This window comes from Lepidochelys kempii, chromosome 7 (assembly GCF_965140285.1).
Source record: "Lepidochelys kempii isolate rLepKem1 chromosome 7, rLepKem1.hap1, whole genome shotgun sequence".
NCBI classification, from domain to species: domain Eukaryota; kingdom Metazoa; phylum Chordata; order Testudines; family Cheloniidae; genus Lepidochelys; species Lepidochelys kempii.
Genome location: NC_136386.1, coordinates 57,125,379 through 57,191,584, shown reverse-complemented (window position 1 = coordinate 57,191,584; position 66,206 = coordinate 57,125,379). Strand labels below are relative to the sequence as shown.

At 45.9% G+C, this 66,206-nt stretch overlaps 1 protein-coding gene and 1 pseudogene across 2 annotated transcripts; both read left to right on the top strand.

The window, feature by feature from the left end:
* The first annotated feature begins 5,855 nt into the window (after positions 1-5,855).
* Positions 5,856-13,738, top strand: LOC140914642 (cytochrome P450 2H2-like; annotated as a pseudogene). The gene is made up of 5 exons (XR_013636116.1): positions 5,856-5,878; positions 6,783-6,991; positions 8,328-8,477; positions 9,808-9,968; positions 10,871-13,738. The product of XR_013636116.1 is annotated as a cytochrome P450 2H2-like (transcript).
* Positions 13,739-35,157: 21,419 nt separating this feature from the next.
* Positions 35,158-48,998, top strand: LOC140914640 (cytochrome P450 2H2). The gene is made up of 9 exons (XM_073352993.2): positions 35,158-35,508; positions 36,813-36,975; positions 38,280-38,429; positions 40,802-40,962; positions 43,078-43,254; positions 43,635-43,776; positions 44,461-44,648; positions 45,865-46,006; positions 48,432-48,998. Exons 1-9 carry the CDS (start codon positions 35,329-35,331, stop codon positions 48,611-48,613), a joined length of 1,485 nt encoding a protein of 494 aa, XP_073209094.1. The 5' UTR covers positions 35,158-35,328; the 3' UTR covers positions 48,614-48,998.
* The last annotated feature ends 17,208 nt before the right edge of the window (positions 48,999-66,206 follow it).

Sequence of the window (66,206 nt, the reverse complement as noted above, 5' to 3'; positions counted from 1 at the left end):
AACTGAGTGTCTGGGTGCTGAAGACAGGAGTACTTGCTGAGCTGTTTTCAGTTAAGTTTGCAGCTTTGGGGGTATGGTTCAGACTCTGGGTCTGTGTTGCAGCAGGCTAGCGTGTCTGCCTCAACAAGGCAGGGTTCTGGAGTCCCAAGCTGACAAAGAAAACGGGCTCGGAGGTAGTTTCACCACATCAGGTGACAGTCCCAAGGGGGTCTCTGTGACCTAACCCATCACACTGCTGTTATGGGAAGGGGTAAATAAATCTTCTTTATTCGCTTTCTCCACACCATTCATGATTTCATAGATCTCTGTCATATCTGTCCTCAGTCATCTCTTTTCTAAGCTGAACAGTCCTAGTCTTTCCTCATACCTAATCATTTTTTGTTGCCCTTTCTCTGTACTTTTTCCAAATCTAATGTATTTTTTCAGACACAGTGACCAGAACTGCAGGCAGTATTCAAGGTGTGGGCATGCCATGGATGTATATAGTGCTATTATGATATTTTCTGTCTTATTATCTAGCCCTTTTCCTAATGGTTCCTAATATTGTTACCTTTTTTGAGTACCACATAACACTGAGCGTATGTTTTCAGAGACCTATCCACAGTGACTCCAAGATTTCTTTCTTGAGTGGTAACAGCTAATGGTATGTATAATTGGGATTAAGTTTTCCGGTTTGCAGTTATCAACATTGAATTTCATCTGGCATTTTGTTGCCCAGTTACCCCGTTTTGTGAGATCCCTTTGGAACTCTTCAAAGTCTGCTGTGACTTAACTATCTTCAGTATCTTTGTATTGTCTGGAAATTTTGCCACCTCGCTGTTTACCCCCTTTTCCAGATCATTTATGAATATGTTGAATAGCACTGGTTGCAGTACAGATTCTTGAGGGAGCCTGCCATTTACTTCTCTGCACCATGAAAACTGACCATTTATTCCTACCCTATCGTATAACCAGTTACTGATCTAGGAGAGGACCTTCCCTCTTATCCCAGGACTGCCTACTTTGCTTAAGAGCCTTTGGTGAGGGACCCTGTTAAAGTGTTTCTGAAAGTCCAATTGTACTATATCCACTGGATCACCCTTGTCCACATTCTAATAGATTGGTAAGGCATTGATTTCCCTTTACAAAAGCCCTAATATATCATGTTCATCTATGTGCTTGACAGTTCTGTTTTTTGCTATAGTTTCAGCCAATGTGCCTGGTGTTGAAGTTAGGCTTACTGGCCTGTAATTTCCAGATTCACATCTAGAGCCTTTTAAAAAAATTGGTGTGACATTAGCTGTCTGCCAATCATTTGCTACAGCAGGGGTGGGCAAACTTTTTAGCCTGAGGGCCACACTGGGGTTCCAAAACTGTATGGAGGGCCGGGTAGGGAAGGCTGTGCCACCCCAAACAGCCTGGCCCCTGCCCCCTATCTGCCCCCTCCCACTTTCCACCCCCTGACTGCCTCCCTCAGAACCCCCGACCCATCCAACCCCTCCTGCTCCTTGTCCCCTGACCGCGCCCTCCTGGGACCCCACCCACATCCAACACCCCCTGCTTCCTGTTCCCTGACTGCCCCAACCCCTATCCACACCCCCGCCCCCTGACAGGCCCCTCAGGCCTCCCATGCCTATCCAACCTCCACTGTTCCCCATCCCCTGACTGCCCCTCTGCCCCATACAACCGCCCCCTGTTCCCTGTCTCCTGACTGCCCCACAGGACCTCCTGCCTCTTATCCAACCTCCCCACCCCCTTACCATGCTGCTCAGAGCAGCATGTCTGGCAGCCACGCCACCTGGGCGGAGCCAGCCATGCCACCCGCACTGCCCGGCAGGAGCTCGCAGCCATGTTGCCCAGAGCGCTGGCGGCACAGCAAGCTGAGGCTGCGGGAGAAGGGGAACAGGGGGAGGTGCTGGGGGCTAGCCTCCCTGGCTGGGAGCTCAAGGGCCAGGCAAGACGATCCCGCAGGGTGGATGTGGCCTGTGGGCCATAGTTTGCCCACCTCTGTGCTACAGAGACTGATTTAAGCGATCAGTTACATACCACAGTTAGCAGTTCTGCAATTTCATATTTGGGTTCCTTCAAAACTCTTGGGTGAATACCATCTGATATGGGTGACTTCTTACTGTGTAATCTATCCATTTGTTCCTAAACTTCCTTTATTGACACCTCAATTGGGGATAGTTCCTCAGATTTGTCACCTACAAAGAATGGCTGGGGTGCAGGAATCTCTCTCAGGTCCTCTGCAGTGACGACTGATACAAAGAATTCCTTTAGCTTCTCCACGACAGCCTTGTCTTCCTTGAGTGCTCCTTTAGTATCTCATTCATCCAGGAAGGATGTAATCTATGCTGTAGCTGAGGTGTCCTTGTAGTTCCCAGCACAGCAGTTTCGGAGATGTAGAGATACAGGGTCTGTTCCTGTCATCCTGTTTTCAAAGGGAGAATGAGCACTGATGAAGCTCAAGAAGGAAACACCCATCCCTGCAGACCAGAGCAGCTCAGGGAGAGTCAGGTTGTAGCCCCCACTCTTTGTGAGCCTGGTGTGAACAGGCAGCTCTCCACCTGCAGAAATTAACGATGGTGCTTTGGGCTCTAGTCATCAATAACAGGTTTGGTAACTGGCTATATGGCAATCTTTATTTCAGGATTTTGCACTGCCATGTATCGCTGTAGTGTCAGAGCACCTTCCATGTGAAACAAATCCGTTGTGGAGGTGATAAAGCCAATGTAATTTTGGGCTGTGTGCACAGAGATCTTATGAGTTAGCAAAGCAGTAGGAGGAATTCTAGAAGGCTCTGTGAGACCACAATTAGGTCATTGCCCACCAGCAGAGGCATTTAGGCGCCAGAAAGATATCACCAAACCAACAGAAATTCGGAGGGGAGAAGACTAAACAGTGAAGAGGCCTGGAAGGTTTGACAGAAGAGGATAGATTAAAATAAGTACAGCTCAGCTGTGAAAGCCATGACAAGTAACTGAAGGGTTTGCACAGCAAGGAGGGAGAGTGGCTCCTGAGTGGTCAGGGTGTAACTAGGAGCCTTGAGAAGAGATACAGCACAGTAAAACGTAGACATTTTGGCTGAATCTCCTACAACAATTCTGAAAAGCGAGTTCTACAGATGGCGGAATCATCTCCCGAGGGAAGTGATGGAAGCCCCTTTATTTGGGACAGTAAAAATTGCACAGAGAAAGCCCTTGTCAGCACTGCCATCCTGTTCATAGCAAGGGCACTTCAGGCTGAGCGCCTCCATTGATCTAAGCCTCAGGTGAATGGTCAAGGAGGGAGGCAGGACTCTTGGTCACCAGGGCTCAGACCATCTAGGCCTTTAAAGGCCAAAGCCAGCCCCTTGAATTCCACCTGGAAGCTCATGCACAGGTAGCTTCTGTGCTGTAGAGTAATTCCTCCAGGAAGTGTACAGGTGCCACACCTTCTTTACCCTCTAGCTACAGTCTCTGTTTTCCTGTGACATCTCCTGCTGGGCCAGAAACAGAGCAGCCCAGGGCAGGGCAGGATGCAGCTACTCACAACAGTGGGAAATCCCACTACTTCATTTCTGTACCTAGTTCTGCCCATAATAAAGGGTTTATCCTGACACCAGTCTGCCCATCAGTAAGATTCTACAACTGATCTGGTCCTGGAGCACTGGTGCAATATGGTCTCAGCATCAAGGTTCTCTCACTTATCAGGCTAGTGCATTTGACACCAGCTTCAGACTGGATAATTTCAAGGTGTAACCCTACTACACTACAGGGTCGCCTTGTATAGGCTGAGTGTATGGTACTCATCAAGGGCTCCTTGAATTCTTCGATACTCCCAACTCCCTGTGTGCCATTTTTCCTTCCCCCTCTATTTCAGGGACTCCCTAAATACTCCCACCTCTCCCTTGTGCAAGTGGCTCTTTGTATCCCCCATTGCCCAATCCCCCCACCATGGTCTTTCAGTTTCTCCCCAAGCCAGGGACTTTATGTGCCCCCTTCAGTCTCCTCCCTCCCCAATTTTCTCTGTAGCACTCTCCCCCACCCCCCATCCAGGGTCCCCAGTTCTTCTCCCCAACCATGGCTGGGGCTCTCTGTGCCCCCATTTACCCAAACCATTGTCCCCCATCCTGGCTCCCATGCCAGGGTCTCTGTGTGGACCCCTATTGCCCCCTTCCACCAAGGCCTTCCCATTCCCCTTCCCTCCACCATTTTTGTTTTTTCTTTCTCCTTCTCTTTGTTCATTTCTTTGTCTTTCAGGGTGCCAGCATCTGAAATCTGCATTGGAAAGATCGGCAGAACTGAGATGAGGGATGTTATGCTGGAAGGTTTTAATAGCTGCCGTCCACTGGTACTTTACTCTGTGGACAGTCATAGAGGTGGCTGAAGCTGTTGGCTTTGCCAACCAAATGCCCAACGGTTTGTGTGTCCACAGTTTAGCCCTTTTGTTTTTTCCAGTTTTCACCAAAATCAATAGACTTCTGGTCACTGAGGCCTAGAACATTCCCTGAACCATTGGAATCTATGGGATGCAGTGTTCAAGAACTAGCATGTTACAGACAGACAGACACACATACAGAAATGCCATTAAGATGAGCGGCAAAGAGTCTTGTGGCACCTTATAGACTAACAGACGTATTGGAGCATGAGCTTTCATGGGTGAATACCCACTTCGTCGGATGCATGTATCCAACGAAGTGGGTATTCACCCACGAAAGCTCATGCTCCAATACGTCTGTTAGTCTATAAGGTACCACAGAACTCTTTGCCGCTTTTACAAATCCAGATTAACACAGCTACCCCTCTGATAATTAAGATGAGCGTTAGCCCTTGCTTCTCTTGGCACATTATGACAGGTTTCAGAGTAACAGCCATGTTAGTCTATATTCGCAAAAAGAAAAGGAGTACTTGTGGCACCTTAGAGACTAACCAATTTATTTGAGCATGAGCTTTCGTGAGCTACAGCTCACTTCATCAGATGCATACCGTGGAAACTGCAGCAGACTTTATATATACACAGAGAATATGAAACAATACCTCCTCCCACCCCACTGTCCTGCTGGTAATAGCTTATCTAAAGTGATCATCAGGTTGGGCCATTTCCAGCACAAATCCAGGTTTTCTCACCCTCCACCCCCCCACACACAAATTCACTCTCCTGCTGGTGATAGCCCATGATAGCCCATGTTTCATATGATAGCCCATGTTGTAGGAGATCCCTTGGCTGGAGAAGGATAACCTATGGGCTATCACCAGCAGGAGAGTGAATTTGTGTGGGGGGGGTGGAGGGTGAGAAAACCTGGATTTGTGCTGGAAATGGCCCAACCTGATGATCACTTTAGATAAGCTATTACCAGCAGGACAGTGGGGTGGGAGGAGGTATTGTTTCATATTCTCTGTGTATATATAAAGTCTGCTGCAGTTTCCACGGTATGCATCCGATGAAGTGAGCTGTAGCTCACGAAAGCTCATGCTCAAATAAATTGGTTAGTCTCTAAGGTGCCACAAGTACTCCTTTTCTTTTGGCACATTATGTTAGTCTGGTCTTGAGATAATAAAAGGTCAGCCCTGAAAGAAATGGAGGGACAGAGTTAAGATTGTTTGGGTGATGTTAGCTTCAGAGTGGGAGACAGTATCCTGGAAAGCAGTTCTTGTGAAAAGCATTTAGGAGTCGCAGTGAACAAACCACAAACACTGAACACAAGCTCCCAATATGACACTGTGACGTAAAGGTCTTGTGTGGTCCTCCAGTGTAGAAACAGGGAAGCAGTGAATAGGAGTAGAGGTATGATTTTGCCTCTGTGTAAGGCATTGGTGAGATTGGCACTGGAATACTGTTTACAGGTCTGGTCACCACCTTTTGAACAATTGGAGAAGAGTCACAAAAATGACTCAATGGCTGAAGAAAATGCCTTACAGTGAGAGCTTTAAACAGCTTATTCTGTTTAACATCTCAAAATGAAGGCTGAGAGTAGACTAGATTACAAGCAATAAGTACAGTAGAACCCTGTTTATCCAACCCTCCATTATCCGGCTCTCCATATTAACCGAACAACCAGCACACACAGGTGGGTGCTTTATCCTGTGGCTACTAGATGGAACTGCAGCCGTGCACTGTCCCATTCTCCGGATTATCCGAATTTTTGATTATCTGATCGGGGCCCGGTCCCTGTTAGATCAGATAAACAGGGTTCTGCTGTACCTTCAAAGGGAGAAAATAGCGGCTATTAAAAGGCTGTTTAATGTAGAGGAGAAGGGCAGAACAAGAACCAATGGCTGGGAGTTGAAGCCAGACAAACCCAAATCAGAATGAGGTATGTTTTTAACAGTGAGGGTGATTAACCACTGGACCAGACTACCAAGTGGTGAATTGTCCATCTCTTGAGGTCTTCACATCGAGATTTGGTGCCTTTCTGGGAGATTTGGTTGTCAAACAAGTTATTGGGCTCAATACATGGTTAACTGGGTGAATGGCCTGTTCTAGACAGGACGTCAGATGAGAAGATCTAGAATCTTCTGCCTTACAACCTATGACTCGATGTTAGCTCTGCATTTCCAAACTTTGAAATCATTGGTTTTCTTTTAAGCTGCACTGTCCCTTCACATCCTGTTTCAATAATTTCTCACAGAACCTGATCCAAATCCCACTGAAATAAATGGGAATATTTCCACTGATTTCCTGGTCACATCATGTCATGCATCTCAGAGTCTTAATGTTTCAGTATGCAATCAAGAGTTGTACAGATTCAGTATAAGGGGGAGGGGAGGGTCACAACATTTTTTTAAAGGTTAACCAAACTCACATTCTTATCCTTCTATAAGTGGATCTAAGTTAAAACTTATTGGTCTTTGTGCTAAATGTTTACAGCTCAGTGAAAAGTACGGCTCGATTTTCACAATATACTTAGGTTCAGAACAGGTTGTGGTGCTGTATGGACATGATATTCTGAAGGAAGCTCTGATCAGTCCCGGGGAGGAGTTCAGTGGAAGAGGAAGTATGCCATTATTTGAAAAACATGCCAAAGAAACAGGTACATTTCAAGTAACGTCAGCATATAGAGCTGATGTTTTCTGTATGGGGAGAATGCAACTGAGAAGAGAAAAGGGAAACAGGTGGAGTTTCATTAAAATGGTAGTAAAAATTGGATAGATACTGTTGGTTCCAGGAAAGACCTCAATCCCCATTTCATCACTGGTTCACTGACTTGAATGTTTCCTAACATCTCACTAAAGGTTTATGAGAGAAAACGGTCAGGCCAACCTACCCTACAAGGCACAGAATACAGCCAGAAGAGCAGGGCTGGAGAGGCAAAGAGAGTCAGAACAAACCACAAATTCCTATCCCCTTCCTCACCTGTCCTCACTAACTAGTCAGATCCCTTGGCTGGAGAAGGATTATTTTTATTATTGTTTTATTTGGGACCCTTGTTTTTTAAGGTTCTTTAGTTATGAGGGAGTAATAAATATGGAACCAAGATGTCCTTTTCAGGAAGTCTTTTATCTGATTTATGCATTAAGTGAACTATAGTTATATTAGAATCACAGTGACTGTGAAAACAACCTTCAGTGTAGTTACTTGAAAGCATTATTAAGGTTGTAAAGTCAAGCACTCAGAATTTAGGGAATGCTAGAATTAAGATATGTCTGTGTAGGTGCATAGGCACTGAGTTAATGGAGTAACTGATAGCAGTAGTGGGTTTTCATCTTACATATGGACAGGCACCAGGATCTGTGAGGTGCTGGTTCACGCCTTGGGAGGACAGAACCTTTGGCGATTTTAGCTGCTAAGCTCTAAGAAGTCTCTATTGAGCATGTGTGAAATGTGATTTTTTTCAAAGGCTTGTAACTTGGGCACATTCTGGGAAACGACTGAAAATGAAGTGTCCTATAAACATGAAATGGACAATTAACACCTCTGCAGTGGTGGGATGATGGAGGGTTAGTCAGCAGGGTGTCTTATAAATAGTTGCAATGGGCCAAAAAACCAGTGTCTCTGTTAAATGTGAAACTCTTTTGCAGTCTGTCCCACCTTGTTTTTAGCTTGGACACTCTAATTACCTGCTGCAGACCTGAGGAAGAGTTCTGTGCAGCTCAAAAGCTTATCCTTCCACCAACACAGGTTGCTCCAATAGAAGATATGACCTCACCTACCTTGTCTCTCTGATATCTGGGGTCCCACATGGCAATAGCAATACTGCAATCAGTATTTGCAATGTAGCTGTAATGTCGTCTCCCTACTAGAACACAGACACAATATCAGTTAAGTTGAAATGGAACCTTTGACTCACCAATGTTTGGGTATTTTTCAAAGAGGCAAACTGAGTCTGGCCCTCCCTCCTTTCATTCCTGTTCTCTTCCTGTTTCCAGATATTGTTTTCAGCAGTGGGGAACGATGGAAGCAGCTCCACTGATTTGCCCTGGCTAATCTGAGAAATTTTGGGATGGGGAAGAAAAGTATTGAGGAGCGTATCCAGGAAGAAACCCGTTTTCTGGTGGAAAGACTCAGAAACACACACGGTGGGGATTGTTTCATGTCTGTTGGAAATTGAGGAGTCAAAGACTCTTATCTTTCTTTCTGTTTTTCATTATATTAATTATTTGGTTCAAATGTCTAATAACTCAAGCCATTAACTGCATATATAACAACCTGTGTTAATGTAATGGGAAAGGATGTGTGAAAAGTTCCAGAGATGACCATTTCTGGCTGTTTCTTTCTCACATTTTCTCCCCTCTGATCTGTGACCAATGAGCAAATTGAAAATGTTTGTCTAGAGTTTGTAGACCCTAACACAGTGAACCATATTAGAGCGGGTTAGTTCCAGTGTGCTGGGTTAAGAAGACACCCACGCCTACAGTTTGCTGCTTCTCATTTGCTCTTGGCTAGATGTCTGATACATATTTGGCACCTACCTTTGATAGCGATGGGCTCCATCGGAATGTTTGTAATCACTGTGTACATTTACAGTGCTTCATAACTGACACTCATTCTCTCTTACCGTACTCCTCTCCATTCCTTGTGGAACATAGGGCCTTCCCCAGCGCCTTCCATCTTTGCCAATCTCCTACTGCAGTCTTAGCGTCTTCCAATGTCAATTTGATAACTAACAATTATGCATTTTCAACTTACTCATGGTCTACCTATTGCCTCTTGCCAAGAGGGTTCCAGTCCAATGCCTGTCTTATGATGATATTCAGGTCTTTTGTCCATATATGTTGTAGTCATCTCCAGTTTCATTCCTGTCCCATCAGTTTTTGTTTCATCTTCCTCCAGAGTTCTTCATTTGTGATTTTTTTTAACCCATCTGATATTGAGAATTTGTCTAAAGGCAGTTGTTTATGAGAACTTGGAGTATAGATAATGAGGTTTCAGTATGTCTCTAAGTTTCAGCACGATATAGTAAGACTGCCTTTACAATGGTGCTAAATAGTAATGATGCTAAAAAACACAAGTGATGACTCAGGCAGAGCCCTCTGAGCAGGATCTTCTTGTGAAAGGGTTGGGATTCTTTCTGTTAAATGGGCCTCAAGTCAGACAGGCAGGTGTCACTCAGAGAGGCACTGATGGCCCCTGGTCAGACCAGAGTGTGCCAGGCAGAGAGCAGCAGAGCAGACAGTGAAAAACTGATTGCCAAGAAAAAAAAGTGGCACGTGTTTAATTTAGCATGTGAGAGGTAAGAGGGGGGGATTGGGGCAGCCCTAACCCACCCTCCTCAGGGAATATTACAATGAGCCCCACCTTGCCCTGGGGTAGAAAATCCACAACATCCCTGTGCTGTCAGTGACTCTGATGCTGAGGGTGAAAACACAGAATTAAAACTGACTCTTTTTGAGTTTTGTTTTGCTCCAGGGCGGCCCTTTGACCCCACCCTCTTCCTCACCCACGCTGTCTCCAACGTCATCTGCTCCATCATCTCTGGGGACCGGTTTGACTATGAAGATAAGAAGTTTGTGACATTAATAAATCTTATAGAGGAAAATGGCAAGCTCCAGTGCTCACCCTGGACAGCGGTATGTTCAAGTGTTTATTCTATTCTTCTCCTTTGTACTGGGAGAGGGGACAGAGATTTATTTCTTTAACTATTAATTTTCACTAAACAAGTGTTATTTCAGATTCCCATAATGGTCTCCTTCTCCTTGTTAAGCTGCTGCTGCTACCAAACCCAGCCTCAAACTTGTTTCTATGTATTGTTTAAATTCCCACACAAAACACTTTGTTAGGTCAGAATTAAGTTTGCTCGACGACATTCTCTATCTACACAATTGGTAAAAAATCAAGGAAATCACCAATAAAAACACTGATATCAACATCAACATCAAAACATTCCCTAGGACTTCTGCAATGTGCTAGGTGAATGTGATCACATTCCTCACATCCAAAGCAAACTTCCTTTCACTTCCAGTTCACAGCCAGCCACCACGCACTCACCCCATCCCTGAAAACCTCACGAAATGCACAATGAAGGGCCAAACTCTCTGCTGGCATAGTTCAGTCAAAAGAAATAGAGTTACACCAGCAGGTAATTTGGCCCTTTAACTGCTACCTCAGGAAGTCTAAAGTGTAGTGTCCTTTTAAAATCTATAATGGTTTATAACTGCCTAAGAAAATCTGTGGTTAGAGCTAAGTTTGGGGAGTTGTTTGTTTTTTCAAGAAAAGGATGTGTGTTATGTTGGAAAAAATGGCGTGTATCTTAGTTGCTATAACTGAATGGCACTGGGATTTTTGTGATGAATTTGTATATGTTCGATAGTCTGATTTAGTGGAGTTTGCAACGTTCTGTTGAATCCATTTTGATAGAAGATGCCTCAGAAGTATTGTATTGTACTGCTGTAGTTGAGTCATTTGAGTGCACACTATGATTATCTGTTGTGTCCAGATAAATCAACCTGTGTTTTTCTTTCAACCTTTATAGTTGTACAATTTTTTCCCAACTCTCGTGGATTACATGCCTGGGCCTCCCTGGGGGATATTTAAAAATGTTGGGGCATTCAGAAGATATTTTCTGGAAAGACTGAAGATGCACAAAACAGCTGTGCATATCTATCTATCAGTGTTACAGTGTGTGGACAATTTATGAGTTTACCCGGTATAAGCTTTATGCAGAGTAAAACGGATTTATTTGGGGTTTGGATCCTATTGGGAGCTGCCTGTCTGTTGGAGACAGCGTGGGTGAGGAAGAGGGTGGGGTCAAACCTGCCATTTGTTAAAACCAAGTGACTGGGTCTAAATAAAGGTCCATCAACAAAAGACTACCCTGGCCCCATGCTGGAAAGGCCCTTATTAAGTCCTGCTAACTACCAACACCGCTGTGAAGTGACAAGGACTGACTGCCTGGACCCATGCTTCTTACTGCAAAAAGACCCCTCCACCTCGAGATGACTTCACTTCAACTACTGATCAGCCTGTCCCTCCTTCTGGGTTTTTTTTTCTTTCCTCCTTTTAAACAGCAAAAAAACAAAACAAAAAACAACGACGACAAAAAAAACAAGGTGAAGTGCTAGTAACCTCTCACTTGTCCAATGACAAAGCTAACCTGCATTCAGTATTTGCTAAAGAAACCAAAGCACTACAGGGTGACGTGCTAGTAACCTCTCCCCTGTATAATGCAAAACCATGACTGTTCCAAGAAAAAAGAAAAAATGCCTGCTCTGCTAAAACCACCAAAACCCAAGGATTCCTGACTGCAAAAGACACTGAGAGTTGGCCTTAATGGCAAAAATGGAGCATTGTACATTGGCAGGGAGGAAGTTGTGGGATTTATTCTTGGGAATGTGAAGTGAAGTGGTGGGGTGGGTTTATTCCAGAGGCTGGAACCTGTGCTGGTAGGCAAGTATAAATACCAAAAACGCCTTACAGCCACGGACATTACTCCCACCGTCTGCCACCACTCCTTTGCAGGTAAAGGTTCCTGGATCCATCATAGCTACGTTAAGTTGGCGCTGGGACCCCCACCTGACCCTGACAAGCCATTGGACGAGCCACTTCACGAATGAACCCTACAACCAACCCATGGACTGAGCTTTCCAGCTACTGGGACCTTCACAGCCCACCAGGACTTTTTGTGTTCCTGTTTATTGGACTTACATTGGGGGTAGTGTTTTTTGTATGGTACAGGGGAGGATGCCGACATTGGTATGGTTTGCCTGGGGGGGTCCTCTCCCTATTCCCAAGTCCAGTACAAGGATGGGAGGGCTTCTTGAATTTAACCCGTGTTATCAAACAGGGTGTAAATCGAACGCAGTGTTGGTTTTGTATTCATACCCCCACATATTTAGGTCAGGGGGTCCCGTTGGTAGGGGTACCTATCCCCCTTAATCGAACACTCCAAGCTAAGCTATGGGCAAACACTACATTTAACTGGAATGTTACAATCCAAATATGGTCTATTGATATGGTGGCGCAGGATAATTATGCTTTATGTGTGTCACGACGTAAGGGCATAGAAAATACAGTTTTTGTAGGGAATTTTGTGGGGTGCAAGGACACCACCCAAATCAGCTCTGGTGCAGGAGGTCCCTTTACCTACTCCAGAACCCCGTGGCTAGTCCCCGAGGGGTCTGGCTGGTATTGGTTATGCAATCACACAGCCTATAAGGTTCTCCCAGCAGGATGGTGTGGTACATGTACCTTAGGGGCTATAGTACCCACCGTGACAGTACACCAGAACCTGACCTGGGGAGAGATCCGCAATCTAGTATGGAGGGACAGACGAAGTATTCCTTTAAACCCCCTTTCTCAACGGCCCAAAGGCTTTCACTCCTTTGTGCGTTGGTTTCTGCCATGGATGGGAGTAAGCAAGCTGGAAAAAGCTATAGTTAACATTTCAGCTGCTTTGGAACTAATGGCAAATGCTACTGCAGATGCTCTATCTGCCCTTCAAATTGAAGTCACCCAGCTATCCCAAACTACATTGCAAAACTGCCTAGCCCTGGATTATCTCCTTGCAAATCAGGGCGGGGTTTGTGCTCTGGTCAACTCAAGCTGTTGTGTATGTGTAAATCAGCACCATAGGGTGGAAACTGACATCCACATCCTCGAGCAACAGGCAGCCCTATTCCACCACATCAGCCTCGACACTACCAAAGCAGGATTCCAGGAGGTCTGGGACTGGCTCACCTCATGGCTACTGGATGTGGGGACTTGGGGACGGCATATTTTGTATTTACTTTTTTTGACTGTTATTGTTTTTGCGTTATTTTTTGTATGCCTACAATGCTGCAGTATGTGCTGTCGGCAGTTGCTAACCCTGCAGCGCGGTTACTCAGCCCCAATATAGCTTACTGATGTACAAAAAGAAAGGGAGGACTGTTAGGGAAAAGTTAGCACATGTGACTCCATTTTGGTTTGGGGCCCACCATTGTTTAAATGCCAGCACATCATACACCAGGAGGAGTGATCCTTAGATACTGAATCCCTGTGAAAATCCTCCTCCTTGTCTTCAGCCTGCCTTGACTCCCAGTATCTGGTTTTTGTTAGTCTCTAACTCCCTGTCTCTTGGCCTTGATGTGAGGCCTCCCATCCTGATAATAAAAGTTACTAATGCATGGCTTTAGGACCATGCTGTGTAATTAACATACTGGTATAGCACAAGGAATGCACCAAGCAGGGACAGGTGGTAAATAAGACAAGGGTTTGTTTATTGGCTAAGGTTTTCGATGCACGAGGGCAACATGCTTTGCTAAAAAGTATATAACCTTTGTATAATCTGTATTCAGGGTCCCCTCCTGGCTAGCAGGGGGGCACCATGCTCGAGCGTAATAAACTTAGTGTCTTTTGGGAACTCTGCAGTTGTGGACTTTGTTTCTGTGCCTCAGCCTAGATTCGAACTGTGCCTGACCTATCAGGTATAATTTGCAACATTGGTGTGTGTGACCTATCAGGTATAATTCGCAGCACTGGTGTGCGTGTCCTACCAGGTATAATTCGCAGCATTTGTGTGTGTGTCCTACCAGGTGTAATTCGTAGCATTTGTGTGCGTGTCCTACAAGGTATAATTCGCAGCAGTTGTTGTGCGTGTCCTCTCAGGTGTAATTCGTAACACTAATATATAACCTACATCTCCCTTGCTGTAGATTAAGCCCATCACTACTTGTCCTACCTTCAGGGGACAAGGAGAACAACTGATTCCTGTCCTCTTTATAACAGCCCTTCACATATTTGAAGACTATAATTAGGTCCCCCCTCAGTCATCTTTTCTCAAGACTAGACATGCCCATAGGTCAGGTTTTCTACATCTTTGATCATTTTTGTTGCTCTCCTCAAGACTCTCTCAAATTTATCCACATCTTTCCTAAAGTGTGATGCCCAGAACTGGACAGGGTACTCCAGCTGAGACCTTACCAGTGCTGAGCAGAGCAAGACGATTACCTCCTGTGTCTTATATACAACACTCCAATTAATACACTTCACACTGTGGTTAGCTTTTTTTGCAACTGCATCAAATGGTTGACGTATATTTAACGGCTATATCCACTATAACCCCCCAATCCTTTTCAGTAGAATTACTGCTTAGCCATTTTATAGTTTTGCATTATAGTTGTGCAAATATTATAAGCATACTCTCCACTCCATTATCCAAGTCATTAATGAAAATATTGACTAGTACTGGTCTCAGGAAAGACCTTGTAGGACCCCATTAGATACATCTTCCCAGTCTGAAAGAAAACTATTGATCGCTACTCTTTGAGTAAGTTTTTTCAACCAGTTGTGCACCCACCTCATAGTAATTTCATCTAGACCAGTGGTTCTCAAATCCAGTCCACCGCTTGTTCAGGGAAAGCCCCTGGCAGGCCGGACCAGTTTGTTTACCTGCCGCATCCGCAGGTTCGGCTGATCGCGGCTCCCACTGGCCGCGGTTTGCCGCTCCAGGCCAATGGGGGCTGTGGGAAGCGGCACGGGACTTGCTGGCCACCCTTCCCGGAGCCCCCATTGGCCTGGAGCGGTGAACTGCGGCCAGTGGGAGCCGCGATCAGCTGAACCTGCGGACGTGGCAGGTAAACAAACCGGTCCGGCCCACCAGGGGCTTTCCCTGAACAAGCGAAGGTCCGGCTTTGAGAACCACTGATCTAGACCACATTTCCCTTGTTTGCTAATGATCTCTCTTCTCTAGGCCAGTAACCCTGTTAAAGAAGGAAATCGGGATGGTTTGGCTTGATTTGCTCTTGACAAATCCATGCTGGCTCTTCCTCATAACCCTATTATCTTCAAGGTGCTTACAAATTGATTGTTTCCTAATTTGTTCCAGTATCTTTCCAGGCTGACTGGTCTACAATTCCCCTGGTCCTCTTTGTTCCTCTTGTTAAAGCTGGGTACCATGTTTTTCCATCTGCAGTCTTCTGGGACCTCACCCATCCTTCGTGAGCTCTTGAAGATAATTGCTAACAGTTCTGAGATTGCTTTCATACCTTCCTGAACTCAGAGATAGCCATTATCCTCCATGTACTTGCCCTGAATTACTCTGTGCATCTAATTTTAATCCTGAGATTTTGCTTCCATAATAAGTATTTAAAATGTGCTACAGAGAAAGATCTCCAGGATCAACTCAAAATTACTTTTTCATTGTAGGGAAAGGAATTTGCATGGGAGTGGGTCTGGCTCAGATGGAGCTATTTTTGGTACTGACAATGATTTTGCAGAACTTTACCTTGAAACCTCTCGTTGACCCCAAAGACATTGATATAATGCCAGTGATGAGTTTTGCGTCAATTGCACCAAAATCATACCAGTTCTGTGTTCTTCCTTGATAAAGGTTATCTCAATACCCCAAACCTGTGCATGAATTTGATTTTTTTTTTATTTTGGACTCACATACACAGTGAGAGAAATGAACTTATTGTCTTGAAACAGATAAGTTACTAGTTTTTATGTAACTCGGATTTAACAAAATTAAGTATAATATCAAAAAATAACCCTACAATTGACTCAAAAAGCCATGTACAATAATCGTGTAGTGTTCTCAGACAGGCTCAGGTGTGAAGAGAAGCTGGGTATGTTTTCACTTCATTTGTGATGTAGCTGACAACTGTGGAAACTTCTTTAGGCAGCCGTAAGGCTTCTTTATTGACAAGGAGTTAGTAACTGTGTCCAGCCCTTGAGCTCTGACCAGTCAATGAGAATAAATTGTGATGATGTAATGCTTTTGGCTTGGCATCTTGCATTGATAGGCAGCGTGTCTGTAGCTTCAGACTGAACTAGAGTTCTCCCTCCCCTACTCGTTCATGCAAGTTAAACTAAGCACAGTGTTAATAAAGTTGCTTCTCATCAATTTTCTAACTCACCTCAAGACTTCTATATATTGACATATGTATGTAGCTTTATGATACATATTCCAGGCTTGGGACCAAGCTGGGAGGTAGAGAAAGCAAGAGAAGATGTATGATCATTGTGACAAAGTTCTTCCTCTGCCTTGGTTGGTCCTGTCCTTATTGGTGGATTTTCTCACCTCAGAGGTTCATGGCAGCCCTCAGTCTGGCCACTTTCATAGCTCAAATCTGCCATTCACTCAGTTAGCCTCATCACTGGCCAGCATGGGGAAAGGAAGAAGAACAATCCCCGCAGTCTCTGCTGATCCACCTAGTGGATCGGGGAACAGGCCAGAGACCTTTCCCTCTGGTGGAACCCACAGTCCAGTTCAACTCCTCCGGTATCAAGTAGGGAGTTGGAGGGATGGGGGGAATGTGGGCCAGCCCTCTACTCCAAGTTCCAGCCCAGGGTCCTGTGGATTGTAGCTGTTTACAGTGGCTCCTGTAACAGCTGTGTGACAGCTACAACTCCCTGGGCTACTTCCCCATGGCCTCCTCCCAGCACCTTCTTTATTCTCACCACAGGCCTTTCCTCCTGATGTCTTATGATGCTTATACTTCTCAGTCTTCCAGTAGTACGCCTTCTCACTCTCAGCTTCTTGCACCTCTTGCTCCCAGCTCCTTGCACACGCACCACAAACTGAAGTGAGTTCCTTTTAAACCCAGGTGCCCTGATTAGCCTGCCTTAATTGATTCTAGCAGCTTCTTGATTGGCTGCAGGTATTCTAATCAGCCTGTCTGCCTTAATTGTGTCCAGAAAGTTCCTGATTGTTCTGGAACCTTCCCTGTTACCTTACCCAGGGAAAAGGAACCTACTTAACCTGGGGCTAATATATCTGCCTTCTATTACTCTCCTGTAGCCATTTGGCCCGACCCTATCACATCATGTATCATCAAACTGTTAAATTGCCTTTACACCAAGGAGCATGGTATATACATCACCCTGAGAAGATAGGTTAGAACATCCCCATGTGCTTCTTTGTTCTCTGTCTTTCTCCTCTTCCCATCTCTTGGCATCATGCCAGCCGCTCTGCTGCCCCTGTACCTGAAGGGACTGTCTTCATTCATCAAGTGCTCTCTCTGCTCCAGCAAATCCTGCCTTGAAACCCAACCCTTCTCTCTGCTTTGGGTCATCAGTGATCCCCCACCTCCTCCTAGTTCCCAGGTTTGGCAGTGTGACATGTCACACTGGTGACACAAGGTCCCCCAGACAGTTGGAGAAACAGTTAGGAGGCAGGACTTTATGGATCTTTCTTCCTTTAATAAAATGCAGGTCTACACTACACACTTACTTTGATATATCTATGTCGCTCAGGGGTGTGAAAAATCCACATCCTGGTGCAACGTAGTTATACCGAACTTAACCCCTTGTGTAGGCAGCACTACATAGCTTCTGCCTCCCACAGAGGTGGAGTTATTAAGCCAATGCAAGAGCTCTCTCCCGTCAGCTTAGAGTATCTTCACCAGAAGCGCTACAGCGGCGGAGCTGCATCAGTGGTGCTATCTGCCAGGTGGGCTGCTGAGCAGCCAGCGATACAGGGGGCTCAGGCTACAGATGAGTCTGGGAGCCCAGGAAGCCCCGTATCCCCAGCAGATCACCAGGCAGATATGCTGAAATCCACATGTTCCTATGAAGTGCTTCACTTTTTGTGAATATGCATGGATGAGACATTGGATGGTGTTTGGAGGGGGGAGCACCCAATACAAAAAGGGCTAAATGATGCAGCTTACTCAGGGCCAAGTTCTTATAGGCTTACGCATGTTGAGTAGGCCTTAAATAATATGGCTGGGCCAGTCAGGGATTGTGGTAGGCACCACCAGTAAGAGAATCTGTGAGCGGGACACCTAATGTTGATTGAGGCTGTTGTGCATGGCAGTGTGGACACAGAAGCCATGCAGCAGTCAGCAGATCTGGGTTACAGACCCAGGGACCCTTGCACTTGAATTCCAGGAAGCCTGTTTCCTGGCAGCTCACCAGGCAGATATGTGGAAATCAACATGTTCCTGTGAAGCACTTCACCTTTCGTGAATTGGCATTTTCTGCTGCCTCTCACCTCCTGCAGGACCTCAGAACAAGTGTGTATATTCTGGGTGTGTAATGCAACCTCTCCTCCTTTGTTCCCTGCCTGTCCTTCCTGGACAAGCCACACCCCTCTACACCAGTGTTCCTGTCATGAGATTTGTCCCACCAAGTCTCAGTGATGCCAGTTAAGTCACTACTTAGTTTTTATATTAACACTTCCAGTTCTTCCTTTCATTCCCAGTTCTCCGGACATTTATGTGTAGACACCTAAGTATTGAGCAGATTCCCCCCACTATTTCCCCACTTGTTGCTCTTGTCACCCTATTGTAATCCCCTTCCTCCAGCATCTAGCCCTCCGCTAATGTCGCCTTTTTTATACTTACCTGTACACTTTGTCACCTGCCCCCTTTGAACATAATTTAAAGCCCTCCTCACTAGGTTAGTGAGTTAGTGGGCAGACATGCCTTTCCTCTTCTTGGTTAGCTGGAGCCCATCTCTTTTCAGCAGACCTTCTTCCCAGCCAGAATCCTATAGTGGAGGAAGTCAAAGCTCTCCTGTCAACACCATCTGCTCAGCCATGTATTCATCTCCAGGATGCATGTCCCTGTCTCAGGAGAAGCTGGAGAGCAAGGGAATTTGGGAGCCTGGTTTCCATGGAGCCATGACCATAGGAGCCCTGCTGCTGCAGCAATCCTCCAAGTGGACTGACAAGGAGCTGGAAACCCTGGCTGCCAAGCTTCTTGCCAGGGAGGCTGCTAAGGAGCCAGGGATACTGGGAGCCCAGGCTACTAAGGGGTCTGGGAGCCCAGGAGCTCTGGCTGCTTGCCAGACAGGTTGTTTAGGAGCCAGGTGGGCGGGTGAGCTGGCAGGGAACTTGGCAGAGATGCCACAATTGACACGTTTCTGAAATGTTTCACTGTTGATTAATTGGCATTTTCTGATAGAATAACCTTCTGTTAGAAAATTTGCAACTAGCTCTAACTGTGGTGTCATGGGGTGGCCACCCCATAGAAATTCTGAGTGGGGATCTGTGGACTAGGAAGGGCATATTAACATTAAATGCTGCACCTGGAGGGGAACCAGGAAGTCATAAGGCCTAATAGCAGGTGAAGCCAGTGAGAGCACGAAGGGGCTGCAGTGAGAAGGGCTGAAGTCACTCCCTAGAGGGAAAGGGCATTGGCCAGGATCAAGGAGGAAATCCAGGGGGACAGTAATCCTGCCCTGGACTGGGGAGTCTGGCAAGAGGCCTAGAGAGGTGAAGTAGCCTCATGGAGGAACATGGAGGAAGCTCTGGAAGTAAACTCAGAAATAAGCAACGGGATAAGAAGAAGCTCAAGGAAACAATAACTGGAGGTGATACCGAGCAGACCAAGCTTGCTAGTCATAGGGTCCGGGGGCTGGAACTTGGCGTAGCAGGCAGGCCCAGTTTCCCCTACCAGCCACTGGCAAAGAGGTGCAGGACCTGGAGTTGGAACAGAAGACTGCCTGAGATGGCATAGGGACAGCTTGTCTGGGGGGACTTTGTCACACTGGAAGAGGAGGACAATGTAGCGACCTATCTGGAGGGCTGAGTCATGAAGAGGGAGCATCCTGAGTCAGAGAAAAGGGGGAGAGGTCCAGAGCATAAGCAACTGACAAAAGGCAGTGCCAGATAGGGTGAGAACTAATTCCAGTGCTTAATATGTAATGAAAGAGGTGCCAGGGCTCAAGCAATTGGGTGCTGAGGCTCAAGAAATTTTTTTACTTTCATAACTGACACACCAAGGCCAAAGGTGTCGGGGCTATGAACTGCCTAGTGTAGACTGGCCCTGGCAAGCCCTGGCACAAAGTAAGTACTGACTAATTCTTAGACAGCCACAAGGAGGTGCACTTCATTGAGTGGACTCCTTTATATGGCTTTTTAGCCATAAAATATACTGTTTCCATGTGAATTGTTGTAGGTGCTGCATGGCCCCAGTATCTGTTTAACTATATCCTGTTGTTGTTAAGTCCTGAAGGCCGGAATGTCATTGCCTTGGTATCGCTGTTCAGGCTGCTCCACGCTTCTGTTCAGGAGGCATCAATGTTACTAGTATTAGCAGATAGTGCAGCATGTTAATTTAGCCGACCTCAACGTTACTCATAAAGAAAGACCTCAGGCACTGTTTGGTGACAAAGGCCCTTGGCCAGGTTTATTGCCCTGAAAGCACAGTCCTAGCACCCTGGTTACAGGTTCACAAACACATGAGTGTCCAGAGGCAAGGAGTGGCTCAGTCAGCAGTGGGACTTTCTGCTGTCCCCGAGGCCGCATACAGGGTCAAGGTGAGGTACCCCAACATTTATAGACTGAGACAAACAACTGGGATACACAACTTATGTACCACCTTACGTATTTCATGACATCTGTTTGTTCCTGATATTTTGGACAAATCATCCATCTTCATTGTTCTGTCAGACCATCTGATCTTCTACTAGATTGAGGTGTATCTGTACTAGCCTTTTGAAAAGTATTTACATAAATATCAAGTATGGTGTTATTTTGCCAAGGCCAGGCCTGCTCTGGTTCACAGCCTTTATGTCTTGCACCAGGCCCAGTGCTCCAGGCTCTCTCTCTCTCTACTACAAATATCATCATCATAGCAATATCAGAATATGATATCCATTATTTAGAAAAATACTTTAATGCATACTCTAATCGTGTTCTTCTGTCTCTGGACCATTCCATTTGCTTTCATGTCTGTCCTGCTGTTTTTTTCCTCCCTCTTTTCTGAACATCCTTGTACTCCTTGGTGTGGCTGACCTCCAGAGGTTTCTTGGGGACCTGTAGCTGCAGTGCCTTTATTCCCATTCCGTCTGTTGTTCCTGAATGATTCATCTTTTCTCATTTCCCCTCCCTCACCCACCCATGTCATAGATTCTAGTCTGACCTCCTGCATAACACACACCAGACAACTTTCCCCAAAATAATTCCAAGAGCAGATTGTTTAGAGCATGAGAACTGGACACAATATTCTTGCAGCAGTTACACTAGTGCCAAATGCAGAGGTAACATACACTCTCTGCTCCTACTTGAGATTCCCCAGGTCAGCGAGTCTTCACCATGGGGTGTTCCCTGATTTCTTGCAAACAGCGGCCAGACAGATATTTGCTGTGTGCCTTAGTTTAGGGTCATCCCCTAAGAAGAGTTCCGCAGACTTCTCTGCCTCCAAGCCAGACATGCAATAGACTCCAGAGCTTTCACAGGATTTTTAACTAAATTTCCTTCAGTTATCTCATTGGCTTGGAAGATTTTTCTCCTCAACATTGCTTAAAAACCCACCTATTTTGGCTTTCTGAGGTGAGTCTGAAGGACAGCACCTCTGCTCCCCACCGCCCTCAGACATGGCAGACTCAGGCAGCAGGCCACAGAAACTCAGCTTCCAGCCAGCTTGTGAGCAAGGTCCACACCGAGACAGTGGAGCAGGCTGAAGCAGAGCCAACTTCTGGTCAGCAGCTAGGCAACATCCACACTGAGACAGTTGAGAAGGCCTCATGGACTCTCCTTTCATAGACACCTGAATCACTGGCATGGAATTAGAGGTAAGTCTTTCAAATGAGTTGTGAGGTGCTTGCTGGTTAAGCGGGGGAGCAGAGAGGATGTGCATGGGGGGTTGGGAGTTGCTTAGAGTTCTCATGCTCTTCTTCCTATTTCCATTCAATTACAGGAAAACGCACCTCTTTCAAGCTCGTTTAGATTCAAAGTTGGTTGCTGTCACGCTTTCATTGGCTCAGTACCTTCCCAGTACCTTAGGAGTCTCTTCATCTTATGACATACATAGTTTGTTAAGGCATATGTGCATTAGAGTTGTAATTCTTTCTCTACAATTATATTTCCTTTGTCATTGTGGTGGGAGATGCTCAGAACATCTGTAAGTTTAGACTTACACTTAGTAGTTTTACACTCTTCGTTTTATTCAACCTGTTTTCTGTGCTGTTCCTTCAATTTTATTAGAATTCTACCAGAAATGAAATTCTGTTTTCAAAAGTCCATGCTGTTCTTTACAGTTAAAGTTTAGATTTCTCAAAACACTTTTAAAATTAAATAATTATTAGAAAGTCTTTAGCCTATATTGTTTTGAGAAGTTGTGGATTCTTCATACACATTTTTGGAGGAATGATTCTTCTTGACTTTCTGAGCTGAGTGAAGGGGTTGCTTGAGCACTCCCATCAATTAATTAATTAATTCACTACAACATGATATTCTCCAAACAGCTAGGGCAAACACATTTTATGGAACACCCAATTCAAACCAGCCCAGAGGTAAAACTAGAACATGTGATTCTTGCATTCCTTAGCAGCTCCATGAATCAGTAGATACAGGTCTCGTTAGACCTTGGCAACACTAGGGAGTCAACAACCACGTGGTGTAGTCCAGGGATTCAGGGTCCCAATCCAAACCCAATGGGACCACTCAGGTTTGCATGGACTTCACGAAACTTAACTCAGAATCACAATTTGATGGCTACCTCATGCCATGCATCAACAAACTCCTTGCACAACTTGAAAAGACTAAATACATTACCACACTTGACTTAATGAAACGTTACTGGCAGATACCCCTAGCTCCCAGTTCCAAAGAAAAGACAGCATGTGCCCCCCGTCTTGGACTTTTTCAATATATGACTATGCCTATTGGGCTGCACTGGTCCCTGACCACATTCCAGAGGCTTAGGGACCAAGTCCTACCCCACCACAGCCGGTTTGCAGCACCCTATTTGGATGATGTGGTTATTTTTAGTACAATTGGGCAGTCACATGGATTCTGTGTTGCAATCACTGAAAAAGGCAAGAGTCAGTGCTAATCCAAAAAAATGTAAGTTTGGGATGCAGGAAACCTGCTCTCTCAGGTTGAAAAGAGCTGGAGCTAGAACAGACCCTTGCAGAAAAAATCCACTCCGACTGGGCAACCAGCAAGACAGTCCTCACCCACACAGGCCACACCCCCTCACCCCTGCTGGGCATGCTTGGACTGGAGACGTTCATCTCAGTCTGGACAGACTGAGGAGGAGAGTAGGCGTGTGTTTACAGGCTCCTCCCAGGAAGCTGCAGGAGCACCCAGCTGCAGAGGCCGACTGTGCTGAGGCTCTTGCAGACACCCAGGTGACTGCTGAGGATGACACACAAGAGTTTGTTGACCCCAGGAGATTAGCAACGCTGGAAGTGAGGGTAGGAAGCGACCCAGGGAATGGAACTGTTCCAAAGAGTGACCGAGCCTGAACATAGGAAAATTGGTTCTTCCGGGCCCTGGGTTGGGACTTGAGTACGGTGGGCCCGGGTCCCCCTAATCCACACTTCACCCACCATGCGGTGCGGTCACCATTCCAAGGAGCATGCTCTACTGCTCAAGTGTAGTCACATAGACTGACCATTGGGCCACACTGCCTTGAAGGCAAGGGCAGCCACAAAGACTCTGGCCATTTGAGCCGTAACTCTGGTTTTTCATCTTTCTCAGTCTGATGCCCGTGGAGATGTGCATCAACCCCACAACACTCCCTCTGTGTTGAAAGGGGAAGACGGCTGAGTCCTGAGTTGCTGTTTTTCTACTTGATTGGTTAGTGACTGACGTCAAGCTTATGGCACAGGCTACCCTGACTCAAAAGAGGTGGCCAAACTTTGCAGACTAAGGAGAAGAGTATTATGCATGGCCTGAAGGGGACACTACAGAGTAACCCTGTCAGCTGCACCATTCTTGGCCTCTCTGGCACATGTCCCAGGCTCTGACTTCTCATTTTGCTTCCTCTTCACAGAAGGGGAGCCCCTCAGCCCACCTGCCTGGGCCCCTAAGTGCTGTGCAATACCATGTAGCTTAAACACACCTTCAGTGCAATTCTGGGAGAGCGTATGAGCTTTCTGGGTGACAGTTTAACTCTCTTCAGAGGCATGTGGTACCAGTGAAGCATGTCACACATGGGGACTTTACTCAGAAGTCTCACACGACTGTCTTTTGCTTACTCATGTGAGGAGTAGACAGAGAGTAGAGGTGATTTAAAAAACACCCTAAATGCAGTGCTCCTCCCTAGTTCACCCGTCCCTTGGGAGTCCTTGGTAGACTCATCCGGGGTTAAGTAGCTCAGCAGGATTCCCTGCCTCATCAGTCTTCTGAAACTGCTGCAACATGGAAGTTGTTTCCATCACCCCTCCCCTCCCTGCAGCAGGCTGGTGCAGGTTTCTGAAACCAGGGCAAGCAAAAGAACATAAGAACGGCCATGTTGGGTCAGACCAATGGTCCATCTAGCGCGGTATCCTGTCTGCCGACTGTGGCCAGTGCCAGGTACTTCAGAGGGAGTGAATAGAACAGGGCAATTATTGAGTGATCCATCCCCTGTCATTCATTTGCAGCATCTGGCAATCAGAGGTTAAGGACACCAAGAGCATGGGATTGTGTCCCTGACCATCTTGGCTAATAGTCATAGATGGACTTATCCATTAGGAATGTATCTAATTCTTTTTTTGAACCCAATTATACTTTTGGCCTTCACAAAATTCCTTGGCAACAAGTTCCACAGTTTGACTGTCCATTATGTGAAGAAATTCTTTCTTTTGTTTGTTTGAAACCTGCTGCTTATTAATTAAATTGGCATAGGTGCTGGAATTACAGGTGTGGGGGGTGCTACTGCACCCCCTGGCTTGAAGTGGTTTCCATTATCTGCAGGGTTTACAGTTTGGTTCAATGGCTCTCAGCACCCCCATGATAAAAATTGTTCCAGCACCCCTGCTCATTAGGTGAACCCATATCCTTGTGTTTTGTGAAGGGGCACATAACACTTCCTTCTTCACTTTCTCCACACCAGTCACAATTTTATAAATGTCTGTCATATCCGCTCTTAGTCGTCTCTTTTCTAAGTTGAACAGTCCCACTCTTTTTAATCTCCTCTGACATGGAAGCTGTTCCATACCCCATATCATTTTTGTTGCCTTTCTCTACATTTTCCAATTCTAATACATCTTTTTTGAGATGGGGCCACCAGAATTCCATGTGGTATCCATGCCAGTATACCATGGATATATGTAGCATCATTATGATATTTACTGTCTTATTATCTAGCCATATCTTAATGGTTCCTAACATTATTAGATTTTTTGACTGCCACTGTACACTGAGCAGATGTTTTCAGAGAACTATCCGCAATGACTCCAAGATCTCTTTCTTCAGTGGAAAAAGGTAATTTAGACCCCCATCATTTTGTATATTTAGTTGAGATTATATTTTCCAATGTGTATTGCTTTGCATTTATCAACATTGAATTTCATCTCCCATTTTGTTGCCCAGTTTTGTAACTTTTCACAGTCTGCTATGGAGTTAACTATCTTGAGCAATTTTGTATCATCTGCAATTTTGCCACTTTTTAAAATTTTTGCCTCTGTTTTGCCCTTTTCAAGATTGTTTATGAATATGTTGAATAGCCCTGGTCCCAGGACAGATCCTTGGGGGACTCTGCTATTTATCTCTCTGCACCATGAAAACTGACCATTTAAGCCTACTCTTTATTTCCTATCTTTTAACCAATTACTGATCCACGAGAGGACCTTCCTTCTTGTCCCATGACAGCTTACTTTGCTTAAGACCCTTTGTTGAGAGACTTTGTCAAAGGCGTTCTGAAAGTCCAAGTATACTATATCCACTAGATCACTCTTGTCCACAAGTTTTGTTGACCCCGTATAAGAATCCTAATAGATTGGTGAAGCATGATTTCCCTTTACAAAAGCCATGTTGACTCTTCCCCCGTATATTGTGTTCATCTATGTGCCTGATCATTCTGTTTTTTACTATAGTTTCAACCAATTTGCCTGGTGCTGAAGTTAGGCTTACCAGCCTGTAATTGCCAAGATTGCCTCTGGAGCCTTTTTAAAAAATTGGTGTTACATTAGCTGTCCTCCAGTCATCTGGTACAGAGGCTGATTTAAGTGATAGGTTACATACCACAGTTAGCAGTTGTGCAATTTCATAACTGAGCTCGTTCAAAACTCTTGGGTAAATACCATATGGGCCTGGTGACTTACTACTGTTTAATCTATCAGTTTGTTCCAAAACCTCCTCTAATGACACCTCAGTCTGGGACAGCTCCTCAGATTTGTCACCTAAAAGGAATGGCTCGGATGCAGGAATCTGCCTCACATTCTCTGCAGTGAAGACCAATGCAAAGAATTCCTTTAGCTTCTCCACAACGCCCTTGTCTTCCTTAAGTGCTTCTTTAGCACCTCGCTCATCCAGGAGGGAAGTAATCTGTGCTGTAGCTGAGGTGTCCCTGCAGTTCCCAGCACAGCAGTGTCAGAGACCTAGAGATACAGGGTCTGTTCCTGTCGTCATGTCTTCAAAGGGAGAATCAGCACGGATGAAGTGAGAGGTGCCCATTTTACTGCAGCAGCTCTTTATGGGGTGACATGGCCTGCAGAGTTTGATGTGACCTCAAGAAGGAAATTTCCTCACTGCAGACCAGAGCAGCTCAGGGAGAGTCAGGATGTAGTGTCTGTGGCAATCTCTTCTTTGGCAGTTGTGATGTCCCTAGTGGCTGAGTGAGACGAGATGCTTGTTTTATGTGCATATCAGGCAAACACTTTATTACAAGAAAGGTTGAGCCTTTAAGCCAGTTGAGATTGTGGAAAAGGATGATCTTGTGCCTAAAGCATTGTTCTGAGATCTGCCACTAATTGACCAAGCATCTGGTAAACTTTGTAAAGTCCTGTTTATCACAGCACCTCCTACTAGATGCCTAGGGTAATATTCTGCTCTCATTGCATGTTAGAAATCTAGAATCACCCCACCAAAGTCAGTGGAGTTATTCTAGCTTTTCATGAGTGTAAATGAAAGCAGAATTTAGCCCCTGGCTCATAAAATAGCTCCATCCCCATCACCATCTGTCCTTGGTTCCCCATCTCCATTGGAGGACAAGGCCACCTATACAAGCTAACCAGTTCAAGAGAGTGAGTCCAGAGCAGGTAGTCTGTGCAGGAGAAATACTAGAAAAGCAATTGCACTAAAAAAGACTTGGTGTATGTGTGTGTGAGAGAGAGAGAGTAGCAAAATGGATAAGAGTTCGCAATGCAAATGCGGAGGAAATAAAGGCAAAGTAATTTTGGGCTGTGTGCACAGAGATCATATGAGTTAGCAAAGCAGTAGAGGGAATTCTAGAAGGCTCTGTGAGACCACAGTTATTGCCCACCAGAAGAGGCATTTTGGTACCAGAAAGGTATCCCCAAACCGACAGAAATTCAGAGGGGGTGAAAACTAAACAGGGAAGAGGCCTGTAGGCATTGACAGACAAGGAGAGATTAAAATCACTACATAAGTACAGCTCAGCTGTGAAAGCCATGACAAGTAACTGAGGGGTTTACACAGCAGGGAGGGAGAGCAGCTCCTGAGAGCTCAGGGTGTAATTCGGAGCCATGAGAAGAGATGCAGCCCAGTAATACCTAGACATTTTGGCTGAATCTCACATAACAATTCTGAAAAGCAAGTTCTATGGATGCCGGAATAGTAAAAGCTGCACAGAGAAGGAGCTTCTCAGCGCTGCCATCCTGGTTATGTCACAGGCACTTCAGGCTGAGCGCCTCCATTGATCTAAGCTGCAGGTGAATGGTCAGGGAGGGAGGCAGGACTCTTGGTCACCAGGGCTCAGACCATCTAGGCCTTTAAAGGCCAAAACCAGCCCCTTGAATTCCACCTGGAAGCTCACGCACAGGTAGCTGCTGTGCTGTAGAGTAATTCCTCCAGGAAGTGTACAGGTGCCATACTTCTTTTACCCTCTAGCTGTCGTTTCTGCTTTCCTGTGACATCTCCTGCTGGGCCAGAAACAGAGCAGCCCAGGGCAGGGCAGGATGCAGCTACTCAGAACAGTGGGAAATCCCTCTACCTCATTTCTGTACCTAGTTCTGTCCATAATAAAGGGTTTATCCTGACACCAGTCTGCTCATCAGTAAGATCCTACAGCTGGTCTGGTCCTGGAGCACTGGTGCAATATGGTCTCAGCATCAAGGTCCTCCCATTTATCAGGCTAGTGCATTTGACACCAGCTTCAGACGCTGGGTGATTTCAAGGTGTAGCCCCATTACACTATAGGGTCACGCATTTTGTTCCTTCTATAGGCTGAGTGTACCGCACTCACCGAGGGCTCCTTGAATTCTTTGATACTCTCAACTCCCTGCGTGCCATTCTTCCTTCCCCCTCTATTTCAGGGACTCCGGAAAACCCCCACCCCCTCCCTCATGCAAGTGATTCTTTGTATCCCCTGTTGCCCCCTACCCCCCCACCATGGTCTGTCAATCTCTCCCTAAGCCAGGGGCTTTGTGTGCCCCTCTCATTCTCCTCCCTCCCCTATTTTCCTCATACATTCTTCCCCACCCCCATCCACGGTCCCCCATTCTCCCCCCTCCCCAGAGGTTCTGTGTACCCACCATTTTACCATTCCCAGCCATGGCTCAGGCTCTCTTGTGCCCCTGCATTTCCCCAGACCATTCTCCCCATTCTGCCTCCCATGCCACAGTCTCTGTGTGCACCCTTACTGCCCCTTTCCACCCAGGCATTCCCATTCCACCTTCCCTCCATCATTCTTACATTTTTTTCCCTTTCCCTTTGTTCCATTCTTTTCTTTTAGGGTGTCAGCATCTGAAATCTGCATTGGAAGGATCAGAGATGAGATGCGGGGTACGTTGCCCTGTGGACAATGACATAGGTGGCTGAAGCTGTTTGCTTTGCAAACCAGATGCCCAAGGGTTTTGTGTGTCCCCAATGTAGCCCTTTCATTTTTTTCCAGTTTTCACCCAAATCAATTGACTTCTGCGCATTGAGGCCTGGAAAGTTCCCTGAAATGTTGGAATCTATCGGCTGTAGCGTTCAAGAACTATCATGTTACAGACAGACAGTCACATACAGAAATGCCATTGAGATGAGTGTCAGCCTTGCTTCACTTGGCACATTACGGTAGTCTGGTCTTGAGTAACAAAGGTATGGGTCAGTGTAACAAGGTCCCTGCATGTGAACCCGGCACACTCACCTCACCTAGTGCACGTGGAAGGACATGTACCTGACTGCTCTGCTACCCAAACATTGAGGAACAGCCCTGGCTCTATTTTAAAATGCACCCTGGAGTCAGTCCACCTGCTTCGGATCTCAGACACAGTGGTGAGGGGTAGGTGCCGCCTATGATGGACAGTCTAAACACCCAGCTGGGACAGAAGGGGTAAATTTTACCCATTACAGATTACTTGGGAATTGAAGGGGCCCTTCTTGGTGGAGACAACGAAAGGATGATGATAGTGGAAACATGTCCGCTTCCCCCGCCAGGAGTGAATGCCCCACTGGGGCTTCTGGTCCAGCTTGACGGTGGACTCTGCCCTCCTTGGGTACTGCTTGCCCTATGCCAAGGCTAGGCTGGATTCTCCACATGTGGGGCTGCTGCTCCTCTGCTGCAGGGAATGCTGGGGGGCTGCTGAGAGCAAGTCCCTTCTCTCAGTCCTCACACCTATGGCTCCAGTTGGCTAAAGCTGTTGGTGGGGGGCACAATGGGGGCCAGCTCAGGAGGGGCCTGACGGTGTGTGGGTGGGGGGCACCAGCCCACTTCCCCAATTCTAAAATAGGGATAAGAACATCCCCTTTCTCCCACGCTTCCTATGTTTGGCCTGTTTAGACTGTGAGCTCTTTGAGGTAGGGACTGCCTCCCACTTCATGTGTATGTACAGCCCCTAGAGCAGCTGTGCCCTGTCTTACTTGCAGCCTCTACAGGCTACTGTAATACAAATCATTAATAAGAATAAGAAGGGCCCTCAAAGGTCATGATCACCCCTATAGAGTCCCCAGCTTGTCACCTCCTGTTCTGAAAACCTTATGGGGTATGAATATCTATTCAATATCTCAGGTTAAGTCATGCACTGGATCTCTCCAAGATCACTCAAATAAACCTCATTTACAGTCTCCTTGGGCAGTGACACTCAATAGATGGCCTGACAAGGCTTCCTGTGGGGCCTGCCAGCCAGTGCTTAATTTGTGCCAGGGCTTGGCAGTTCATAGCCCCTGTAGCACCTCTGGGCGTGCCGCATCCGTTACCAATCCTGGTGTGGGCAGCAGGAGTCTCATGTGACCGCAGAGTGCCCTTTCTGCGTGGGAGCTGGAGCTGCTTTGCCCACAGGCTCTAGGGCCCCCACCTTGCCCATGCCTTGCCCAAGGCCATCAGGTGCTGAGCCTGCCTGACACCCATCAGATGCAGCAGTGGCTAAATTGGTGCAAGCTGAGCTCCCACATCCTGGGCCATGAGTCCTTCAGGGCCAGGGATGCCACCCCCCAGCAGCGTTTCTGCCATTGCCCCATTGGCTTCCTGAGGTGGGCAGAGACTCCCCAGTGTTGGCAGTGTGGAGGTATCAGAGACTGGGGAGGTGAGTATGCAGCTGGGACGGGGGAGCTGGGCACCAGGGAAGGAGGGAGGCTCCGGAAGGTGGCCCCAGTGCCACAGGCAGTGCCTTGCTGCAGGAGGCAGAGCAGGGACACGGAGCAGTCGGAGTGGGGCAAGCAAGTTGCACCAGGCAGGGAGGCAGCTCTGCATTCCAGCCAGGGGCCGCTGACCCTGCCATCGTGCTTGCAATCCCAGCTGCTGCAATCCCAGCTGCCACAACCCCAGCAGCAGCTAATCTCGGCGGGGGGCACTGACTGGCCTGCCCCCTGCCGGGGACCCGCACCGGGAGATGAGAACTGGGCCCAATCCTGGACCCTCTTGGGCAAGGGGTGGGATGCTCTTCCAGCTGGGCACGTACCCTGATCCAATTTGAGAGTGGTGCAATCTGGGTTCAGGTGGTGGGGAGAGCTGCCCCCTTTGTATGGGAGCAATGGATCATGTGGGGTGGAAAATTACCCCCTTCCCCCTGGCATTGAGACAGCGATGGGGGTGAGTTGGGGGTGGGCAGCGCTTTCTCCTGTGTCTCTTGCCCCATTTGGAAACAAAAGCAAAGGTGATGATTATGATTTATAAATTTTGTTAAAAGATAAAAACACTATTACTCATGTTGCAATCAAGGCCTTTATTTATTGGCAGCTGAATTAATTTTTTTTTTATTTTGTGAGTCTTCTGCGCAAATGGCCCATCTCGTATCATAAAATTCTCCAATCAGCCCACGGGTAGATCTAATTGAGTATCACTGTCCTAAGTTATGTCTACTCTAAAAGTGCTATGGCTCTGCAGCTGTGACGCTCTAGAGCTGCAGTGTAGATGTTTCCTACACTGAGGGAAGGGGTTGCTCTATCAATGTTGTTCATCCACCTGTCCGAGACATGGTAGCTAGGTTAATGGAAAAATCCTCCTCTCAACTTAGCTGCATCTACACTGGAGGTTAGGGTTGTCTAACTATGGTGCTCAGAGAGAAATTTTTCATAGCCCTGAGCAACATAGCAAAGGCGATCTAATTTTCAAGTGTAGACCAGACGTAGCAGTCTGTGGCTAGGATGTGGCAAAAGAGTGCTACAGAGAAGAAAATATAAGTCCTAGAAATGGAGGCAGAGTTAAGGCTGTTTGGTGATATTAGACATTCACTCCAGAGTGGGAGACAGTATCCTGGAAAGCACTTAGCGTAAAAAGGATTTAGGAGTCACAGTGGCCAAACCACTCAACACAAGCTCCCAGTGTGACACTGTGGCATAAAGGTCTTGTGTGGTCCTCCAGTGTATAAACAGGGGAGCAGTGAATAGGAATAGGGGTATGATTTTGCCTCTGTGTAAGGCACTGGGATACCGTGTACTGGTCTGGTAGCCACATTTTTAAAAGGATGTTGAAAAATTGGGGAAAAGAGTCAGTCACAAAAATGATTCAAAGGCTGAAGAAAATGACTCACAGCGAGCACCTTGAACAGCTCATGATGTTTAGCTCCTCAAAATGAAGACAGAGGTGACTTGATTATATGGAATAAACACCTTCAAGGGGAGAAAATAGCGGCTATTAAAAGGCTGTTTAATATAGAGGGGAAAGGCAGAACAAGATCAGTGACAGGGAGCTGAAGCCAGTCAAACTCAAATTAGAATGAGGCATGTTTTTAATACTGAGGATGATTAACCACTGAAGAGACTACCAAGTGGTGAACTGTCCATCTCTTGAGGTCTTCACATTGAGATTTGGTGCCTTTCTGGAAGATCTGGTTGTTGGTTATACCCAGGATGTCAGAATAGAGGATCTAGATTCTTCTGCCTGAAAATCTCTGACTCGATGTTAGCTCTGCATTTCAAAACTTTGAAACCACTGGTTTTCTTTTAAGCTCCACTCTGACCTGAAGAGTTGGTCCCTTCACATCCTGTTTCAATAACTTCTCCTGGACCCTGATCCAAATCCCACTGAAATAAATGGAAATATTTCCACTGACTTCCAGGTCACATCAAGTCTTCCGTCTCAGAGGCTTAATCATAGAATCGTAAACTTTAAGGTCAGAAGGAACCATTATGATCGTCTAGTCTGACCTCCTGCACAATGCAGGCCACAGAATCTCACCCACCCACTCCTGTAACAAACCTCTAAGCTATGTCTGAGCTACTGAAGTCCTCAAACCATGGTTTAAAGACTTTGAGGTGCAGAGAATCCTCCAGCAAGTGACCCGTGTCCCAAGCTGCAGAGGAAGGTGAACCCCCCCCACCCCCCGGGCCTCTGCCAATCTGCCCTGGAGGAAAATTTCTTCCTGACCCCAAATATGGCGATCAGCTAAACCCTGAGCATGTGGGCAAGACTCACCAGCCAGACACCCAGGAAAGAATTCTCTGTAGTAACTCAGATCCCATCCCATCTAGCATCCCGTCACAGGCCATTGGGCATATCTACCACTAATAGTTGAAGATCAGTTAATTATCAAAATTAGGCTATCCCATCATATCATCCCTTCCATAAACTTATCAAGCTTAGTCTTGAAGCCAGATATGTCTTTTGCTCCCACTGCTTCCCTTGGAAGGCAGTTCCAGAACTTCACTCTTCTGGTTAGAAACCTTTGTCTAATTTCAAGTCTAAACTTCTGATAGCCAGTTTATATCCATTTGCTCTTGTGTCCACATTGGTACTGAGCTTAAATAGTTCTTCTCCCTCTGTGGTATTTATTCCTCTGACATATTTATAAAGAGCAATCATATCTCCCCTCAGCCTTCTTTTGGTTAGGCTAAACAAGCCAAGCTCTTTGAGTCTCCTTTCATAAGACTGGTTTTCCATTCCTCGGATCATCCTAGTAGCCCTTCTCTGTACCTGTTCCAGTTTGAATTCATCTTTCTTAAACATGGGAGACCAGAACTGCACACAGTATTCCAGATGAGGTCTCACCAGTGCCTTGTATAATGGTACTAAAACCTCCTTATCTCAACAGGAAATATCTTGCCTGATGCATCCCAAGACTGCATTAGCTTTCTTCACGGCCATATCACATTCGCAGCTCATAGTCATCCTGTGGTCAACCAATACTCTGAGGTCCTTCTCCTCCTCTGTTACTTCCAAGTGGTGCGTCCCCAGTTTATAACAAAAATTCTTGTTATTAATTCCTAAATGCATGGCCTTGCACTTTTCACTATTAAATTTCATCCTGTTACTATTACTCCAGTTTACAAGGTCATCCAGATCTTCCTGGATGATATCCCGGTCCTTCTCTGTATTGGCAATACCTCCCAGCTTTGTGTCATCCACAAACTTTATTAGCACATTCCCGCTTTTTGTGCCAAGGTCAGTAATAAAGAGATTAAATAAGATCGGTCCCAAAACTGATCCCTGAGAACTCCACTAGTAACCTCTTTCCAGCCTGACAGTTCACCTTTCAGTGTGACCCGTTGTAGTCTCCCCTTTAACCAGTTCCTTATCCACCTTTCAATTTTCATATTGATCCCCATCTTTTCCAATTTAGCTAATAATTCCCCATGTGGAACCGTATCAAATGCCTTACTGAAATCGAGATAAATTAGATCCACTGCGTTTCCTTTGTCTAAAAAATCTGTTACCTTCTCAAAGAAGGAGATCAGGTTGGTTTGACACGATCTACCTTTTGTAAAACCATGTTGTATTTTGCCCCAATTACCATTGACCTCAATGTCCTTAACTACTTTCTCCTTCAAATTTTTTTCCAAGATCTTGCATACTACAGATGTCAAACTAACAGGCCTGTAGTTACTCAGATCACGTTTTTTTCCTTTCTTAAAAACAGGAATTATGTTAGCAATTCTCCAGTCATACGGTACAACCCCTGAGTTTACAGATTCATTAAAATTTTTTGCTAATGGGCTTGCAATTTCATGTGCCAGTTCCTTTAATATTCTTGGATGAAGATTATCTGCCCCCCCCCCCCCAATTTAGTCCCATTAAACTGTTCAAGTTTGGCTTCTACCTCGGATGTGGTAATATCTACCTCCATATCCTCCTTCCCATTTGTCGTCCTACCATTATCCCTAAGCGCCTCATTAAAGACTGAGGGAAAGTATTTGTTTAGATTTGTTTAATGTTTCAGTTTGAAATAGAGAGTTGTACAGGTTGAATATAAGGGGGAGGGGAAGGGTCACATTTTTTAATGGTTAACCAGACGTTGTGAAATCTCCAAAAAGGTTCAGGATTCAGTTTGAATTTTTATCAAACATTCAGCTTGGTGTTTTTCTTAAGTGTCTGCTGCTCAGCAATCCATAGGCTAAATCCTGGAGAGCAACATAAAAAGGGATCATCATTGTATGTCTATAATGTTCCAGCTGGCACCAAGTTGATGAGGAACGTTTAACCCGATGGGTGCAGAGAGAGGATGATTTCATGATAGTTTGGGCAGTTTGACAGGGATTCAGTTTATAATTAATTTTCATGCTCTGTCAGTGAGTACACAAGGGCAAACAGAGATTATATACCAATAAAAGTTCAAAGGAATTCATTCCTAGTGTGACAGTTCCAGTCACCATTGTTAGTTCAGAGCTTATCTTGTTAACTCAGAGGAACTGAGAGCTCCGATTGGCTAATTGCTTGCACCCCCTTTTTGATGTGTAGAATATAAAAACTGAGGAGTCTGAAATACAAAGTAAACCCCTGTTCAAACCCAGAATAATTGCTACACTCTGCAATGGAACCTCTGGGAGCAACAAGTGTTTTCCTGGTGATTTGTGTCTCTTGCCTTCTTTTCCTTTCGGCATGGAGAAAGGTGTCTGGAAGTGGGAAGCTGCCTCCTGGCCCTGTTGCTTTTCCCATCATAGGGAACACGCTGCAGCTAAATACGAAGAATTTACCCCAACATGTAGATGAGGTAAGGGTGTTTTCATGGTATCAGTTGCTGGGTTGTAGGTGGACATTTAAACAGAGCCTGGCTCAAGCCTAGCCTGGCGGCAATTCCACATTAGCTCAAATTTCTGACTTCTTATTTCACAAAACAATCAGTCTTGGAGGGTAGATGTAAATGGTTGGTGATAATATACTGCTTGTTTTAGAGGGGGTCTTATTCACAGTTAATCCAGAGTGCTCCCTGCAGCTGCACTGCAGTGAATACACGTTATTACAGGGTGTGGAAAGTGGTCTAGTAGGTTATATAAAGAACTGGCAGTCAGGTGCCTTGGGTATTGTTCCTACCTCTGCTACAGACTCCAGGTGTGCTCTTGGGCATGTCACTTAACCCCTCTGTGCCTTAATTTTCCCATCTGTAAAATTGCTCTAATGATACTTGTCTGCATCACAAAATGATGGTAAGGCAGAAACTGCAGGTCAGCTTTGGAGAAATGACATTGTAGTGCTGCATGTTCTGACATTTTAGCCAGCTCTGCAAACACACCCTGGGATTGGAGAGACAGGTTTGATTCTTTCCTTCTGGCAAATCATCACAAATAATGAGGATTGTACAAGAAAAATTCTGCCCCCAGTTACAGCCGTTTACCCTCATTGTCTTCACATCATGCCCTGAGATACAGATGTGTTTGTCTGTTTATTTGCACAGATGTAATCAATTGGAAATTGGATAATAATTCTGTTGATGATATAAAAGGGGAAACAGAATCTCACTTCTGTCTGTCTTTGGCTCTGCAGGGCTGACAGAAGTAAAATGAAGGGAAACCTCTCTCTTGCTATTGTCAAATCAGCTGCCATGACTGAATAAATGCAAGCAGCGTTTCTGTGGAGTTAAAATGGTCATTTTAACATAGCACTCAAGATCACCATTGAAAGGCCCTATATTAATGCAGTCTGCTCTTATAATGAGATAATTGTATAACACGGACAGAATTATCCTGGGAGCACTCAGACACACACATCTATAAGGAAAAATGTTTAAAATATGAGGATAACAAAGTGAAGCACTGAAAAGTCAGGAAGTCCCAGATCCTCCAAGATATGTAGGTGCATAACTCTCATTGAAATCCTTGGAGTTAGGCTCCTAAATACCTTGGAGGATCTGGGCCGAAATGGCCAACTTTGGACGATGATCAGTAGTAAAACTTGCCTAGTATTAGTTCAGTGGCAAGAGAGCAATTCATCAGTTTATAATTTGATTTTCTCGAATTCTTATCCTAAATAAGTGGATCTAACTTAAAACTTATTGGTCTTTGTGCTAAATTTTTACAGCTCAGTGAAAAGTACGGCTCGATTTTCACAATATATTTAGGCTCAGAACGGGTTGTGGTGTTGTATGGATATGAGATTGTGAAGGAAGCTCTCGTCGGTCTTGGGGAGGAGTTCAGCGGAAGAGGAAGTATGCCATTATTTGAAAAAATGGCACAGGAACCAGGTACATTTCAAATAACTTCAGCATATAGATCTGATGTTTTCTGTATGGGGAGAACACAATTGAGAACTGAAAAGCGGAAACAGCTGGAGTTTCAATGATGCAGTTGTAAATATTGGATAAATAGTCTTGGTTCCAGAGCTCATTCCCCATTGCACTACTGGTTCACTGACATGAATGGCTCCTAGCATCTCACTAAAGGTTTATGAGAGGTAACAAACAGCCAGGCCAATCTACCTTCCAAGGCCCAGAATACAGCCAGGAGAGCAGGGCTGGATTGGCAAAAAGGGTCAGAACAAACCATGAATTCCTGTCCCCTTCTTTACCTGTCCTCCCTAACTAGGTAGATTCCATGAGCGGAGAAGGATTATTTTTATCCTTTCATAATAAAAAGTGAGGGAATAATAAATATGGAAATTCCAAGATGTCCTTTTCAAGAAGTCTCTTATCTCATTTATTCATTAAGTGAAGAATAGTTATATTACTATCACAGTGACTGTGAAAACAACCTTCAGCATAGTTACTTGACTACACAGGAAAAAAACTATGTGAAAGGAACATTATTAAGGTTGTAAAGTCAAGCTCTCCGAAATTAGGGAATGCTAAAATTAAGATATGTCTGTGTAGTTGCATGAGTTAATGGAGTAACTGATAGCAGTAGTAGGTTTTCATCTCACATGTGGACAGGCACAAAGTGCTGTGCGGCGCTGGTGCATGTCTCCGCAGGACAGAACCTTTGGAGATTTTAGCTGCTAAACTCTATTACGTGAAAAGTGATTTTTTTCAAAGGCTTGTAATTTGGGCACATTCTGGGAAACCACTGAAAATGAAGTGACCTATAATGGCCAATTAACACCTCTGCAGTGGTAGGATGATGGAGGGTTAGTAGTCAGCAGGGTGTCTTATAAATCATTGCAATGGGCCATAAAAACAGCGTCTGTTAAGTGTGAACCTCTTTTGCAGTCTGTCCCACCTTGTTTTTAGCTTGGACACTCTAACTGCTGCAGACCTGAGGAAGAGCTCAGTGCAGCTCAAAAGCTTATCCTTCCACCAACACAGGTTGCTCCAATAGAAGATATGACCTCACCTACCTTGTCTCTCTGATATCCAGGGTTCCACATGGCAATAGCAATACTGCAATCAGTATTTGCAATGTAGCTGTAATGTCGTCTCCCTAGTAGAACAAAGACACAATATCAGTTAAGTTGAAATGGAACCTTTGACTCACCAATGTTTGGGTATTTTTCAAAGAGGCAAACTGAGTCTGGCCCTCCCTCCTTTCATTCCTGTTTTCTTCCCATTTCCAGGTATTGTTTTCAGCAACGGGGAGCGGTGGAAGAAGCTCCGCCGATTTGCCCTCACTAACCTGAGAAATTTTGGGATGGGGAAGAAAAGCATTGAGGAGCGTATCCAGGAAGAAACCCATTTTCTAGTGGAAAGGCTCAGAAACACAAATGGTGGGCATTGTTTCATGTCTGTTGGAAACTGAGGGAATCAAAGACTCTTGTCTTTCTGTTTTTCATGATGTTTAGTTCAAACGTCTTATAACTCAAGCCATTAACTGCACATATAACAACCCGTGTTAACGTAATGGGAAAGGATGTGTGAAACATTCCAGAGATGACCATTTCTGGCTGTTTTTTTCTTACATTTTCTCCCCTCTGATCTGTGATCAATGAGCAAATGGAAGATATTTGTCTAGAGTGTATAGACACTAACACAGTGAGCCATATTAGAGCGGGTTAGTTCCAGTGTGCTGGGTTAACAAGACACCCAGGCCTACAGTTTGCTTCTTCTCATTTTCTCTCGGCTAGATATCTGATACACATTTGGCACCTACATTCGATAGTGATAGGCTCCATCAGAATGTTTGAAATCATGGTGTACTTTTACAGTGCTTCATAACGGGCACTCATTGTCTCTTATGTTATTCCTCTTCATTCTTTGCGGAACATAGGGCCTTCCCCAGCACCTTCCATCTTTGCCAGTCTCCTACTGCAGTCTTACCTTTTTCCAATGTCAATTTGCTAACTAACAATTCTGCTTATATTGTGCATTTCCATGTTATTCATGGTCTACTTATTGCCTCTTGCCATGGGAGTTCCAGTCCAATGCCTATCTTATTATATTATTCAAGTCTTTTGTCCATGTATGTTCTAGCCATCTGCATTCCAGAATTTCCTGTCCCATCAGTTTTTGTTTCATCTTTCTCCAGAGTTCTTCATTTGTGATTTTTCTTTCTACCCATCTGATATTGAGGATTTGTCTATGGCAGCTGTTTATAAGAACTTGGAGTATAGATATAAGGTCTCAATACGTTTCCAAGTTTCAGCACGATATCGTAAGACTGACTTTACAATGGTGCTAAATATTTGAAGTTTAGTTGGGAAGGTAAGATTTGTATTTCTCCAGATCGGATTTAGAGTTACAAGGGCATGTCTGGCTTTTGCTATTCTGGCTTTAATGTCTTTGTCTGTTCCACCTGTTGTATTTGAGATTCTGCTGAGATATGTGAAATATCAGAGCTCTTCTGCGTCAGTGCCAGTGACACTCCGAAATTATTATTTATATTCCAGTAAGGTCTAGCGGTCCCAGCTGATATTGGGGCTCCTTTGCATATGGACTTTTGGAACAAATGGTTTGAGACAATCCGTGTTCCAAGCAGTGTACATCTTAAATAGACGTGAATGAAAACAGTGGAAGAAATTAATGATTTTCCCTGCTATTTTAGAGGTGGAGAACTCAGACCCATGCCAGTGTCTTAACCACAAGGTCACCCTGCCTCTTGCAATATTTAATGCAACACTAAGGGCTAAACTGAAGTTGGCTCTGCCCATCTGGTGAATTGTGAGTGGGAGAGGAGAATGCACTGAGCCCCTTCCCCACCCCTGGTACCACATTAGTGCTGCTACTTGGGCACCTGAGCCAAGGGTAGCTATTGCGTTGGGAATGAGTCAAAGAGAATCGATGGGTGAGGGACACGAGTAGGGGTCTGGTGCATGAAGAAAATGCTGCTTCTGGATGTCCCCCATGAGCACTGTGGCCTCAAGTCAGAGGGGTGATCTCTTGCCCATAATTCCCAGGAATGTTGTGCTGGTCCCTCTGATGCTGCAGCCCCAGGTTAGTTCTCAGTTACCAGCCCCGTGTGTTCCTTGTGCTTTTGAGGAAGGAAGAACCTGAAATGGAAGCTAAGATGTCACTGGTGAGCCAGTGGGAAATTCAGCCTCCCCAGCTGTGTTAGCTGAGCTGTGGGGCCTGCTTAGTGGACACTGAGGGCAGAAAGCAGCCCCATCCCCTCTGCTCTTGTGCTGGGAGCCTTTATTCCTTCCCTAGCACAGCAATCGTGCGTTTACGCTGCACGGCCTGGGCTGGCAGTGCCAAGGGGAGATTGCTGTGCTCTGGGAGTTAGTGATGATGCTACAACAACACAAGCAATGGCAGAGCCCTCTGAGCAAGATCCTGTTGTCAACAGGTTGGGATCCTTTCTGTGAAATGGGCCCCAAGACAGACAGGCATGTGTCACCCAGAGAGGCACTGATGGCCCCTGGTCAGACCAGAGTGTGCCCGGCAGAGAGCAGCAGAGCAGACAGAGTGAAAACTGATTGCCAAGAAAAAAAAGTGGCACGTGTTTAATTTAGCATGTGAGAGGTAAGAGGGGGGATTGGGGCAGCCCTAACCCACCCTCCTCAGGGAATATTGCTGTCAGCCCCACCTTAAGTCCTGCCCTATGGTTGGAGATCCACAACGTCCCAGTGTTGCTAGTGACTCTGGCACTGAGGGTCAAGACACTGAATTAAAACTAACTCTTTTTAGTTTTGTTTTGCTCCAGGGCGGCCCTTTGACCCCACCCTCTTCCTCACCCATGCCGTCTCCAACGTCATCTGCGCCATCGTCTTTGGGGACCGGTTTGACTATGAAGATAAGAAGTTTGTGACTTTAATAAATCTCATAGAGGAAAATGGCAAGCTCCAGCGCTCCCCCTGGACAGCAGTATGTTCAGGGGTTTATTCCATTCTTCTCCTTTGTACTGGGGGAGGGGACAGAGATTTCTTTCTTTAACTATTTATTTTCCTTAAACAATTGTTATTTCAGATTCCCATAATGGTCTCCTTCTCCTTGTTAGGCTTATGCTACTACCACGCTGACCCTACAGCTTCTATCTAAGGATTGTTTAAATTCCCCCACAAAAGACTTCGTTAGCTCAGAATTAAGTTTGCTTGAGGACATTCTCTATCTACACAATTGGTAAAAATCAAGGAAATCACCAGTAAAAACACTATATCAATATTAACATCAAAACATACCCTAGCAGATTTGCAACGTGATAGGTGAATGTGATCACATTCCTCATCTCCAAAGCAAACGTCCTTTCACTTCCAGTTCACAGCCAGCCACCAAACATGGTATTTTAAGTAAAATATAAAACAGATTTATTTATGACAGAAAGATAGATTTTAAGCGATAAGTGGTAGGCATAAAGGATAGAGATGGTTACCAAAAATATAAAAATAAGCGCACAATCTAAGTTCTAGAAACTAAACAGGAGTTGACTCAAGCAGGGTCTCACCCTGATAGATAGTCCAAGCAGGATACAGAACTTCAATACACAGGCTGGAATTCTCCTCTATCCCAGGACCACCCCCCCCAGTTGTCTCGGATTGTCCTGGAGAGCTTCCCCGAGACCTTTGGTTGAGCAATCCCCCTGGAGTGGTCTTGTCCAATGGAGTCACGGGGTCCGGTAGTCCCTGTTGTGTGGTGCTTGCACAACTGTCCTTGAAGTGTAAATCCTTTGATTACAAGTCCCCTGCTTATTAGTGATCATTGAGTCCTCAAGTTCTCTGTCCTCAAGTACCCTCCTATGAGTGGTTTGCTTTCTTTGTATGCCACTGGCAAATTTACAATATATTTCAGTAACAACCATAAAGCAAAATCTCATAACTTGATCCACACTAATGATATACACATTTGGACAGAACAATGTGTTTCAGCAGATCATGACTTTTCATATATCTTGCAGGGTATGCTTTGCATGAAACATATCATAATTATATGAGAGTGGTGAATATAGGGTTCCAGGGTGTTGCTTACAGGTACAGAGTGCCACAATGTCACTGCTGCATTTGTGAGGAATTTATGTATGTTGGGTACTCTGACTTATGTGACAAAGTTCCTCCTCTACCTTGGTGGGTCCTGCACTTATTGGCGGATTAGCTTGCCTCAGAGATTCACGGCAGCCCTCAGTTTGGCCACTTTAGTGGCTCAAATCTGCCGTTCACTCAGGTAAGCTCATCACTGGCCAGCATGGGGAAAAAGAGAAGAACAATCCCCCTCAGTCTCTGCTGATCCACCATGTAGGTCAGGGAACAGCCCAGAGACCTCCCCTCTGGTGAAACCCACAGTCCAGGTCAACTTCTCTTGTGTCTGATCAGGAGCTGGGAGGTTTTGGGGGAACCCGGGCCTGCCCTCTCCTCCAGGTTCCAGCCCAGGGCCCTGTGGATTGCAGCTGTCTAGAGTGCCTCCTGTAATAGCTGCATGACAGCTACAACTCCCTGGGCTACTTCCCCATGGCCTCCTCCCAACACCTTCATTATCCTCACCACAAGATCTTCCTCCTGGTGTCTGATAATGCTTGTACTCCTCAGTCCTCCAGCAACATATCCTCTCACTCCCAGCTCCTTAGGCACCCCCCTCTTAACTGATGGGAGGTCCTTTTTAAACCTGATTTAATGTCCTGATTAGCCTGCCTGTCATAATTGATTCTAGAAAGTTCTTAATTGACTCCAGGTGTCTTGATTAGCTTGCCTATCTTAATTGGTTCTAGCAGGTTCCTGATTGTTCTAGGGCAGCCCCTGCTCTGCTCACTCAGGGAACAGAAAACTATTCATCCAGTGGCCAGTATATTTGCCTTCTACCAGACTCCTGTACTCCACTTGTCTGAGTCTGTCACACTTAGTAGAGTTTGCAACGTTCTGTTGAATCCATTTTGATAAGAAGGTGCCAAAGAAACACTGAATTGTACAGCTGTAGTGAGTCATTTGCATGAACACTATGATTATCTGTTGTGTCCAGATAAATCCAGCTGTGTTTTTCTTTCATCCTTTACAGCTGTACAATTTTTTCCCGACTCTCATGGATTACATGCCTGGGCCTCACCACAGGCTATTTAGAAATGGTTTGGAGTTCAGAAAATTTGTTCTGGAGAGAGTGAATATGCACAAAGAGTCTCTGGATCCCAACTGTCCTCGAGACTTTATCGATGCTTTCTTCATCAAAGTGGAAGAGGTATGTGAGGGAAGTAGCCCTTTCTCTTTACTGTGGAGTGGATTATATGTATGATCGAGATTAATTTGTGAAGCAGTAACATAGTACATGGCTTTGGAGAAGACCTGAAGGGGACACATGGTCTCTGCCCAAGGAACATACATTATAATGGTCAAGCTCTGCTCTCTTCCTTCAAGTAAAGAAAAAAATCACCTTATTGGACAGAAAAGGCCCAATGCACCGCAGTAATGATGCTGAAATCTCAAGTGCTGTCGGCCATTTGTGTGGGATTTTTATAATGATCAGAGGTGGGTCATCTGTTGGGTAGAAGAATATATATCTGAACATATCCTACAGTTTTACTGCCAAGAATCAAAGATTTTCACCAAATCTTTTTGTAGGAGCAAAAGAATGGCCAGTCAGACTTTAATGTGGGAAGTCTGGTACGAAGCACGGTAGAGTTATTTATTGCTGGAACGGGGACAACCAGCGTCACCATGAAATTTGGACTCCTGATTCTTCTGAAATACCCAGAAATAGAAGGTAACACCATTACAATGGGCATTACTTGTCCCTGTATTGATAGTCTAAGCAAAGGGTCCAAAGGCTGAATGGGCCGTTCTGATTGAATTCCTCTCTCAAATCCAGATCAGTGTTGAGGCTCCCATGCAGGGGGAAGGAATTAATGCCGTGGGAGCCTCCATTGTCACTGACCACGCGGTGCCTGTTTTGTGAGTCACAGATACTTTCACACTCCAGGCATGTGAAATGGCAAAGTCATTGTGTCTTCAGATTTAATCAGCTTGTCGGTGTCAGGATTGTGTAAGGTTCTAAATCAGCGCTCTGCCGGTGCTAGAGACTACGCACAGAGCAGACAGGTGCAAGGTGAATTCCCACCTCATGGGCTTCCTCCATCTGCACAACCATGATTTGCCTTTGGTGGGGAAAGGTTTAGGACCAATCTCTTGCTGAGCAGTTGGTTATATGCACTTGTGGTAACATCCCATTAAGTCTAGTTTTTCTCATAACTGGGCATAAGTAAAATCACTGCGTTGGAATTATATTATTGCACTTTGTCATAGCTGCCATGGTCAGTAGCTTCTGTAGCACCAAATTGACCAGTTTTGTTATAATCCCAATGTGCATACAGTGTGACACAATGGTGCGCAAATCTCTGTGAATCCTGTTCTTTATCATTATTGTTAAACCGCATTAATCTGATGACAGAGAAAGTTCATGAAGAGATTGACCGCGTGATTGGCAGAAGCCAAAGCCCCTGCATGGCGGATCGAAGCCAGATGCCCTACACAGATGCTGTAGTACATGAAATCCAGAGATACATCAATCTTGTCCCATTAGGTTTGCCACATGCCGTGACTAGAGATGTTCATCTCAAACAGTACCTTATTCCCAAGGTCAGTTCTCAATGTGTCTGTGAAGGGTTGAGTTCTTTTACCTTTTTCTCCTTTTAATGTTGAGTTATTCACTATAGAAATGCTTCAACTAGATTTTGTGCGGTGGGGTTTTTTTTTTTGCTGATTTACCAATTATATACCAATTATTATTGAATCTCTCCAAGCCTCTGCATGAAGCAGACCAGCAGTTTGCAATCTGCAGGCTGGACTTTCATTCCTGGACATGGTTTCAGATCGTAGATGTGGAATAGGGAATAACTTTTTAGCAAGGGTACTCAGCTAAGATTTTGATATCAAACTAGTGTGTGCAAACATTCTTCTATTTTGAGGCCAAAGGGATTTTGTTTCTGGGGAAATTTCTTGGCACAGTTAGGTCACAAACAAAACAACATAGCAAATGCGAATGAGCAATGACTGAATAAGTTCAAAAAGTATTGGAGCCCTCCTCACCTTTGCTTAGTTCTGATCTGAATGCAAGTCAATCAGTACAAATATGAAACAAAACAAAAACTATACTTCAAGATTAAGGCATTTTTAACAGTGAGTCAAGCTCACACAGTTAATTCTTGGTTTTTGTATATTAAATGTTGAAAAATAGACTTGGATTTATATTAAATAGACTAACAGGTTCTAAGGCCGGAAGGATCATTGTGATCGTTTAGTTTGATCTCCTATATAACACGGGTCATAGAACTTGTTCAAGAGCAGGTCTTTTAGAAAAACATCCAATCTTGATTTTAAAAAATTGTCAGTGATGGAGAATCCATCACATCACTGGGTAAATTGTTCCGATGGGTAATTATTTCCCTCTTAACACAGGGGAAATTCACATAAAACAAAAGATAAACTAATCCGCCTTGCCTGACTTACCTATACTGGTTGCAATATTGGAGACTTGGGTTAGGATGGGTTGGAGAAGATGGATTTCCATCTGGCCTGTCTCAGTCCCAAGAGAGATCAACGATGTAAAAAAAGAGCACAAACAAAACCCTTCCCCCGTGCCCCACCCCCAAGATTTGAAAGTATCTTGTCTCCTTATTGGTCCTTTGGATCAGGTGCCAGCCAGGTTAACTGAGCTTCTTAACCCTTTACAGGTAACAGGATGTTGCCTCTGGCCAGGAGGGATTTTATAGCACTGTATACAGAAAGGTGATTACCCTTCCCTTTATATTTATGACACCACTTTAACTCTTTTCTTCTGCATTTGCTAATTCAGGGCACCACGATATTTCCTTCACTGAAGTCAGTTCTGTATGACAGCAGGGAATTCCCAAACCCAGAGCAATTTAACCCGGGACATTTCTTGGACGAAAATGGTGCCTTTAAGAAGAGTGACTTCTTCATGCCTTTTTCTGCAGGTAAATTAAGCCATTTTTATTTCAGATCCCAGACTGTCTTCTGGCTTTACCTTGAACTTCCTAGTGGCTCTCAGACTGTTTAGTGCATAGTGTTTTCAGGTGGCCCATGAAGCAGAGTCTCTCACGCTAGCAAAGCATCTATCAGTCTTTAAAGAGTGTCACTTACTGTTCGTTGTCTGAAGTGAGTTTTTTTAACTAGATACACACTCCCCTCTCTTCGCTGGAAAGATATCCTTGAAATGCAGGGTTGGAAGTGACCTTGATAGGTCATCAAGTCCAGCCCCCTGCGCTGATGCAGGATCACGTAAATCTAGACCATCCCTGACAGGTGTTTGTCCAGCCTGTTCTTAAAATCCTCCAACAATGGGGATTTCACAACTTCCCTTGGAAGCCTGTTCCAGAGTTTAACTACCATTAGAGTTAGAAAGTTTTTGCTAATATGCAACCTAAATCTCCCTTGCTGCAGATTAAGCCCATTACTTGTCCTACCTTCAGTGGACAGGGAGAACAACTGATTCCTATCCTCTTTATAACAGCCCTTAACATTTTTGAAGACTATCAGGTCCCGCCTCAATCATCTTTCTCAAAACTAAACATGCCCAGTTTTGTTAACCATTTCTCAGCGGTCAGGTTTTCTAAACCTTTGATCATTTTTGTTGCTCTCTTCAGGACACACTCTAATTTATCCATGTTTCCTAAACTGTGGATCCCAGAATTGGAGAGGGTACTCCAGCTGAGACCTCACTGGTGCTGAGCAGTATGGGATAATCACCTTGCGTGTCTTTTATATATGACACTCTTGTTAATACACCCCAGAATGCTATTAGCCTTTTTTGCAACTGCATCACATGGTTGATTTATATTGAATTTGTGATCCCCTATAACCTCCCTGGATCATTTTCATCAGTTCTACTGCTTAGCCAATTATTCCCTATTTTATAGTTGTGAATTATAATTGTGCAAACATAAGCATACTCTCCACTCCATTATCCAAGTCATTAATCAAAATATTGACTAGTATAGGACACAGAAAAGGCCCTTCCGGGACCCCATTTTATACACCCTCACAGTATGAAAGCAAATCATTGATAGCTACTCTCTGAGTATGGTTTTTTAAACCAGTTCTGAACCAGTAATTTATCTAGACCACATTTCCCATGCTCGCTTATGAGAATGTCATGCAGGTCTGTGCCAAAAGTCTTATTAAAACCAAAATATATCACATCTACTGCTCCCCCTCTGTTTTCTATGCCAGTAATCCTGTTAAAGGAGAAAATCAGGATGGTTTGGCATGATTTACTCTTGACAAATCCATGCTGGCTATTCCTCATAACCCTATTATCTTCTAGGTACTTACCAATTGATTGTTTAAAAATTTGTTCCAGTATCTTTCCAGGCTGACTGGTCAACAATTCCCCAGGTTCTCTTTGTTCCCCTTGTTAAAGCTGGGTACCATGTTTTTCCATCTGCAGTCTTCTGGGACCTCACCCATCCTCCATGAGCTAACCGTTCTGAGATTGCTTCACCTAGTTCCTTAAGTTCATTGGGCCTTGCTGACTTGACTACATCTAACTTATCTGAATATTCTTTAACTTGTTCTCCCCCTATTTTGGAGTGTGTTTCTTTCCCCTTGTTGACAGGTTTCGGAGTAGCAGCCGTGTTAGTCTGTATTCGCAAAAAGAAAAGGAGTACTTGTGGCACCTTAGAGACTAAGCATAAGCTTTCGTGAGCTACAGCTCACTTCATCGGAATGCATGTAGCTCATGAAAGCTTATGCTCAAATAAACTTGTTAGTCTCTAAGGTGGCACAAGTACTCCTTTTCTTTTTCCCCTTGTTGTTAATATTAATTGTGTTGGGTATGTGGTCACCATTCACCTTTCCAGTGAAGACAGAAGCAGAAGGTGCATTAAATACCTCAGCCTTCTTGATGTCATCAAGGGGCTACTTAACCTCCCTACTTGAATCTAAGCTACTTAGCCTCCCTGCCACTCTGTTAACAGTGCCTTTCAGCCTTCTTCCTCCACCCTGCTATTCAGGACACCCACACCTCTCTACTTGTTACTTCTCTCCTTCTACTCAGTCACCACCATGTCACTCCCCCAGAAAACTGTTTAGCTCATTTGGAAAGTGGATAATCTATTCCTCAAACCCCACATCTTCCCACCCTTCACCCCCAACTGCCTTTAAAATGGCAATATAAGGAACTCAATTCCTCAGATTATCTGTGAGCAGCTTCTTAAACCCACGTACACTTTCATACCTTACTGAACTCTGAGAGACAACCATTATCCTCCAGGCACTTGCCCTGAATCACTCTGTGCATCTAACTTTAATCCTGAGGTTTTGCTTCCTTAATAACCATATTTAATATGTGCTGCAAAGAAAGATCTCCAGCATCAATTCAAAATTCCTTTTTCACTGCAGGGAAGCGGATTTGCGTGGGAGAGAGTCTGGCTCGGATGGAGCTATTTTTGCTACTGACAACGATTTTACAGAACTTTACCTTGAAACCTGTTGTTGATCCCAAAGACATTGATATAACGCCAGTAACGACTTTTGTGTCAAATGCACCAAAATCATACCAGCTCTGTGTTCTTCCTCGATAAAGGTTACCTCAATATCCCCAGACCTGTGCATGCATTTGATTGTCTTTGATTCTGGACTCATTTACACAGTGACAGAAATGAACTCATTGTCTTGAAACAGATAAGTTACTAGTTTTTTATGTAACTTGGATTTAACAATATTAAGTATAATATAAAAAATTAACCATACAATTGATGGTCAAAAAGTCATGTACAATAATCGTGTAGTGTTCTCAGACAGGCTCAGGTGTGACAAGAAGCTGGGTATGTGTTGGGTTCATTTGTGGTGACAACTATGGAACTTCTTTAGACAGCTGTAAGGCTACTTTATTGACAATGAGTTAGTAACAGTGTCCAGCCCTTGTTCTCTGACCAGCCAATGAGAATAAATTGTGATGATGTAATACTTTTGGCTTGGTATTCTACTTTGATAGGCAGAGTTTCTGTGGCTTCAGACTGAACTAGAGTTTTCCCTCCCCTGCTTGTCCATGGAATTTAAACTAAGCACAGTGTTAATAAATACATAATACATATTTATGTAGTTTTATTATATGTGTGTGTGTGTATATATATATATATATATATATATTTTCCAGGGCTGAGGCTGAGCTTCACCAAGTAGTCACTGAACCAACAAGACATGATGCCATTTTAGGTTTGGTATTGGTGAGTAGTGAGGACTTCATAGAAGAACTGGTTATAGGAGACAGCCTTGTTTTGAGTGATCATGAGGTAATTCAGTTTAAACTAAATGGGCAGAAAAACAAAAATAGATTGTAACTAGGGCCCTTTATTTCAAAAGAGCTTACTTAAAAAATTAGGCAATTAGTTAGGGAAGTGGATTGGACTGAAGAACTCAAGGATCTGAATTTGGAGGAGTCTTGGAGTTAAACTTTGACTTAAAGTATCTGAAGCCTGCATCCCAAGCAAGGGGAAAACATTCATAGGGAAGGGCTCCAGACCAAGCTGGATGAGCAAGCATCTCAAACAGGTGATTAAGAGAAATCAGAAAGCCTACAAGGAATGGAAGATAAGAACGATCGGCAAGGAAAGCTACCTCTTGGAGGTCAGAAAGTGTAGAGATAAAGTGACAACTGCCAAAAGCTGAGCAGAGTTGTAGCTTGCAAAGGAAATTAAGAAAAATTGTAAAAGATTCTATAGTAATATAAATAATTAGAAAACAAGGAAAGAAGAGGGGGAACCGCTGAACATTGAGAATGGGGTGGAGGCAGAAGATAATCTAGGCATGGCATATCACCTAAACAAATACTTTGCCTTGGGTATTAATAAGGTTAATGAAGAGTTTAGGTAATGGGGAGGATAATAGGAACGAGGATATGGAAGTAGAAATTACCACATCCAAGGTGAACGTCAAACTCAAACAGTTTACTGAAACTAAATCAGGCAGCCCAGATAATCTCCATCCAAGAATATTAAAAGAACTGGCACATGAAATTGAAAGCCCAATAGCAAGGATTTTTAATGAAACTGTAAACTTGGGGATCATACCCTATGACTGGAGAATTGCTAATATGGTACCTATTTTTAAGAAAGGGGGAAGAAAATGATTCGGGAAGCTAGAGGCCTATTACTTTGATCTCAGTTGTATGCAAGGTCTTGGAACAAATTTTGAAAGAGAAAGTAGTTAAGGACTAAATGGTAATTGGGATAAAATACAACATGGTTTTACCAAAGGTAGATGGTGCCATACAAACCTGATCTCCTTCTTTGAGAAGATAAATTATTTTTTTAGACAAAGGAAATACTGTAGATCTAATCAACCTGGATTTCAGTAAGGCATTTGCTATAGTTCCACATGGGAAATTTTTAGTTAAATTGGAAAAGATGGGGATTAATATGAGACATGAACATGGATAAGGAACTGGTTAAAAGGGAGACGACAATGGGTCATACCAAAAGATGAAATGTCAGGCTGGAGTAGGATGATCAAGGGATGAGATGATCAAGGGCTGACAAATCCCTGAATAACAGGATTATCCCTATAAAATCGGGACATCTGGTCACCCTAGACTGGAGGGAGCTTACTAGTGGAGTTCCTCAGGGATCGGTCTTGGGGCAAATCTTAGTTAACATTTTTATTAATGACCTTGGCACAAAAAATGGGAGTGTGCTAATAAAATCTGCAGATGACACAAAGTTGGGAGGTATTGCCAGTTCAGAGGAGGACCGAAATACCATACAAGAAGATCTGGATGACTTGGAAACTGAAGTAAAAAAATGGGATGAAATTTAATGGTGCAATGTGCTAGGTCATGAGTTCAGGGACTAACAACAAGAGTTTTTGCTATAAGCTGGGGATTTATCAGTTGGAAGTGACAGAGGAGGAGAAAGACCTGGGTGTATTGGTTGATCGCAGGATGACTATGAACCGCCAGTGTGATGTGGCCATGAAAAAAATGAAAGCAGTCCTAGGATGCATCAGGCAAGGTATTTCCAGTAGAGGGAGGGAAGTGTTAGTACCATTATACAAAGCACTGGTGGGACCTCTTCTGGAATACTGTGTGCAGTTCTGGTCTCCCATGTTTAAGAAAGATGAATTCAAACTGGAACAGGTGCAGAGAAGGGCTACTAGGACAATCAGAGGAATGGAAAACCTACTTTATGAGAGGAGACTCAAAGAGCTTGACTTGTTTAGCCTAACTAAAAGAAGGCTGAGGGGAGATATGATTACTCTCTATAAATACCTGACAGGCATAGATACCAGGGAGGGAGAGGAGTTACTTAAGTTAAGCACCAGTGTGGACACCGGAAAAAATGGCTATAAACTGGCCATCACCAAATTTAGGCTTGAAAGTAGACAAAGGTTTCTAACCCTCAGAGGAGTGAAGTTCTGGAAAAGTCTTCCAAGGGGAGCAGTGGGGGCAAAAAATCTAACTGGCTTCAAGACCAAACTTGCTAAATTTATTGGAGGGGATGGTCCGATGGGACTGCTACAGTGGCACATAGCCAATTTGTGACTGCTAGTAGCAAATATCTCCAACAGATAGTGATGTGGAGGGCTCTGAGTTACTACAGAGAATTCTTTCCCATGTGTCTGGCTGCTGGGTCTTGCCCATATGCTCAGGGTCTAACTGATCGCCATATTTGGATTCGGGAAGAACCCCCCCCCCCCCGCCCGGGTCAGATTGGGAAAGACCATGGGGCTTTTTGCTTTCCTCTGCAGCATGGGACATGGATCACTTGCAGGTTTAAACTGGTATAGATGGAAGATTTGCTGTAATTCGAAGTCTTTAGATCATGATTTGAGGACTTCAGTAACTCAGCCAGTGGTTAGGGGGTCTATTACAGGAGTGGGTGGGTGAAGTTCTGTGGCCTGCAATGTGCAGGAAGTCTGACTAGGTGATCATGATGTTCCATTTTGACCTTTGAGTCTATGAGTCTTTGAAAAAGCAAGCTAAAATGTCTGATCATGTATCATCAGCCTGTTAAGTTACCCTGTGCTTAGTGACCCTTACACCAAGGAGCCTGGTATATACATCACCTTTAGGAGATAGGTTAGAACATCCCCTCCTATGTGCTTCCTTGTCCTCTGCCCACCTCCTCTTTTCCTCTCCTCTTCCCATCTCTTGGCATCATGCCAGCCACTCTGCTGCCCCTGTGCCTGGAGGGACTGTCTTCATTCACCAAGTGCCCTCTCTGCTCCAGCAAATCCAACCTTGAAACCCAACCCTCCTCTCTGCTTTGGGTCAGCAATGATTCCCCTCCCGCTCCTCCAAGGTTAGTGCAGCTGCTTGTGTGACACGTCACACTGATGACACAAGGTCCCCCAGACAGTGGGAGCAACAGTTAGGAGGTGGGACTTCCAGGATCCTCCTTCCCTTAAAATCTGAGTCTGCCCATTCCCCTACTCTGGCTAATTCCTGCTGTCAGTGAGAGTCTGGGGTGTTCTTATTTCCTCCAGGGGGTTGCTGGTTCCCAGAAGGATAGGGTTGTGCACCCACATGGGTGCATGTGTACACATAAGTAGGAAGTTTAAAAAAGAAAGCAGGGGTCGCCAAGCCTCATTGACTATTGGCATGTGGCATTGTATGATTGTAATACAATCTTAATTGCTCTTGTTCTTTCATTTTTCCACAATAAGAGACTGTTCTTGGCTGAATGTTATAAACATTCTAATATCTACAACTCTGTAATGAAGCTTATTTTATTAGAGGAGAGCTGTAGATCCATTGCTGTAGCATTATTAACTTTGTTTATGGTATAGTGGAACCACAGCATTAAATTCACTGTCGCTAGAGCTGGCCAGGAAAGTGAGTTTCACTTCCTGGAAAAAGTTCAAGGTTTTGGGAAACTTTTTCATCATGAATTAAGACAAAAAGCCAAAAGCTCAGCAATGTTGCTGGAAGTGAAATGACACAATATTTTGTTCTGGAAACACCACAACATTCCTGCATTAGGCATGTTTGGGTGTTTCCAAAGCAAAAGAAGAGTCTGGAAGCCCTGGGAACTCCGACTGTGCAACAGCCTGCCAGAATTATTGCTGATGAGCTAGCAGCCCAACTTTCTGCCAGGTGGGGTGCTGAGGAGCCAGCGATACTGGGGGCCCAGGCTACAGAGGAATCTGGGAGTCCAGGAAGCCGCAGCAGATCCCCAGGCAGATACATTGAAATCAACATGTTCCTGTGAAGTGCTTCACTTTGAAGGGATGAGACACTGGGTGGTATTTGGAGCAGGGAACATCCAATATAAAAAGGGGTAACTCATGCAGTTTACTCTGGGCCAGATTCTTATAGGCTTCCTCATGTTGAGTAGGCCTTAAATAACAGTCAGGGATTGTGGTAGGCACCAGCAGTAAGAGTCTCTGTGGGCAGAACATCCAGTGTTGATTGAGCCCGTAGGACTTTCAGGCTGATGTGGGTGGCAGTGTGGACACAGAAGCCACTCAGCAGTCAGCAGATCTGGGTTACAGACCCAGGGATCCTCACACCTAGATCCCCGGAAGTCTGTTTCCTGGAAGGTCACCAGGCAGATATATGGAAATCAACATGTTCCTGTGAAACGCTTTACTTTCTATGAATTGGCATTTTCTGCTGCCTCTCACCTCCTGCAGGACCTCAGAACAAGTGTGTGTGTTCTGGATGTGTAATGCAACCCCTCCTCCTTTGTTCCATGCCTGTCCTTCCTTGACAAGCCACACCCCTCTGCATCAATGTTCCTGTCATGAGATTTATGCCATCAAGTCTCAGTGATGCCAGTTAAGCCATTACTTTGTTTTTGTACTAACACTTCCAGTTCTTCCTTTCATTCCAAGTTCTCCGGGCATTTGTGTGTAGACCATTGCTAGTTTGTGCCAAGTGACTGAGCAGGGAACTCCTTGAGAGACTCCTAAAGGTTCCTACATATTTCACTGTGACCCTCTGGGAGCCGTGCAAAGAGTGCAGCATTGAAGAGACTCTCCTGCTCTAACAAAGGGTTTCTGTTCTCCTAGATAGTCAGCCAGTGAGGTGAGTTTGCAGAATGTGGAAGAGCTGTTTGGTGATGGGTTGGAGGATTCACCATGTAGGTGGCAGCAGCTGCAGTGCCTGGTGTCTCCAAGGGCCAAGCCTCCACTCCTGACAGTCCAAGCTAATCTCCTACTGTTCTCAGGGGGCTTTGGCTTTAGCTGCTGGGTCTGCGTGCCTAGACAGAGGACTCGGGTATTTCTGTCAGGCTGCTCAATGGCAAATGCAGCCATCCAAAGAAGTGAAGAATGGAAGTGAAAGAGCAAAGTTGGACCATCTGCTGAACTGCTGCAATCAAGTGAGCAGAGCTGGGGAGAGAAGAGGGAGAATTCAAAGATGGCTGGTGGCAGTAGGGAGGAAAAGCAGTTTGGGAGCCAGGGAAGTAGAAATAAATATTAAATGATGAATACTGCAGGCTTTGTCGTGTGAGTGTGGTGAAGGGTTTAAAATGGGTCTCTTTACGGTCATACTAAACTTTAAAATAGCTGTGTATGATGAAAGGGCAGGTCTATAAAGGTAAGAGGTCACTCTAGGAGCTTGAAATCTGAGATTCTTTTGCTATTGCATGCTTCTACCAGCTGATCTCAACACAACAAATCCCTGAGGTGGTAGCAGTAGTGAGCTCTGGTCCTCTTTTTCTGGACTAGCCACCGGAAATACATACATGTACAATATATGTGGCCAAGGAAATACAGAGGCATAGGGGTCACTTGCAGAGTTGCCTGTTAATGCGACTTTTGTGGGGGAGCACAGCAGGGTACTGTGCACTAGACAGGAGACACACATCTCCAAGCCTGCACATCGTGAGGATCCAGAGTCCTCTCTGCAGATCCCAGAGTCCTAAGGAGCCAGATGGAATCTGGCCTCTCTCCCCTCACCTCAGCAGTCCAGAAGAAGCTGTTTGCAGACATGTCACGTGTTCTCTCCTGCCACACTCACCTGTTGGTGACTAATGCAGTCACAGAGTCCATTCTGGGTGTCCTGTATTCCTCTGGGCTGTGGGAAGCAGGAGGACTTGAGTTGCAATGGAGCCTCCTGTGCATGGGCTGAGTGGACAACCTCTCTCTTGCCCTATCTGGCTTCCAGCAGCTGGGGGCTGAGGAGGAGGTGAAGGACTTACCCCAACACACTGCTTCTTCCTATGCAGCAGCTCTAACATCACGGGTCCCTGTACCCACTCCAGCTCCTCACAGAACAGCAGCCCCGCAGTGCATGCCCAGATCACTGGCTGTAGCATATTGCCCCAGCTTAAGTCGCTTTGTAGAGCTAACCTTAATTCCAAGTAGCCTGTAAAATATTGTGAAGTGTTGGTGGGTGCTGGACACTTGTGGAGCTCAAACGCAATCCGGTGATTTCAGTTTGGGCTGGACCAGTACAACAGTTTGAGCCTCAGGCGTGTGCCAAACAACGTCATAAGAACTTGGAAACTTCGCTCCGGTCCTCTTCTTTGGAATCCCTTGACCAAATAACCCCAATGTTGCACCATTAACTCTGCCTTGAACTGAGATGAGCCACAGCAATTTTCTAGATAATCTGTGTCAGCGAGTGGATTTTAGAGCACTAAGGACATTTAGCTGTTAGTAAGCTCATCTCTGCTTTAGCCACAGTGCTTTTGCTGCCCGATTGTAATGGCACTGAACTGGGCCTTAGGTAACGGATCCCTTGGCCACCTCAGCTGGGCTGTAAGACCAGTTCAGTGCCACCCAAGGCAGGCTGCTGCCTTGTCAGCCTGTGACACTTCCCATTGGAGGAATGCACCAGCCAGAGGAGTGAAGAGCATAGCAGGGATGTGCTTGCAGTGACCAATCCCTCCGAAGGCTCAGCAGAAATCTGCCCATAACAGCATGGTGGAGAGACCGGTATCTTTCCTCATAACCCTATGGACGGGCCAGTGTCATTGGCTCTGACGAGGGCTTGGTGGGTACAAATCCATCACACTCATCACAGATCGTGCAGAGGAGGGCAGAGTGGGGCCTCTCCCTCTTCCAGCTTAGTGCCATCTCCCGACATTATTATTATTAGAGAGACAAGGTGGGTGAGGTAATATCTTTTCCTGGACAAGCTTTTGAGCTTACACAGAGCTCTTCTTCATATTATTATTATTATTTATTATTATAATAACCTGTATTATCATGCAGCCTCAGAGCCCCGAGTCAAGGACCAAGGCCCCATGTGCTGCACAAACACAGCACCAAAACCAGCCCTGCCCCAAGGAGCTGAAATCAAAGTGCCCTGAAACTGGATCAGTGTTGGTACGTAAGTATACAGAGGGCTTCAAGACATGGCTCCTCCAAAGAGCTTGAGTAACCTACACACCTCCTTGGTGTGGTGTTCTGTCCCAATCTAGTGGCACGAAGACCACTTAGAGAGAGAGATTAATGAGTTTGCTCTACAACCGCCTTTTACTTATGCAGTAGAGGCCCATGCATTTAGCTCCAGAGGTCCCAGGTTCAATCCGCCCACCGATGACCAGGGTCTGTCAGTGGTACACTTGGACTCTAAATGCCTAGCTCCCTCTTTGCTTTCTCAACCACAGCTGCACTCTGAGCAAAGTCTCCATTGCGCCGTCTTCAAAGGAAGTAGCTCAAACCTCCAAAGTGTCTGGCCAGCGGCAGGACATTAGCACTGCAGGGAAGGGGTGGGTGTGGCAGTGACATCACAAAGGCCTTTTGCAGGACCTCAGCCTATTGGTCAAAGGTGGTGGGGAGGTAGTGACCTCACAGAGAGATGCTGATCTCAGCCGGGCAGGACAGGGACGCAAAGCCAGGGAAACCTTGGAGACCCCTGTGGCTTTTGCTTCAGCAAGCCTCCTTCTCGAGGTCTCTCTTTGAGGACTGAGAGAGTATTTGTGTTCACATATGTGTGCACGAGGAGGAACCTCTTTTGAGTTTTCTCCTTTCCTTTGACTGATTTTACTAGAAAACAGACATCCCTGTTTGGAAGGTAAGAGCCTCTGAGAGGTTTGGAACCTGTCCGGTCTGATCCATCTGGTGTCAGCTGAATTCTAGGCATGGAAAATATTAGCTTAAAGTGGCAGAATTTTATTCCCCGCCTAGGATTTTGTCCCTTAGGATCACTGGGGACATTAGGGTTTGTCCTTTTTGTTTTACCTTTTCCTCCATCCTTCCCTCCTTTCTCTTCATCTCTTACTTCTTTTCTCCTTTCCCCTGTTCCCCTCCCACCACCAGGAGGTGTGTGTGTGTGTGTGTGTCATGGGGGGGTGGGGGGCTCTGCAGCTCCCATTGTGGAAGGTCCACCCAAAAATGTGGGGATGATATAGTGTTCAGACAGTGATCCCCACCGATGACCTGGGCCATCCTTTGGGCTCTCTGGTGAGAACCCTCAGCCTCTCGCCTCTCAGGCTCTACTCTGATTGGCTGAGCAGGGGGTTATTGACAGGGAGGAGACTCAGGTCCTTGTTTTTCTCTTTTAAGACCAAGTAAATAAATCATAACCAGTCATATGTTTGATGAATTTTGCTGCTTCTCTGCATTAATTATCTCTGAGCAGTTCATGATTCTCGCTAACATTCCAGTTCTCCTAAAATACTTGCTGAATAATTACTATGAACTGCTGTTGGTCTGGAGCTCATTTGAGAGTACTTTATTCAGGTCATTCTATGTATGAAATTCAAGATCCTATGGTTAGTTTGAAAGTCGGGGCTCTTGGGTCCTATTTCCAAGTCTGCCACCTACTGGCTGTGTGACTTAAGACAAGTCAATTCTCCTTTCTCAGCCTTAGCTTCTTCCTCTTTCAAGTAGGGATAACAATCTGCTCCTACCTACCTCACGGTGGGTGGAGGATGGGGATCCATTGGAGAGTGTCACTAGGAGCAGTGCATAATATGAGGTGTCCTATCACGATTACTCAGATCAGATTATGACATAATAGAAGAGCTGAAATATTCTATTTGATTTGTATTTTATTATTTTGAAATTGTTAAGAGCAGCAACTACTTAGCTCAGACTGAAGCATCTTATATAATTTTTGAGATCTAAGTGTCTCCTCTTTGTGTGTGACGAGACAATTTAACACACTGTGACAAACAGAAGATGCTTTTGTTTTGCAACAAAATATTTTTGCAAAGAATTTTCATCCCACTTGTTATGATTTCAAGAAACCAACTGGTTTAGTCTGAATGGGATTTTCTGACAGAAACGGTTTCAATGAAATTTCCCCATCATCTCGATCCCTGGACTCTATCCCTGCCTTTGTGGGGGTTTGTTGTCTGTTAGAACAGGAGTCAGGACCGGTGGCTTCTCTTTCTGGCTCGGCCACCGCCTTGCTGTGTAGGCCCTTGGGTAGGTCATTTCCGTTCTCTACCTCAGGCTCCCCATCTGTCCAATGGGAACAGGGACAATTCTCAAACTCTGGGCAGTTGCGAGCCTGGGTGAGATAAGGGGTGTTAAAGCCCTTTGTGAAGGAGAAAGGGGAATTTCACTGTGTTGAGCATGAAGGAATTCTAAACTTTGCTAAAATGTCTAGTCTGCAGAAACAAGAAATGGTCGGGGCCAAATTTTAACCATTGTCTTTTTTAAAACCCATTGAGGGATGTGAGTCCCACTCTTTTAGGTACCTGGGGTTCTTTGCTAGGAGGAGAGAAGAGGTTCCTGCCTCCATTTTGTGGCCTTAAGAAACCAGGTACTGTGCCCCAGTTCTTGTCTGAGATTCCCGAAAAAGAACACCTTCCCATCCATTAACAAGACAGGACCTATCTTTAAAAGGGGAACAAAGAGAACCCTGGGACTTACATACTAGCTAGCCTCACTTCCATACCTGGAAAGATACTGGAACACCTTATTAAACAATCAGTTTGTCAGCACCTACATGATAATTTGGTTCTTAGGACTAGTGAGCATGGATTTGTCTAGAACAAATCATTCCAAACCAATCCTATTTCCTTCTTTGACAGGGTTACAGGCCTAATGGAGGTGGGTAAACAGTAGACATGATCTATCTTTCAGAGTAGTAGCCGTGTTAGTCTGTATTCGCAAAAAGAAAAGGAGTACTTGTGGCACCTTAGAGACTAACCAATTTATTTGAGCATAAACTTTCATGATATTGGTTAGTCTCTAAGGTGCCACAAGTACTCCTTTTCTTTTTATGATCTATCTTGGTGTTAATAAGGCTTTTGACCCAGTCCCATAGGACATTCTCACAAGTAAACTAGGGAAATGTGGTCTAGATGCAATTAGTATAATGTGGGTGTACAGCTGGTTGAAAGCCCATACTCCAAGGGTCCTGTTCCATGTTTGGCTGTCCAACTGAGAGGGTGTACCTCGTGGGTCCAGCAGGGATCAGTCTGGGATCCGGTACTATTCAATATTTTCATTAATGATTTGGAAAATGGAGTGGAGAGTATGCTTCTAAAATTTGCAGATGACACCAAGCACTTTGGAGCACAAGACTGGACTTCAAAACGCCCTTAACAAATTGGAGAATTTGTCTTCTTGAGCCAAACTCCATGGCTGGGCCCCTCTCTATAGACTGGGCTGAAGTGAAACCCCAGAGCCAAACTCTCCTTCTCCTTGACAGTGCACTCCGACCTTTAATGGTCAGATGCTGCTTAGCACGGTCAGAGCAGCTTTTGCTGGGGGAATCTCCCAGCACTTTCCAATAGTGGGAAAGTATTAAATCCCCTTTTGACTGCTGGGGACAGAGCCATAGAGGGGGGAGCAACTTGCCCAAAGTCCCACAGGTCAATAGGAAAACCAGCACTGGAATGCAGGAGTCCTGACTCCCAATCCCCTGGTCCAGTCACTACAGCAGAGCACACTCTCTCTCAAAGGCAGGGGGACTGGACACGAGGGCCTGGTTGTAACTGCCAGCTGTGGGAGGGAGTGTGCAGCAGTGGTTAGTGAAGGGGCCTGGAAATAAGGACTGCTGGGTCCCATCCATGGCTCTGACACTTGGTGTGACCCTGAGCTAGTAGCTTGCCCTCCCCAGGCCTGTTTCTCATCAGTAGGGTTGGGGTCACAGTCCCTACAGCCCAGGGGGGTTGGGAGGCTCCAGGAAGGTGTGTAAAGTGCCGGGATGTCAGGAGCTGGGAGGCGCTGTCACCCCTGCACTAGGGCAGTGTTCTCCACCCCCAGCTGCTGGCTGAGTTTCTCTGTCCCTTGGCAATAAGACAGACTCTTGTTTTCACAGCCAGTCAGTCGCTTAGTGTCATTACCCTGTCTGCTAGCTGGGCAGGGTAACTCCTCAGGTCACCACCCTCTCCAGTCTGCCTTGGGCTTGGAGACTGAGGAGGAGGGGAGAGACAGCTGGTGACCCTGAACATCCACCATCCATCGCTCCATCACCTAGCCTAAGTGAGTGGCATTAGGGTTTCTCTGTGGCATCCCCTGTCTGTCTGGGGAGAGGCAGAAAAAGGGGGAGAGAATCTCTCCCAAAGGAGATTGGATTTGCAAACCTCTCCCAGGAGCCCCTCGCTCTCAGACCGGGGAGGGGTTTCTCCAGAGCCATCTCCAGTGTGTTTTGAAAGGTTCCAGCAATGGGGCTCCCAGCCCTTCCCTTGTGGGAGACAGTTCCCCAGGCTGAGTGTCTCTGAGCTGTGCCAGACCCTATGAGTTACTGAGCATGGAAATCAATGGGAAACGAGTGGGTCCTGGGCTTGCTCTGCCTAGGGACTTTGACGTGGGGAATGGTTTCCCAGTAGAAGTCCTGACTCCTGGGTTCTGTTCCTTCTCTAGCCTGGGGGGGAGTGTGGCCTGGGATGGCAGGAGGGAGCTGCTTGTCCAAAGTGACCAATGGTCTTTGTGACTGACCCCAGTGCTTGGAAAGGAGGAGACTCCCTGGGTATTGCAGCACCAGGGATGATGAGGGGGAACGTTGGGAGCCGATCATGCAATGAACTCCTGCCAGTGTGTGTAGATTGCACTCCCTGCACCCCTGTGGGGGGGAGGAGGAGCTGCTCTGGCTGGGGCAGGGATGGGGAGGGACCAAAAAGGCTGATAAGTGAGAGGCTGCCTTGACCCCAGACTCACGCCTGCTCCCCGCTTGGTTCCAGGATCGGCAGGCTCCTGAGGATGTTCAGGAAGAAGGCTCTGCAAGTGGCCCGAGAGCCTGAGGGAAGCAGCAGCCATCTTATCCAGGAGCAGAGCTGTCCCTCCATCCCTGCTGGTGGGGAAGGAGCTCCCGGCCGGGCCAGGAGGTGGAAGCGCCCAGCCTTCTGGCAGAGGAAACACGATCCCGGTGCAGGTGCCAAGGTGGGAGAGGCACCGGCCAGGCCAAAATGGAGCTGGCCCAGGATGTGGCTGGGCAGGCAGGACCCAGCCTAGGAGGGGTGCCGGGCAGGATGGTTCTGGGGCTTGTTGTGCAGGAAGCACCGGCCCCAGGAGCCCAGCCCTGATTCCCAGCAGGAGGCAACACCTTTCCCGGTCACCGAGGACCTTCCAGCCTCCCCAGGGCAGGAGGTGGAGGATCTCTGTCCCAGCACCAGCAGCGTGGCCCAATCCCTGTGGGACAGCAGCAGCGCCTGGGACACAGGCAGCAGTGAGGCCGATGGGTGCCGCTGCTTTGTTCCAGGTGAGGAGCCAGGCTGGGCTCAGGGAAGGGTAAGGAGGGGGCTGTGAACATCCTGGGGCCAGGCACTTGATCAGAGCTATGGGGGCAGGTCCCGAGCGCAGGTGTCTGGCCTGAGCAACGTGAACCCCACTGACACTAGATGCTTCCACTTTGGTCCTTGGTGATCCAGTTGGGCGGGGGGCAGGCACCTCCAAGGGAGTACAGGACAGTGGGGGCGGGGTCTCTTTGCTATGGGCTCCTGAAGGAGTTGGGGGCTGAAGGCATCATTGAGAAGGGGGAGTGTGTGGCCTGATCTGCCCTGGGTCCTGGAGATGGGAAGAGTCCTGGCCCAGGGGGGACTGGGAGCTGACAGGAAAATGCTGATGGAGTCCCCTCTCCCTCTCCCTTCCATTAGAACTCAGCAGAATTCCCAATGATGGGTCACCATGTGGCACAGCTGGCTCTATTCATCAGTGACCCAGCCAAGGACAGAAGCTGGCAGGCCAGGGAGGGGGTTTACCAGCTCTACCAGCTGCTGCTACACCAGAGTGGTAAGGAACCCAGCTGGGAAATGGCACCTGAGAGAAGAGTGAGACTGGGACCCCAGCCGATTTCTCTCAGACTGACCCCAGCTGGAGGATGAGTCTCTCTTTATCTCTTTCTCTGTTCTACACCACCCCCTGCAATTCTGTTGGGCCAGGCATGCCGCGAGGACTCTGCCCACTGTGCAGCCACCAATGGGATTTGAAGGACACAAGCACTGCAACCAGAATGACAAATGTGTGTGTGTGTGTGTCTCTTTCCCAGGGCTGACCATCTATGAGGCGGAAGACCTGTGGTGTTGGGACTGGCACCAGGACAGCAGGCTCCTGGGCTACAGGAACTCATTCAGGGTGGGGGAGGTAAGGACACTCTGCCAGGGCATGAGACAACTCAGGGAGTGGGGTTGGCTGGGTCCCCTGAAGTGGCTGCCTCCGGGGGCCACTAGATGGAGATGCCATTCTAGCCCCAGGATTTGGCGCCTGGCTCTGGGCAATCTGCTAATGAATCATAGAATCATAGAATATCAGGGTTGGAAGGGACCCCAGAAGGTCATCTAGTCCAACCCCCTGCTCAAAGCAGGACCAATTCCCAGTTAAATCATCCCAGCCAGGGCTTTGTCAAGCCTGACCTTAAAAACCTCTAAGGAAGGAGATTCTACCATCTCCCTAGGTAACGCATTCCAGTGTTTCACCACCCTCTTAGTGAAAAAGTTTTTCCTAATATCCAATCTAAACCTCCCCCACTGCAACTTGAGACCATTACTCCTCGTTCTGTCATCTGCTACCATTGAGAACAGTCTAGAGCCATCCTCTTTGGAACCCCCTTTCAGGTAGTTGAAAGCAGCTATCAAATCCCCCCTCATTCTTCTCTTCTGCAGGCTAAACAATCCCAGCTCCCTCAGCCTCTCCTCATAACTCATGTGTTCCAGTCCCCTAATCATTTTTGTTGCCCTTCGCTGGACTCTCTCCAATTTATCCACATCCTTCTTGAAGTGTGGGGCCCAAAACTGGACACAGTACTCCAGATGAGGCCTCACCAATGTCGAATAGAGGGGAACGATCATGTCCCTCGATCTGCTCGCTATGCTCCTACTTATACATCCCAAAATGCCATTGGCCTTCTTGGCAACAAGGGCACACTGCTGACTCATATCCAGCTTCTCGTCCACTGTCACCCCTAGGTCCTTTTCCGCAGAACTGCTGCCTAGCCATTCGGTCCCTAGTCTGTAGCTGTGCATTGGGTTCTTCCGTCCTAAGTGCAGGACCCTGCACTTATCCTTATTGAACCTCATCAGATTCCTTTTGGCCCAATCCTCCAATTTGTCTAGGTCCTTCTGTATCCTATCCCTCCCCTCCAGCGTATCTACCACTCCTCCCAGTTTAGTATCATCCGCAAATTTGCTGAGAGTGCAATCCACACCATCCTCCAGATCATTTATGAAGATATTGAATAAAACCGGCCCCAGGACCGACCCTTGGGGCACTCCACTTGATACCGGCTGCCAACTAGACATGGAGCCATTGATTACTACCCGTTGAGCCCGACAATCTAGCCAGCTTTCTACCCACCTTATAGTGCATTCATCCAGCCCATACTTCCTTAACTTGCTGACAAGAATACTGTGGGAGACAGTGTCAAAAGCTTTGCTAAAGTCAAGAAACAATACATCCACTGCTTTCCCTTCATCCACAGAACCAGTAATCTCATCATAAAAGGCAATTAGATTAGTCAGGCATGACCTTCCCTTGGTGAATCCATGCTGGCTGTTCCTGATCACTTTCCTCTCATGCAAGTGCTTCAGGATTGATTCTTTGAGGACCTGCTCCATGATTTTTCCAGGGACTGAGGTGAGGCTGACTGGCCTGTAGTTCCCAGGATCCTCCTTCTTCCCTTTTTTAAAGATTGGCACTACATTAGCTTTTTTCCAGTCATCCGGGACTTCCCCGGTTCGCCACGAGTTTTCAAAGATAATGGCCAATGGCTCTGCAATCACAGCCGCCAATTCCTTCAGCACTCTCGGATGCAACTCGTCCGGCCCCATGGACTTGTGCACGTCCAGCTTTTCTAAATAGTCCCTAACCACCTCTATCTCCACAGAGGGCTGGCCATCTCTTCCCCATTTTGTGATGTCCAGCACAGCAGTCTGGGAGCTGACCTTGTTAGTGAAAACAGAGGCAAAAAAAGCATTGAGTACATTAGCTTTTTCCACATCCTCTGTCACTAGGTTGCCTCCCTCATTCAGTAAGGGGCCCACACATTCCTTGGCTTTCTTCTTGTTGCCAACATACCTGAAGAAACCCTTCTTGTTACTCTTGACATCTCTGGCTAGCTGCAGCTCCAGGTGCGATTTGGCCCTCCTGATATCATTCCTACATGCCCGAGCAATATTTTTATACTCTTCCCTGGTCATATGTCCAACCTTCCACTTCTTGTAAGCTTCTTTTTTATGTTTAAGATCCGTTAGGATTTCACCATTAAGCCAAGCTGGTCGCCTGCCATACTTACAATTCTTTCGACTCATCGGGATGGTTTGTCCCTGTAACCTCAACAGGGATTCCTTGAAATACAGCCAGCTCTCCTGGACTCCTTTCCCCTTCAAGTTAGTCCCCCAGGGGATCCTGGCCATCTGTTCCCTGAGGGAGTCGAAGTCTGCTTTCCTGAAGTCCAGGGTCCGTATCCTGCTGCTTACCTTTCTTCCCTGCGTCAGGATCCTGAACTCAACCAACTCATGGTCACTGCCTCCCAGATTCCCATCCACTTTTGCTTCCCCCACTAATTCTACCCGGTTTGTGAGCAGCAGGTCAAGAAAAGCGCCCCCCCTAGTTGGCTCCTCTAGCACTTGCGCCAGGAAATTGTCCCCTACGCTTTCCAAAAACTTCCTGGATTGTCTATGCACCGCTGTATTGCTCTCCCAGCAGATATCAGGAAAATTAAAGTCACCCATGAGAATCAGGGCATGCGATCTAGTAGCTTCTGCGAGCTGCCGGAAGAAAGCCTCATCTACCTCATCCCCCTGGTCCGGTGGTCTATAGCAGACTCCTAACTCTACATCACTCTTGTTGCACACACTTCTAAACTTAATCCAGAGACACTCAGGTTTTTCTGCAGTTTCGTACCGGAGCTCTGAGCAGTCATACTGCTCCCTTACATACAGTGCTACTCCCCCACCTTTTCTGCCCTGCCCTGCCTGTCCTTCCTGAACAGTTTATAACCATCCATGACAGTACTCCAGTCATGCGAGTTATCCCACCAAGTCTCTGTTATTCCGATCACGTCATAGTTCCTTGACATCACCAAGACCTCCAGTTCTCCCTGCTTGTTTCCAAGGCTTTGTGCATTTGTATATAAGCACTTGAGATAACCTGTTGATCGCCCCTCATTCCCAGTATGAGGCAGGAGCCCTCCCCTCACAGACATTCCTGCCTGTGCTTCCTCCCGGTATCCCGCTTTCCCACTTACCTCAGGGCTTTGGTCTCCTTCCCCCGGTGAACCTAGTTTAAAGCCCTCCTCACTAGGTTAGCCAGCCTGCTGGCAAAGATGCTCTTCCCTCTCTTCGTAAGATGGAGCCCGTCTCTGCCCCGCACTCCTCCTTCATGGAACACCATCCCATGGTCAAAGAAACCAAAGCCTTCTCTCCGACACCACCTGCGTAGCCGTTCGTTGACTTCCACGATTCGACGGTCCCTACCTAGGCCTTTTCCTTCCACGGGGAGGATGGACGAGAACACCACTTGCGCCTCCAACTCCTTTATCCTTCGAGTAGCTTCCGCGAGCTGCTGGAAGAAAGCCTCATCTACCTCATCCCCCTGGTCCGGTGGTCTATAGCAGACTCCTACCACTACATCACTCTTGTTGCACACACTTCTAAACTTAATCCAGAGACACTCAGGTTTTTCTGCAGTTTCGTACCGGAGCTCTGAGCAGTCATACTGCTCCCTTACATACAGTGCTACTCCCCCACCTTTTCTAATGCCTCACATCCTGTTGGTTTTAGGTCTTTGGAAATTTCTTCTCAAAGGGGCAGAGAAGATTCTTCATCTGCACCGCAGTGCTGGCCATCCACGGCTCCCTGCTCCGTGTCAGCCTGGCTGGGCTGCTCCTCG

What these genes read in the sequence shown, in the direction of transcription:
- LOC140914640 (XM_073352993.2), top strand. Translation starts at nt 35,329, where the DNA reads ATGGAACCTCTGGGAGCAACAAGTGTTTTCCTGGTGATTTGTGTCTCT. An exon ending in AAGGCTCAGAAACACAAATG is followed by an intron (nt 38,430 to 40,801) that starts GTGGGCATTGTT and finishes GTTTTGCTCCAG; the next exon opens with GGCGGCCCTTTGACCCCACC. An exon ending in TCTTCATCAAAGTGGAAGAG is followed by an intron (nt 43,255 to 43,634) that starts GTATGTGAGGGA and finishes ATCTTTTTGTAG; the next exon opens with GAGCAAAAGAATGGCCAGTC.